Raw genomic sequence first — 71,782 nt, 5'->3', positions numbered from 1 at the left:
AGGCTATTGAGTCTGCCGATAAGAATGTGGTGATTGACAGAGTCGAACGCCTTGGCCAGGTTGATGAAGATGACTGCACAGTACTGTCTTTTATCAATGGCGGTTATGATATCGTTTAGGACCTTGAGCGTGGCTGAGATGCACACATGACCAGCTCGGAAACCAGATTGCATAGTGCAGAAGGTACGGTGGGATTCGAAATGGTCAGTGATCTGTTGTTAACTTAACTTTTGAAGATTTTAGAAAGGCAGGGCAGGATGGATGTCACACCCTGACCATAGTTTACTTTGTATGTTTCTATGTTTTGGTTGGTCAGGGTGTGATCTGAGTGGGCATTCTATGTTGGATGTCTTGTTTGTCTATTTCTATGTCTGGCCTGATATGGTTCTCAATCAGAGGCAGGTGTTAGTCATTGTCTCTGATTGGGAACCATATTTAGGTAGCCTGGGTTTCACTGTGTGTTTGTGGGTAATTGTTCCTGTCTCTGTGTTTTTTGACACCAGATAGGCTGTATAGATTTTCACGTACCGTTTTGTTGTTTTTGTATTGTTAGTTTTTTTCTTTATTAAACATGTCTCAAGAATACCACGCTGCATTTTGGTCCGCTTCTCCTTCACAACACGAGAATCGTTACAGAATCACCCACCACAACAGGACCAAGCGGCGTGGTAACGGGCAACAGCAAAAGCAGCAGCAGGAGAAGGAACAGAGGCAACAGCGAGGTCTGGACTACACAACTTGGGAGGAGATAGACAGGTTGGCGGTCGACCCAGGAAGAGTGTCGGAGCCCGCCTGGGATTCGATGGAGCAGTATGCGGAAGGTTATAGAAGAATGGAGTTGGAGAAGCAAGCACGGCGACGCGGATGGAAGCCTGAGAGTCAGCCCCAAAATTTTCTTGGGGGGAGGCTCACAGGGAGTATGGCGACGCTACGTAGGAGACCTACACCAACTTCCTGTGGTTACCGGGGGGGCTAGAGAGACCGGGCAGGCACCGTGTTATGCTGTGGTGCGCACGGTGTCTCCAGTGCGGGTGCATAGCCCGGTGCGGTATATTCCAGCTCCGCGTATCGGCCGGGCTAGATTGAGCCTCGAGCCAAATGCCATGAAGCCGGCTCTACGCATCTGGTCCCCGCACCAGGCTTCCTGTGCGTGTCCTCGGCCCAGTACCACCAGTGCCATCACCACGCATCAGGCCTACAGTGCGCCTCGCCTCTCCAGCGCTGCCGGAGCCTTCCTCCTCTCCTACGCTGCCGGAGTCTCCCGCCTGTTCAGCGCTGCCCGAGCCTTTCTCCTCTCCTGCGCTGCCGGAGTCTCCCGCCTGTTCAGCGCAGCCAGAGACTTCCTCCTCTCCTGCGCTGCTGGAGTCTCCCGCCTGTTTAGCGCTGCCAGAGCCTTCCGCCTCTACAGCGTTGCCGGAGTCTCCTGCCTGTTTAGCGCAGCCAGAGCTGTCAGTCTTCATGGAACAGCCAGAGCTGTCAGTCTGCATGGAACAGCCAGAGCTACCAGTCTGCAAGGAGCTACCAGTCTGCAAGGAGCTGTCAGTCTGCATGGAGCTGTCAGTCTGCATGGAGCTGCCAGTCTGCATGGAGCAGCCAGAGCTGTCAGTCTTCATGGAGCAGCCGGAGCGCCAGTCTGCATGGAGCAGCCAGAGCTACCAGTCTGCAAGGAGCTGCCAGTCTGCAAGGAGCTGCCAGTCTGCACGGAGCTGTCAGTCTGCAAAGAGCTGCCAGAGCTGCCAGTCTGCATGGAGCAGCCAGAGCTGCCAGTCTGCAAGAAGCCGCCAGAGCTGTCAGTCTGCAAGAAGCCGCCAGAGCTGCCAGTCTGCATGGAGCAGCCAGAGCCGCCAGTCAGCATGGAGCAGCCAGAGCTGACAGTCAGCATGGAGCAGCCAGAGCCGTCAGTCTGCCAGGATCCGCCAGTCAGCCAGACTCTTCCAGATCCGCCAGTCAGCCAGACTCTTCCAGATCCGCCAGTCAGCCAGACTCTTCCAGATCCGCCAGTCTGCCAGACTCATCCAGATCTGTCAGTCAGCCAGACTCTTCCAGATCTGCCAGTCAGCCAGACTCTTCCAGATCTGCCAGTCAGCCAGACTCTTCCAGATCTGCCAGTCAGCCAGACTCTTCCAGATAAGCCAGTCAGCCAGACTCTTCCAGATCTGCCAGTCAACCAGACTCTTCCAGATCTGCCAGTTAGCCAGACTCTTCCAGATCTGCCAGTCAGCCAGACTCTTCCAGATCTGCCAGTCAACCAGACTCTTCCAGATCTGCCAGTCAACCAGACTCTTCCAGATCTGCCAGTCAACCAGACTCTTCCAGATCTGCCAGTCAGCCAGACTCTTCCAGATCTGCCAGTCAGCCAGACTCTTCTAGATCTGCCAGTCAGCCAGACTCTTCTAGATCTGCCAGTCAACCAGACTCTTCCAGATCCGCCAGTCAGCCAGAATCTTCCAGATCTGCCAGTCTGTCAGACTCTTCCATATCCGCCAGTCAGCCAGACTCTTCCAGATCCGCCAGTCGGCCAGACTCTTCCAGATCTGCCAGTCACCCAGACTCTTCCAGATTTGCCAGTCAACCAGACTCTTCCAGATCTGCCAGTTAGCCAGACTCTTCCAGATCCGCCAGTCAGCCAGACCCTTCCAGATCTGCCAGTCAACGAGACTCTTCCAGATCTGCCAGTCAACCAGACTCTTCCAGATCTGCCAGTCAGCCAGACTCTTCCAGATCTGCCAGTCAGCCAGACTCTTCTAGATCTGCCAGTCAGCCAGACTCTTCTAGATCTGCCAGTCAACCAGACTCTTCCAGATCTGCCAGTCAGCCAGACTCTTCCAGATCCGCCAGTCTGTCAGACTCTTCCAGATCCGCCAGTCAGCCAGACTCTTCCAGATCCGCCAGTCAGCCAGACTCTTCCAGATCTGCCAGTCAACCAGACTCTTCCAGATTTGCCAGTCAACCAGACTCTTCCAGATCCGCCAGTCAGCCAGAATCTTCCAGATCTGCCAGTCTGCCAGACTCTTCCAGATCCGCCAGTCAGCTAGACCCTTCCAGATCCGCCAGTCAGCCAGGATCTGCCGGAACCGCCAGTCAGCCAGACTCTTCCAGATCTGCCAGTCAACCAGAATCTTCCAGATCTGCCAGTCTGTCAGACTCTTCCATATCCGCCAGTCAGCCAGACTCTTCCAGATCCGCCAGTCGGCCAGACTCTTCCAGATCTGCCAGTCACCCAGACTCTTCCAGATTTGCCAGTCAACCAGACTCTTCCAGATCTGCCAGTCAGCCAGACTCTTCCAGATCCGCCAGTCAACCAGACTCTTCCAGATCTGCCAGTTAGCCAGACTCTTCCAGATCCGCCAGTCAGCCAGACCCTTCCAGATCTGCCAGTCAACGAGACTCTTCCAGATCTGCCAGTCAACCAGACTCTTCCAGATCTGCAAGTCAGCCAGACTCTTCCAGATCTGCCAGTCAGCCAGACTCTTCTAGATCTGCCAGTCAGCCAGAGTCTTCTAGATCTGCCAGTCAACCAGACTCTTCCAGATCTGCCAGTCAGCCAGACTCTTCCAGATCCGCCAGTCAGCCAGACCCTTCCAGATCTGCCAGTCAACCAGACTCTTCCAGATCTGTCAGTCAACCAGACTCTTCCAGATCTGCCAGTCAGCCAGACTCTTCCAGATCTGCCAGTCAGCCAGACTCTTCTAGATCTGCCAGTCAGCCAGACTCTTCTAGATCTGCCAGTCAACCAGACTCTTCCAGATCCGCCAGTCAGCCAGACTCTTCCAGATCCGCCAGTCAGCTAGACCCTTCCAGATCCGCCAGTCAGCCAGGATCTGCCGGAACCGCCAGTCAGCCAGACTCTTCCAGATCCGCCAGTCAGCCAGGATCTGCCAGAGCCTTCCTCCTCTCCTGTGCTGCCGGAGTCTCCTGCCTGTCCGGCGCTGCTGCCGGAGTCTCGCGCCTGTCCGGCGCTGCTGCTGGAGTCTCCCGCCTGTCCGGCGCTGCTGCCGGAGTCTCCCGCCTGTCCGGCGCTGCTGCCGGAGTCTGAAGAGCCCCTCTGTCCCGAGCTGTCCCTCTGTCCCGAGCTGTCCCTCTGTCCCGAGCTGCCCCTCTGTCCCGAGCTGCCCCTCTGCCCTGTGTTATTAAGTAGGGTTGCCGTGGCTAGGAGGTCACGGAAGCGGACAAGGTGGGGGAAGACTACGGTGAAGTGGGGGCCACGTCCAGCACCAGAGCCGCCACCGCGGACAGATGCCCACCCAGACCCTCCCCGATAGGATCAGGTTTTGCGGCCGGAGTCCGCACCTTGGGGGTACTGTCACACCCTGACCATAGTTTACTTTGTATGTTTCTATGTTTTGGTTGGTCAGGGTGTGATCTGAGTGGGCATTCTATGATGGATGTCTTGTTTGTCTATTTCTATGTCTGGCCTGATATGGTTCTCAATCAGAGGCAGGTGTTAGTCATTGTCTCTGATTGGGAACCATATTTAGGTAGCCTGGGTTTCACTGTGTATTTGTGGGTGACTGTTCCTGTTTCTGTGTTTTTTGACACCAGATAGGCTGTATAGATTTTCACGTTCCGTTTTGTTGTTTTTATATTGTTCGTTTTTTTCTTTATTAAACATGTCTCAAGAATACCACGCTGCATTTTGGTCCGCTTCTCCTGCACAACACGAGAATCGTTACAATGGATATAGGTCTATAACAGTTTGTGCATAACGGCTGTCGTGGGTTGTAGAAGGTGAAGATGTCCAAAGTGCAGTGTGGTACGTGTTCATGATGTATATTTATTTTAACTCAGAACACTACGAACAAAATAACAAAATTAGACCAACACGAAACAGTTCTGTCTGGTGCAGACACAGAGACAGAAAACAACTACCCACACCCATAGTGGGAAAACAGGCTGCCTAAGTATGGTTCTCAATCAGAGACAACGATAACCAGCTGCCTCTGATTGGGAACCATACCAGGCCTAAACATAGAAACAGAACACCCAGACATACAACATAGAATACCCACCCACATCACACCCTGACCAAACTAAAAATAGAAACATACAAAGCAATCTACGGTCAGTGCGTGACATTGGGCCTAGAGTGTCTCCCCCTTTGAAGAGGGGGATGAATGTGGCACCTTTCCAATCTTTGGGGACCTCAGGCGATATTATAAAGAGAGGTTGAACAGGCTAGTAATATGGGTTGAAACAATTTCGGAGGATAATTTTAGAAAGAGAGGGTCCAGATTGTCTAGCCCAGCTGATTTGTAGGGATCCAGATTTTGCAGCTCTTTCAGAACATCAGCATTCTGGATTTGGGTGAAGGAGAAGGTAGGGGGGGGTGCCTTGGGAAAGTTGCTACAAGGGTTGCAGAGCTGTTGGCCGGGGTAGGGGTAGCCCGGTGGAAAGCATGGCCAGCCATAGAATAATGCATATTGAAATTATCGATTATCGTAGATTTATCAGTGGAGACAGTGTTTCCCAGGAGGTGCTCTTATTCTCCATGGACTTTACAATGTCCCAAAACTTTTTGGAATTAGTGCTACAGGTTGAAAATGTCTGTTTGAAAAAGCTAGCCTTAGCTTTCCTAACTGACTGAGTATATTGGTTCCTGACTTCCCTGAAAGGTTGCATATCGCAGGGGCTATTCAAACGACAAGGATGTTTTTGTGCTGGTCAAAGGCAGTCAAGTCTGGGTTGAACCAGGGACTAAATCTGTTCTTAGTTCTACATTTTTGAATGGGGCATGCTTATTTAAGATGGCGAGGAAAGCACTTTTAAAGACCAACCAGGCATCCTCTACTGATGGGATGAGGTCAATATCCTTCCAGGATACCCTGGCCAGGTTAATTAGAAAGGCCTGCTCGCTGAAGTCTTTTAGGGAGCGTTTGACAGTGATGAGGGGTGGTCGTTGGACCGGGGACGCATCATGCACGCAGGCAATGAGGCAGTAATCGCTGAGGTTGGTCAGGATGATATCTAAGACGGTGCCCATGGTTACGGATTTAGGGTTGTATCTGGTAGGTTCCTTAATCATTTGTGTGAGATTGAAGGCATCTAGCTTAGATTGTAATACGGCCGGGGTGTTAAGCATATCCCAGTTTAGGTCACCTAACATTACGAACTCTGAAGATAGATGGGGGGCAATCAATTCACATATCACATATGGTGTCCAGGACACAGCTGGGGGCTGAAGGGGGTCAATAACAAGCGGCAACGGTGAGAGACTTTATAGTTAGGTATCAACAATATTAGCGTAGTTTGCTAGTATATTTATTTTTAATTGTTTTATTTAACCTTTATTTAACTAGGCAAGTCAGTTAAGAACAAATTCTGATTTACAATGACGGCCTACTCCGGCCAAACCCCGACGATGCTGGGCTAATTGTGCGCCAGTTGGCTTACATTAGCTACAGCCAGAACAAGCCAAACAAGCTACTGCCACCTTGTGGCCTGTAGTATTTACACAAAGCAATCAGGGGTAAAACTGGTTGGTATTCGACCATGATTACTACAAATTTAGATAACTAACTTATCAATCTAAAAATTGTTAGCTGACATGGCTAATTGAGTGACTGTCAGTGACATACAAAACAAGAGAAACACTGCTGATGCACAACCAAATTTAGAACTAGCATCTTGTGTATTTTACTATTCGAACTCTCAACAGTAAGTTCAGAACCCGACTGAGTTCCTAAAAAATTATTATTAAAAAATAATTTGGATCGCGGCCACTTATGCCTGGAGCCGACCCTGGAGCAACTAACAGTCTGCTCTGATGTCTTAGTTTGGTTGTCTATTTCTGTTTGTTTGGTTTGAAGCCATTTGAATCAATCCTTGAGCTACTGTATTTCCATAAATAGAATATGTGGGCCAAAGTGTGGTCAGATTGCAGGTTGAACTGAACCACTCACCCTGAACTTTTCCAGAATGTTCCCACTGTGAACGGCTTGAGATTTCTCCTGAACAGATTTTCCTATGAAACTTGTGAACCATGCATTACAAATGAGAAAACTTTTTTCCACATTGAGAGAAAGAGAGAGAATGTGTGTGTGTGTGTGTGTGTGTGTGTGTGTGTGTGTGTGTGTGTGTGTGTGTGTGTGTGTGTGTGTGTGTGTGTGTGTGTGTGTGTGTGTGTGTGTGTGTGTGTGTGTGTGTGTGTGTGCTTGTGTCTCTATGTGTGCATTTTCTGGGTCAAGACTGTGGGGTCTGACAGGTATTGGGATAGCTGGTCATTGGGAAATAGTGGTTGTGGTCTGCATGCTATGAAACCCCGACCCCATCCATAACTCAAGCCAAGTTCTTGATGATGCGTTATTGTGAAAAGCCAAATGTAAGCTATCTGTAACAATGGATTCCCGGCCTAAAGAAAAGACAAAAAAGATAATCGACCTGCTTGTGCAGACAACTCTGTAATCTCACTCTAGTCCTGTTCTTAACCCTGTGAGCCAAGCAGCCAAACAGGAAGTGTGACAGTACGTGTTAAAAGATTTATCTCCTTAACATTGACTGTGCCCTGAACCAGGGCCAGTGCTCAGTGATGCCAGGGCTCTCTGTTCTCAACCCTTGGTCGAGACTGACGCTCGCAACGCCAGGGTTTGATTCCAATGGGGGACCAGTATGCGAAGAAATTGTATGCACTCCCTTCTGTAAGTTTCTCTGGATAAGAGCATCTGAAAAAATTACTTAAATGTAATGATCCAGGATCAGTTGTTCCTACCTTAGTCAGAAACCCTGGGTCAGTTTTTTAAAAGCAAAAATTAAGCCCCAGGTTAAGTCCAGATAAGACCTTCACTCGCTGGGATGTTTGGAAAGAATTAAAGGGACGATTCAACATAATTTGATATTGTGGAAGACTGTCTGCGGTGTACCTCATCTCTCCAGTGTGAAACTTGGCATGTCAATCATAGGGTTACATTTTAGCCATCTAGCGACTTTAGTACATTCATCTTAAGTACATTTTTCCTTGATAAAGTAGCTATCCTCACAAACTTTTACAGATGAACAATTGAGAGCATCCTATCGGGCTGCATCACAGCCTGTTTATGGCAACTGCACTGCCCACAACCACAAGGCTCTCCAGACGGTGGTGCGGTGTGCACAATGCATCACCGGGGGCAGACTACCTGCCCTCCATGACACCTACAGCACCCAATGTCACAGGAAGGCCAAAAAGATCATCAAGGACAACAACCACCCAAGCAACTGCCTATTCACCCCGTTATCATCCAGAAGGCGAGGTCAGTACAGGTGCATCGAAGCTGGGACCGAGAGACTGAAAAACAGTTTCTATCTCAAGGCCATCAGACTGTTAAACAGCCATCACTAACACAAAGAGGCTGCTGCCTACATACAGATTTGAAATCATTGACCACTTTCACAAATGGATCACTAGTCACTTTAATAATGCCACTTTAATAATGTTTACATATCTTGCATTACTCATCTCATATGTGTAGACTGTATTTTATACCAGCACCTTGCCTATGCCACTCTGTCATTGCTCATCCATATATTTATATGTACCCTATCGTTCAAAGGTTTGGGGTCACTTAGAAATGAGCTTGTTTTTTAAAGAAAAGTCCATTAAAATAACATCAAATTGATCAGAAATACAGTGTAGACATTGTTAATGTTGTAAGTGACTATTGTAGCTGGAAACAGCTGATTTTTAATGGAATATCTAGAGAGGTGTACAGAGGCCCATTATCAGCATCCATCACTCCTGTGTTCGAAATGGTACACCCAAAATGGCCACCAGTCCCACCACCAAAGAATATGCTGCTTTCAGTGGGAATGTCCATTCTACTGTTTCTAGTTTTATGTATGACCCTACTTTGATGACGCTGGGTGGTGACCTTAGACTTAATTGGGTCGTAGGGCACTGGGTCGGTCCACGACAGAGCATCGTGGCGAGATTAATGCTAACACCATGTGACGGCGCTGAGAGGCTTAGATTACAAAAGGCACGGGATTACCGACTGCAATACCACCGCGGCCAATGAAAAGTAATGACTGGGCACAACAAAATGTGACACAACAAAAGTGGAGGAGCTAGAGAAGTGTAGGAAGATACATGTAGATTGAAGAGAATCTTTACCCTCGTAGGCTGTTGGTGAAATGCTCCTGTGCAAATCTGAGATTGTCTCAGTCCTGCTCGAAACAAAACTGTTTTACATACGAATCACCGTGAGGCGCAAAGCAACTTTAAGCTTGTAAAAGAGCCTGTAATTGGGTTTCTCACAAGTGGAATTACACCAGGCTAGAACACCGCTAACACATTACTCCTGTGTAATTGACTAACAATGGGGTTTTACGGGTTGAGTTTGGTCGGGAAGGTTCGATCACTCCCTACTAGCCTATTCACTGCTGAGTCTGTGGTCAAACTAATTGTACAATAAACTGAACCCCTGAACCACAACATTTGGTTTTATGGATCTAACAGGCTAATGGCCGCTGGCTTTGAGAAGGAAGCACACTATTGCTTATTTGAACCATTCGACCTTAAAGTCAAAATATTGAACTGTACTGCCTGTATGCAATCGTGACGTTTGAAACCTCAGAGTTGTTGTCTCCTGTTGAGATCATTTGTGACCTGGAACATACCACAATGGGTGGCAGACAATTTTTACAATTACAAATGGGCTGATTTCCCATGTTTCCCATGTTTAAGTGCACTTTAATTTCCATTAACTTCATAATTACTCTGAGACCACATCATAGAGTTTACATCCCATCGTAGCACCTTTATTCAAATTGTTTCAAAAAATAATTGAATTTGGGTTGAGAGGGGGAGAGAGCGAAAGGGAGAGAGAGGAGAGAGAGGGGGGGGATTGAAGAGGGAGGGTGAGAGAGATTCTTTATTCCCCACATCTGGGTATATCTGGCTGAGCCCTGAGAGAGGGTGTGGCTGTGTGTCCTTAGTGAGAGGTTGTTTGGGGACACCATGCTGTGTGTGTGTGTGTGTGTGTGTGTGTGTGTGTGTGTGTGTGTGTGTGTGTGTGTGTGTGTGTGTGTGTGTGTGTGTGTGTGTGTGTGTGTGTGTGTGTGTGTGTGTGTGTGTGTGTGTGCGTGCGTGCGTCTGGGCGAATCAAGCTCAAATATTGCTTTAATGGGCTCTAGTAAAAAGCTCAATTATCCTCAAAAGGGCACAAGCTGTGGCCCTACACCACATCTAGGGAGCCACTTATGAAAGAGCCATGCTACTGTATGGAGTCAGCTACTAAAAAGCCCTAAAAATCAATCAAATACATTTATAGTCAACAATTAAATATATATTAACTAAATCCATGATGCTGTCTAGGCAATTTCATATCAATGCATATCAACTGTGTACTTGCCATAATACTTTGAAATAAAGCAGGACTCAACATTGGGAAATAGGCTTGTGACTACAGTGATTTACTGCTCCTTAGAGAATTATTTTAAGTGGTGCAAACATGTAGACGCATATGATAAACACCTGCAAACACAGATGTATGCATTGACGTGCCAATACAGGACACAGTCACACTTCCATACACACGTATGCACACAAAGAAACACGCACGTACATACACAAACACACACACACATACACACATGCCCCTGCATTGAGAAGGTATACATACACACACTCACCCAAATCCCCCTAAGCCTGTAATTTCCTGGCTGCATGTGCTGAAAAAGAGGCTTGACTCAAACAGAACACATCTTTAGTGAGTTATCTTCCGCCTTATTCCTGTGAGTGCTATCATTCTCTCAGCCTCACAACGTACGGAGTCGGTGCAGCCAGCTGGTTTCTTCACGAATCGCGCCGATAGAAACAAGCATCTTTCTGGTAAGAAGAGGGGCGGGGGTGTATGCCTTATGATTAACGAGACGTGGTGTGATCATAACAACATACAGGAACTCAAGTCCTTCTGTTCACCTGACTTAGAATTCTTCACAATCAAATGTTGACCGCGTTATCTACCAAGGGAATTCTCTTCTATTATAATCACAGTCGTATATATTCCCCCCCAAGCAGACACATCGATGGCCCTGAACAAACTTTATTTGACTCTATGCAAACTGGAGACCACATATCCTGAGGCTGCATTCACTGTAGCTGGGGATTTTAACAAGGCTAATCTGAAAACAAGACTCCCTAAATTGTATCAGCATATCGATTGTGCAACCAGGGCTGGTAAAACCCTGGATCATTGTTATTCTAACTTCCGCAACGCATGTAAGGCCCTCCCCCGCCCTCCTTTCGCAAAAGCTGACCACGACTCCATTTTGTTGCTCCCTGCCTACAGACAGAAAAACTAAAACAAGAAGCTCCCGTGCTCAGGTCTGTTCAACGCTGGTCCGACCAATCTGATTCCACGCTTCAAGACTGCTTCGATCAAGTGGATTGTGATATGTTCCGTATTGCGTCCAACAAAAACATTGACAAATACACTGATTCGGTGACTGAGTTCATTAGAAAGTGCATTGATGATGTCGTACCCATAGCAACGATTGAAACATTCCCAAACCAGGAACCGTGGATTGATGGCAGCATTCGCATCAAACTGAAAGCACGAACCCCTACTTTTAACTAGGGCAAGGTGACCGGAAACATGACCGAATACAAACAGTGTAGCTATTCCCTCCGCAAGGCAATCAAACAAGCTAAGCGCCAGTATAGAGTCAAAGTAGAGTCGCAATTCAACGTCTCAGACACAAGAGGTATGTGGCAGGTTCTACAGTCAGTCACGGATTACAAAAAGAAAATCAGCCCCGAGGCAGACCAGGATGTCTTGCTCCCAGACAGACTAAATAACTTTTTGCCCGCTTTGAGGACAATACAGTGCCACTGACACAGCCCGCAACAAAAACCTGCGGACTCTCCTTCACTGCAGCCGATGTGAGTGAAACATTTAAACGTGTTAACCCTCGCAAGGCTGCAGGACCAGAGGGCATCCCCAGCCGCGTCCTCAGATCATGCGCAGACCAGCTGGCTGGTGTGATTACAGACATATTCAATCAATCCTTATCCCAGTCTGCTGTTCCCACATGCTTCAAGAGGGCCACCATTGTCCCTGTTCCCAAGAAAGCTAAGGTAACTGAGCTAAACGAGTACCGCCCCGTAGCACTCACTTCCGTCGTCATGAAGTACTTTGAGAGACTAATCAAGGACCATATCATCTCCACCATACCTGACACCCTAGACCCACTCCAATTTGCTTACCGCCCAAATAGGTCCACAGACGACGCAATCGCAACCACACTGCACACTGCCCTAACCCATCTGGACAAGAGGAATACCTTTGTTAGAATGCTGTTCATCGACATCAGCTCAGCATTTAACACCATAGTATCCTCCAAACTTGTCATCACGCTCAAGACCCTGAGTCTCGACCCCATCCTGTGCAACTGGGTACTGGACTTCCTGACGGGCCGCCCCCAGGTGGTGAGGGTAGGTAACAACATCTCCACCCCGTTGATCCTCAACACTGGGACCCCACAAGGATGCGTTCTGAGCCCTCTCCTCTACTCCCTGTTCACCCACGACTGCGTGGCCATGCACGCCTCCAACTCAATCATCAAGTTTGCGGACAACACTACAGTGGTAGGCTTGATTACCAACAACGACGAGATGACCTACAGGGAGGAGGTGAGGGCCCTCGGAGTGTGGTGTCAAGAAAATAACCTCACACTCAACGTCAACAAAACTAAGGAGATGATTGTGGACTTCAGGAAACAGCAGAGGAGGCACCCCCCTATCCACATCGACGGGACAGTAGTGGAGAGTGGAGAGTGTAGTAAGTTTTAAGTTCCTCGGCGTACACATCACTGACAAACTGAATTGGTCCACCCACACAGACAGGGTCGTGAAGAAGGCGCAGCAGCGCCTCTTCAACCTTAGGAGGCTGAAGAAATTTGGCTTGTCATCAAATGCACTCACAAACTTCTACAGATGCACAATCGAGAGCATCCTGTCAGGCTGTATCACAGCCTGGTATGGCAACTGCTCCGCCCACAACCGTAAGGCTCTCCAGAGGGTAGTGAGGTCTGCACAACGCATCACCGGGGGCAAACTACCTGCCCTCCAGGACACCTACACCACCCGATGTCACAGGAAGGCCATAAAGATCATCAAGGACAACAACCACCCGAGCCACCGCCTGTTCACCCCGCTATCATCCAGAAGGCGAGGTCAGTACAGGTGCATCAAAGCTGGGACCGAGAGACTGAAAAACATTTTCTATCTCAAGGCCATCAAGACTGTTAAACAGCCACCACTAACATTGAGTGGCTGCTGCCAACACACTGACTCAACTACAGCCACTTTAATAATGGAAATTTATGGAAATTGATGGAAAGTATATCACTAGCCACTTTAAACAATGCTACTTAATATAATGTTTACATACCCTACATTACTCATCTCATATGTATATGTGTATACTGTACTCTATGTCATCTACTGCATCTTTATGTAATACATGTATCACTAGCCACTTTAAACTATGCCACTTTGTTTACATACCCTACATTACTCATCTCATATGTATATACTGTACTCGATACCATCTACTGCATCTTGCCTATGCCGTTCTGTACCATCACTCATTCATATCTTTATGTACATATTATTTATCCCATTACACTTGTGTGTATAAGGTAGTAGTTTTGGAATTGTTAGGTTAGATTACTCACTGGTTACTACTGCACTTCTGAACTAGAAGCACAAGCATTTCGCTACACTCGCATTAACATCTGCTAACCATGTGTATGTGACAAATACATTTGATTTGATTTGAACTACATCAACTCTCCCAGACACAACATGACCATGGACACACAACCACCACTAAACAACCCAGGGTGTGCAACCCAGCTGTTGAGTAGAGCCTGAGAAAAGTGGTGTCTCCCAGAAGACTGTAAAGTGTTTAATGATTATGTTTTTCTCCAGTAGTTCGTCATGTGTGCATGAAAAAAAAAAAATCCCAGGTGCCCCCCACAATAACTGTGCCCTTCAGTGGAAAATTCCCTGTAACCACCATTTCATAAAGTCTCCAAATGCTGGTTTGAGTGATCGCCTGCTTAGCAACCAAAACACAACAGGGCAACACTTGAGTCTCTCTGTATGACCCACTACACAGAGCATACATAACAGCTTTATGAGCAGGATATTGAGAGCTTATGAAGTGTTCACTAACCAATACCAGGATTTCATTATAGGTCATAGAGCAGATGACCATTGTTATTATGTAATACAGGATACATAACAATGGGAAGTCGTTATGGCAAATGCTCCACAAAACACAATAGATCACATACAGGCATAGGATCTTAATTTGATCACTCTAGTTGCTGAGAATTTTCCTGCACCGCAGCAGATGAGCTTTGTGATTTACAGAAATTCACTGAAAACCCACACTAACACACAGTTATATTAACAGTGTTGAACTTTCCACGTGACATACTTTTTCGCCAGCTAATATAGCCTAACCACCAATCAAGCAGAATTATGCAATAAATATTCAAATCCTGTTGCTGCAAGATTATTTTGTGACAGTGTAGGTCAAATTCCGATCCTACATCTGTACACTGTGCTGTGCTGACTTGACATTTTTAACTGGGGTTGCTTCTCCTTTTACTAATGGCTAGTTTCACTCTTCACTCTTGTTATGTAATGCAACTGATGTCTGACTCAATAATTCACCAAGGTATACAGTGTACATACATGATCGACATCAGGTGGAGTTTACTTTCCCATCTGGCAGTTTGAAATGCTCTGCACACCTTACAGACATATTCATGCATGACAAAACAGAGGAGAAGCCATCACACACACACACACACACACACACACACACACACACACACACACACACACACACACACACACACACACACACACACACACACACACACACACACACACACACACACACACACACACACAGGCTCTCTCTTAGTTACCAGGCTCTGTTTCGGTTTCTGTCCTTTGTTTACCCACTTCTCCAGATTCTACCGTGCAGTTCTATGCGGCAGCCAGAATAAACATTCGTTAGACATAGCCTTAACACTGGTCAGGTTTGAGATTAGGGTAGATAAAGTATTTCAGATATCTACAATTATTCTGCTTTTGACGAAGACAGATTGATAGTTTTCGGCCAACATTTACATTCTCTGAACTTGATGCACCCACTGGATAAATTCACTTCCAAAATATCCCTGAAATAACTGGACTCTGAACAGCTCTATATTTCAGTGATCCCTGCATTCAAGCCTATAAGAGACAGGACATACAGCCCGACCTACAGTAGGCATATAAACTCTACCCTTTAGGATCCCATAGTACTTAATGAACCAAACTAGTTCAACCCACTCTCTGCTGCTCTCCCCAGTCTGCTGACTTCCCAGCAGGTATTTGAACAGGTGCCACGGTGCGGTTGCCATGGGTTACGGGAGTGTAGGCTTATAGTCATGACCCACCTGATTATGGGATACGTACGGGGCCTCCTACACATACACCACATTCTGGATACGCCAAGCACCAACGCTGCCAAGACCACAGGCCGACGACTGTGTGTGTGTGTGTGTGTGTGTGTGTGTGTGTGTGTGTGTGTGTGTGTGTGTGTGTGTGTGTGTGTGTGTGTGTGTGTGTGTGTGTGTGTGTGTGTGTGTGTGGTCTTAGAGCCCAAACACTGCAACCTGTGTGTATTTGTTAAAGGAATTAAATTGCTCTATGTTTTAATACCCAATTAAAATTAAACATTCTGTCAATTCATAAGGATTTATAATTCCCTTATTCTATAATAATAGACAGAGCCCAGTGGTAAAGTCAAACAGCAGAGTTTATTCACGAGAGTACTGAATACGATACAGTTTTACCACAGGTTATAAACTGAAAATGACGTCCTTAGTTCCAGCCCTAACCCGTGCCATCTCCGTTCCAGTACAAAGGCTGTATCTCAAGCCTTCCCACATCCGTCTCCCTACCAATTTAATATAATTTACGAGTCAAGGTTTTCTCGTGTAGATAAGCATTCTAGCCAGTCTGATTCATTTGTACCAAGGAACAGACAGTCATTGTTCTAACTCTTGACCACATTCATACACATTATATTCAGTACTGGGATCAAGAAAGAAAACTCATACATTTACAGCAACATAACAGTATTCTGATTAGTACATATACAGTAACATAATAGTATTCGGATTAGTACATATACAGTAACTTAATAGTATTCTGATTAGTCAGTCCTGATTGTAATGTATACATAATTAGTCATTATTGATAAAAATTCCCTTAACAGTATTGTATGAGAATGCGTGTTTGTTTGGGTTGGCAGCGATGCTGAGGTCGAGGCAGTTATGAAGGCTGTATATGGTCGACTGACAGTGAGAACAGGTGGCCCTGTGGAACTTTGTCTTCCTTACTCTCTCACACTGATACACACACAAATAAACTCGGTCTCTCTTGCCACCTCCTTTCTGTCTCTCCTATCTCTCTCCCTATCTTTCTCACTCACTCACTCACTCACTCGCTCGCTCACTCACTCACTCACTCACTCACTCACTCACTCACTCACTCACTCACTCTCATACCTGACTGGGGCATGGTCAGGTCTACATCTCTTTAATTAAGAAACATACACAAAAAAACATGCACACACACATGCACACACACATGCACACCAACACACACATGGCTGTAGAGTCCTGCTGATGGCTCTTGTGCTTTTCCCAGTAAACAGATATGTGCATCATAGCAGGTAGCCTAGCGGTTAAGAGAGTTGGTCAGTAACCAAAAGACTGCTGGTTTGAATCCATGAGCTGGCAAGGTCTAAAATTTGCCATTCTGCCCTTAAGCAAGGCAGTTAACTCCCAACCAGAACTGATCCTCGTTTGCTAAGTCAAACGACACCGCTGGTTCTGCTCACACTGCCCTACCCTGTGCTCTGACCTCTTTCTCCCCTCTCTCTCCAGATGAAATCTCGCTTCTTGTGACGCCCCGCCCAACAACCTGCCCGCTTGACCCTATCCCCTCCTCTCTTCTCCAGACCATTTCCGGGGACCTTCTCCCTTACCTCACCTCGCTCATCAACTCATCCCTGACCGCTGGCTACGTCCCTTCCGTCTTCAAGAGAGCGAGAGTTGCACCCCTTCTGAAAAAACCTACACTGATCCTCCGATGTCAACAACTACAGACCAGTATCCCTTCTTTCTTTTTCTCTCCAAAACTCTTGAACGTGCCGTCCTTGGCCAGCTCTCCCACTATCTCTCTCAGAATGACCTTCTTGATCCAAATCAGTCAGGTTTCAAGACTAGTCATTCAACTGAGACTGCTCTTCTCTGTATCACGGAGGCGCTCCGCACTGCTAAAGGCTCTCATCCTTCTAGACCTATCGGCTGCCTTCGATACTGTGAACCATTTCCTCCTCTCCACCCTCTCCGAGTTGGGCATCTCACCATCTCTGCATGTCTGGCAGACATATCAGTGTGGATGACGGATCACCACCTCAAGCTGAACCTCGGCAAGACGGAGCTGCTCTTTCTCCCGGGGAAGGACTGCCCGTTCCATGATCTCGCCATCACGGTTGACAACTCCATTGTGTCCTCCTCCCAGAGCGCTAAGAACCTTGGCGTGATCCTGGACAACACCCTGTCGTTCTCAACCAACATCATGGCGGTGGCCGTTCCTGTAGGTTCATGCTCTACAACATCCGCAGAGTCGACCCTGCCTCACACAGGAAGCGGCGCAGGTCCTAATCCAGGCACTTGTCATCTCCCGTCTGGATTACTGCAACTCGCTGTTGGCTGGGCTCCCTGCCTGTGCCATTAAACCCCTACAACTCATCCAGAACGCCGCAGCCCGTCTGGTGTTCAACCTTCCCAAGTTCTCTCACGTCACCCCGCTCCTCCGCTCTCTCCACTGGCTTCCAGTTGAAGCTCGCATCCGCTACAAGACCATACGGAGCTGTGAGGGGAACGGAAGTACCTCCAGGCTCTGATCAGGCCCTACACCCAAGCAAGGGCACTGCGTTCATCCACCTCTGGCCTGCTCGCCTCCCTACCATTGAGGAAGTACAGTTCCCGCTCAGCCCAGTCAAAACTGTTCGCTGCTCTGGCCCCCCAATGGTGGAACAAACTCCCTCACGACGCCAGGACAGCGGAGTCAATCACCACCTTCCGGAGACACCTGAAACCCCACCTCTTCAAGGAATACCTAGGATAAGATAAGTAATCCTTCTCACCACCCCCCCCCCTTAATGATTTAGATGCACTATTGTAAAGTGGCTGTTCCACTGGATGTCAGAAGGTGAATTCACCAATTTGTAAGTCGCTCTGGATAAGAGCGTCTGCTAAATGACTTAAATGTAAATGTAAATGTAACTGCTCCCCGGGCGCCGATGACGTTGATTAAGGCAGCCCCCCACACCTCTCTGATTCAGTTCGGTTGAATGCATTCCGTTGTGCAACTGACTAGGTATCCCCCTTCCCTGAGGGGAAATGAGAGAGATTTATTCCTCAGGATCACCATACAGCACAGAAATACTGTGACCCATCCTGGGGCTGCTTCCTCCTCCTCTCCTCTGCTCACCCACCTTCACAGAAGGAGGCGCAGCATGTGTACTCCTCAAATACTGCTTTGTTTCTATCTACAAGCCATCAGACTGCTGAACACTTGAAGTGGACTGGCCACCTGGCACCTTAGCACACATGCACTCATGAACACACCCACACAGACATGCACTCATGCACACACCCACACACACATGCACTCATGCACACACCCACACAGACATACACTCATCCACACGCACACATTCATGCTACGCACACATATTACACATACCTTATTATTTTTTTGTTAAATAATATAATAAATTTTTGCTAAATAATATATAATTTTATATTTTATTAGTTTTTATTGTTGTTGCATTGTCAAGAATGAACTTGCATGTAAACATTTCGTTGTATGGTGTATGCCATGTGTATCCTGTACATAAGAATAATAAAACATGAAACTAGCATAAAGCTTGGCTATCCTCAGAAGGGTACAAGCTGTGTGTGCGATGTGAATCTGTTGGATGTGTCACATATTATCACAAGGAAATTGAAGACAGTAAAAGGTACTGTACACATGTTATGTAATATTTTCCCCTCACTCAAATAGACTGAAGCAGGGCCTTGGATGGGGTTTGGAAAGGACCCTCCAGTTGGAACATTGACAGCACTAATGGAAAAGTACAAAATAACAGAGGTATAGAAATGAGAGTAAGAAAATAAGAACTTCCTGCCTTTGGAACAGGGCTAGTCTACCGCATTTTGGGCCGTGGGACACCTACTTACAGCAGGGACCCCGAACCACAAAAAATACAAAACAAATAGATTTTGGGGAAAACAGCTAACTTCCTGCATTTCAACACCTTGGGCAGAGAAAAATGTGCAGTTTTCTAATGCTATTCTACACAGTTTGCCATAAGGTTGAAAGAAAATGTTGCCAAAGCTTATGACGTGTTCATATGCTATCTGGGGAGCCCCTGACCTCCAGTGGTCCCCCATCCCAATTATTATTATTTTCAATCAAATCAATTCAAAGGGATCTTGGGCAAATACTTGAGAATTATATGATATGATATATTCTGATATTGATTGAATATTCTGTTCAATAATTACCAGGCTTGGAGTGGAAAAGTTGTTTAGTTCATCTGGAGAATCAGGAATGGGATTTAAAAAAATACAGCTTTAGGTTACACCAGAGAGTATGTAGGCCTACAGAAAACTCTGTTGCAACCAAATACTGTACAACCCAGCTGTACTTGTTGGGTATCAATTTATGGTGTGACACTTCCACCTAGTGACGAACTCAAAATATTGACCGACTCAGTGGAGTACAGGACACACTCTAAAGAGAGATGGCTGATTGATTGACACCCTCTACCGGGACATTGGCACATACCCAAAAGCTATTTACAGCCTACGACCTATAGCCTACAATAGCAGCAAACATTTGTTGTATAAACTCTAATTTAGTCTACCCAAGTTGAAAAATGAGAGCTATTCAGGAATCCCTAGGCTATGTCTGATAGAAAATGGCTCATAGCCTTGGACCTTCTCTTAGTATGAATTAAAGCCAAAGCTGAATGAACAAAACTAAATTCATTGTATTTTGGACATATAGCATGACCTACTAATGAGTGTCATCGAGGCCAAAAATGCATAATTGCAACAAATGCACTTATCCAGGAGGTTTCCTCACACATCGATGCGTAACAGCAGAGAGGTACCCATTTGTCATGCGCGTTCAAAGACTCCTCTCTTTTTTCTTCCGAGTGGCTTCCGCATTCGCCTATCACTCAACGAAGCTGAATGCGGGATACGGTGGATGTTGATTATCTCTACCATACAAAGGGGCCATCGGTCTGTCCAGTCAGTGCAGCGGCCCCTGTAGTGCAATACCCGCATGCGCAGAGCCATCAGGCTGTTTGGGTATCCTATAGATCTTAAGCGATGTGTTTCAGCAGCCAGCACGGACCTCATACATGATTTCTTTGGGATAGATTTCCGCTTGCCTTTGCATTTTTGCCAAATTTGGGGTGGATGTCTAATTGTCCTTATAGCAGTGTTGGGGATCAGCGGCTATAACGGCAGAATACGGTAATTTAAAGGCGTTGTCCATCACATTGCACCGGATGTCAGTACACGCAACTAAATCTCGAGAAGGTATGTAGATATGTATTTTTCTCCATAATGAAATGGATAATGCAGAATTGCAGAATCGCGTGCGTAGGCTATCATTCTTTAAATAGGTTATTTTGTGAACAAATTAGTGCACACCCTTGGAAAGTGTAGGCTTAGTCTTTTTTCATTAGTTATGCTTTGAGGAATTGAACCGTTCGTTACCTTCTCTTGCGTTCGTTTTCTTTATGCTTATCTGCCATCCCTTTTGGCTGAATTCATATCATCATAGTTCTGTATTTTTACAAGACAATGAACTCAGACAGTGCTTAGACAATTTCATCACTTATTCACCCTTACTCTCTCCGCCTGCTCTCTCTTCCTAAGAAACCATGAACTTCTATTATGTGAGCATGCATGACAATAGGAAGGGATTGGATGCAGCCTATAAAATGTGTCTATAAAGTGTTTAGATACTATGTTGATTTAGTTTTCCCTATATGCTTTTGTATAAACTGTTAACCACATAATTTCCCATGTTCAGTCCACCACTCTTTGAAAATCCGCCATGCGCCATATGTGTGAGCGCAAATAAGCGTCTAGTTCATAGGGGCAAGTTATCGCTTTAAATGATGCCCCTGCGAATGTGGGTCGCTTGGCGTTTGGACTTAACGTCTAAGCTCGTAGAGCAATTGGATTTAAGCCTCTTGATCGCACCGCGCAAAACCTGCTGACACATGCGCCCGGGTTCTTTGTGTGCTCTCATGCCCGTTTCCACGAGCGACCGGGCCTATTTGGATGAATTCTTTTCTCTCTCTCCCATCCTCCCATTTCCTCTTCCGTTTTGAAAACGAAACTTAACCCCCATTGTCAGTGAATGTGTTTTTTCAGGTTCCCCCAAACTCCCCAATAAGTTTTCACAAATTAATTAGACCTATTATGATCTATAAGCCAATAAGATGATTTTAGTGTGTGGTTTACAACATGTTATAAACTGGGTGGTTCGAGTCCTGAATGCTGATTGGCTGACGGCCGTGGTATATCAGGCAATATACCACGGGTAAGACAAAACGTTTATTTTTACAGGTCTAATTACGAACGTAACCAGTTTATAATAGCAATAAGGCACCTGGGGGTTTGGAATATATGGCCAATATACCACGGCTAAGGGCTGAGTCAAGGCACTCCGTGTTGCGTTGTGCGTAAGAACAGCCCTTAGCCGTGGTATATTGGCCATGTACCACACCTCCTCGGGCCTTATTGCTTAATTATAACACTAGGCCTCTGCATTCTAATTTGCGGGCATTGTCATGCTGAAACAGGAAAGGGCCTTCCCCAAACTGTTGCCAAGTTGGAAGCACAGAATCGTCTAGTATGTCATTGTATGCTGTAGAGTTAAGATTTTCCTTCACTGGAACTAAGGGGCCTAGCCCGAACCATGAAAAACAGCCCCCAACATTATTCCTCCTCCACCAAACTTTACAGTTGCCACTATGTATTGGGACTGGTAGCGTGTTCCTGGCATCCGCCAAACTCAGATTCGTCCGTCGAACTGCCAGAGGGTGAAGAGGGATTCATCACTCCAGAGAACGCGTTTCCACTGCTCCAGAGTCCAATGGCAGCAAGCTTTCCACCACTCCAGCCGACGCTTGGCATTGCGCATGGTGACCTTAGGCTTCTGTGCGGCAGCTTGGCCATGGAAACCCATTTCATGACGCTCCAGACGAACAGTTCTTGTGTTGACATTGCTTCCAGAGAAGATTTGGAACTCGGTAGTGAGTGTTGCAACCGAGGACAGACAATTTTTACGCACTACTGTGGCTTAGCCATTATTGCTCCTAGAAGTTTCCACTTCACAATAAGAGCACTTACAGCTGACTGGGGCAGGTCGAGCAGGGCAGAAATTTGATGAACTGACTTGTTGAAAAGGTGGCATCCTTTGTGGTGTCACGTTGAAAGTCACTGAGCTCTTCAGTAAAGCCATTCTACTACCAATGTTTGACTATGGAGATTGCATGGCTGTGTGCAGTGAGTGTGGCTGAATTAGCCGAATCCACTAATTTGAAGGTGTGTCCACATACCTTTGTATACATAGTGCATCAACCCACTTGACATCAAAGAGAGCCAACCAGCTTTCTGGTAGAGAATGTAGTGATGAGTACTAAAATGTGTACTGTATGTTGTTCTCTATGTTCTTTTATACACCCATTCAAATAAGGCTTGAGTAGCACACATTTAGGGAAAGGGGGATACCTAGTCAGTTGTCCAACTGAATGTATTCAACTGAAATGTGTCTTCCGCATTTAACCCAACCCCTCTGAATCAGAGAGGTGCGGGGGGCTGCCTTAATCGACATCCGCGTCTTCGGCGCCAAGGGAACAGTGGGTTAACTGCCTTGCTCAGGGGCAGAACAACAGATTTTGACCTTGTCAGCTATTTACAAACAGCTTTAAAATTAGTTTTTATACTGAACAAAAATGTAAACGCAACATGTAACATTAGGCCCTAATCTATGGATTTCACATGACTGGTAATACAGATATGCATATGTTGGTTAAAGATACCTTAAAAAAATGGGCCTCACAGTGGGCCTCAGGATCTGAACATTTAATTCTCTGCTAACAGCTCTGGTGGACATTCCTGCAGTCAGCATGCCAATTGCACGCTCCCTCAAAACTTGAGACATCTGTGGCATTGTGTTGTGTGACAAAACTGCACATTTTAAAGTGGCCTTTTACTATCCCCAGCACAGGGTGCACCATGCTGTTTAATCAGCTTATTGATATGCCACACCTGTCAGGTAGATGGGTTATCTTCGCAAAGGAGAAATGCTCACTAACAGGGATGTAAACAAATTTCTGCACAAAATTTGAGAGAATAACTTTTTGTCCGTATGGAACATTTCTGGGATCTTTTCTTTCAGCTCATGAAACATGAGACCAGCACTTTACATCTTGTCTTAGAACATGTGTGTGGGGGGATGGGTAACCACAAAGACCTACTCTGTCCACACTGATCAGTTGTTTAGTCCTCTTTTAGATCTGTGCAATTAGTGTGAGGCTCAAAATAAACCCTGCACTGACAGTTTAGACCAGGGAATGTTCGTACGTATGGGTGATCCATGTGCTGAGTTTGGCAAACTCAGAGTTTGAACTTGATGTTAAAGGGATTCTTTGGGATTTGGGCCATTTTTATATCTCTAAGTACAGTACAAAGGAAGTTAGAGGTAGTTTGGTGAGCCAATGCTAACTAGCATTAGCTCAAAGACTGAAAGTCTATGGTATCTGCTAGCATACAGTACCAGCCATTGAGCATACGCTAGTTAACAATTACTCTAGTGCTAGTTAGCAACTTCCTTCAAACTACACGCAGAGAAATAAAAATGGTATCCATGAGTTCATCTGACTCTGGGGAAGTAGATAAAGGGCTAAAGTATCCCTTTAAAGTGATGTCCAGAACTTTCAGCCAGTAGTTTTCAAATTGGTGCTCACGAGCCAAAACTGGTCTCCGTTTTTTGTGTACTAGTCCGCCACTTCTGTACTACGCCATCTGTTACATATGTTACGCTTGGTCCTGCAAAATTATTTTGTATTTATATACAGTACCAGTCAAAAGTTTGGACACACCCACTCATTCAAGGGTCTTTCTTTATTTTTACTATTATCTACATTGTAGAATAATAGTGAAGACATCAAAACTATGAAATAACACATGGAATCAGGTAGTAACCAACAAAAGTGTTAAACAAATCAAAATATATGTTTTATTTGATATTCTTCAAAGTAGCCACCCTTTGCCTTGATGACAGCTTTTGACTGGTACTGTATATATAATTTAAAAAAATTGTATGATATGTTACAAATACAATTCGTACAATATGTAACGAATTTGTTGTGCTTAAATAAGATCCCGGACTGCATCTTTAACTTCACCAACATTACATGAAGGTTTTCAATTATCTAAAGGGGCTTAAGACCTTCGCATGCTTCCCAGCTGAAACAGTTTGGTAGAGTTTGTGCATATATTATGATGACAATTTGTGAAGTTTTTGTTCGTTTTGGACTTGTTGCTGTTCGGGCACACACATTTCTTAACCTCTTCATTGGTGATTGGTCAACACTAGGGATTCTTCAATAAAGTCTTTGTTGTCATTCAACGAGAGACGACTCATTTTCATGCACATTCTTTCATAGAAAAATACTGCACCAAAATTGCGCAACAATTATCTCTCGGGCAAAAACGGCAAAATGAATGACAGATTTCTTTAATTATCTTAGATTAATTTGGACTATTTTGAAGACTGGCTACTCTCTTTCTCTCACTGCAGCATAAGCAGGACCAAATCCAGACGGCAGGCATGGAAGCTGTCACCCACTTTATGAATGACACGGTAGAGTTCTACAGATGGAGCCTTACTATAGCAGGTGAGTTAATGCTGATTTCTCTCACATTGCAGGGACAGTCTGCTAGTCTAACCACGCACACAAGCACAAACTCAGGTAAACATGGTTGCTTGTGTGTGTGTGTGCAATACAATGCACTATTAGAGCAATTCGGAGTACTGCAATTAAGTATATCCTCCAGACACCATTGGTGCAACATTGTGTAGTCATACATTCAGATAGGATTCAGAGTCATTCTTTACATGTGTGTGTCTGCCATATGACACCTGCTGACATTAACTTTCCTGTCCCTCTCCCAGACAAGCGAGTGGAGAAATGGCCGATGATGTCATCGCCCGCCCCCACCCTGGCCATCAGCTGCCTGTACTTGCTCTTCCTGTGGGCGGGGCCTAAGTACATGCAGAATCGCGAGCCTTTCCAGCTAAGGAAGACCCTCATAGTGTACAACTTCAGTATGGTGATACTCAACTTTTACATCGCCAAAGAGGTAACCAGCTCCATTTCTTTTACACAAAGTCAATAATGGCATGCTCCATTTCTTTTACACCAAGTCAATAATGGCATGTTCCATTTCTTTTACACCAAGTCAATAATGGCATGTTCCATTTATTTTACATCAAGTCAATAATGGCATGTTCCATTTCTTTTACATCAAGTCAATAATGGCATGTTCCATTTATTTTACATCAAGTCAATAATGGCATGTTCCATTTCTATTACATCAAGTCAATAATGGCATGCTCCATTTCTATTACATCAAGTCAATAATGGCATGCTCCATTTCTATTACATCAAGTCAATAATGGCATGTTCCATTTCTATTACATCAAGTCAATAATGGCATGCTCCATTTCTTTTACACCAAGTCAATAATGGCATGTTCCATTTATTTTACATCAAGTCAATAATGGCATGTTCCATTTATTTTACATCAAGTCAATAATGGCATGTTCCATTTCTATTACATCAAGTCAATAATGGCATGCTCCATTTCTATTACATCAAGTCAATAATGGCATGTTCCATTTCTATTACACCAAGTCAATAATGGCATGTTCCATTTCTATTACATCAAGTCAATAATGGCATGCTCCATTTCTATTACATCAAGTCAATAATGGCATGTTCCATTTCTATTACATCAAGTCAATAATGGCATGTTCCATTTCTATTACATCAAGTCAATAATGGCATGTTCCATTTCTTTTACACCAAGTCAATAATGGCATGTTCCATTTCTATTACACCAAGTCAATAATGGCATGTTCCATTTCTATTACATCAAGTCAATAATGGCATGTTCCATTTCTATTACATCAAGTCAATAATGGCATGTTCCATTTCTTTTACACCAAGTCAATAATGGCATGTTCCATTTCTATTACACCAAGTCAATAATGGCATGTTCCATTTCTATTACATCAAGTCAATAATGGCATGTTCCATTTCTATTACACCAAGTCAATAATGGCATGTTCCATTTCTATTACATCAAGTCAATAATGGCATGTTCCATTTCTATTACATCAAGTCAATAATGGCATGTTCCATTTCTTTTACACCTAGTCAATAATGGCATGTTCCATTTCTTTTACACCAAGTCAATAATGGCATGTTCCATTTCTTTTACACCAAGTCAATAATGGCATGTTCCATTTCTATTACACCAAGTCAATAATGGCATTTTCCATTTCTATTACATCAAGTCAATAATGGCATGTTCCATTTCTATTACATCAAGTCAATAATGGCATGTTCCATTTCTTTTACAGTCAAGTCAATAATGGCATGTTCCATTTCTATTACACCAAGTCAATAATGGCATGTTCCATTTCTATTACATCAAGTCAATAATGGCATGTTCCATTTCTATTACACCAAGTCAATAATGGCATGTTCCATTTCTATTACATCAAGTCAATAATGGCATGTTCCATTTCTTTTACACCAAGTCAATAATGGCATGTTCCATTTCTATTACATCAAGTCAATAATGGCATGTTCCATTTCTATTACATCAAGTCAATAATGGCATGTTCCATTTCTATTACATCAAGTCAATAATGGCATGTTCCATTTCTTTTACACCAAGTCAATAATGGCATGTTCCATTTCTATTACATCAAGTCAATAATGGCATGTTCCATTTCTATTACACCAAGTCAATAATGGCATGTTCCATTTCAATTACATCAAGTCAATAATGGCATGTTCCATTTCTATTACATCAAGTCAATAATGGCATGTTCCATTTCTTTTACACCAAGTCAATAATGGCATGTTCCATTTCTTTTACATCAAGTCAATAATGGCATGTTCCATTTCTTTTACACCAAGTCAATAATGGCATGTTCCATTTCTTTTACACCAAGTCAATAATGGCATGTTCCATTTCTATTACACCAAGTCAATAATGGCATGTTCCATTTCTATTACATCAAGTCAATAATGGCATGTTCCATTTCTATTACATCAAGTCAATAATGGCATGTTCCATTTCTTTTCAGGCCATTGTCTATTTGGTTCCCAGTCCCTGTCCCTTCAGTGTGTACAGATTGGAAACGGCTTCCCACTGGGCACACACTCATTGAATCAACATTGTTTCCACATAATTTCAACAAAATGACATTCAACCAATGTGGAATTGATGTCTGTGCCCAGTAGGTTGATCGGTGATAGCAATATGACCCCTGCTTTAGGTTAATCTATTATTCAGCAAGGTTGTGCCATCAATGAATGGCTGATGTAGCATGACATGTACCAACCCTGCCTGAATTCAAAACTATACTCACATACCATACCTAGGACTGCACCTGTCAACCATCCACTACATTAAAACAGTTGAAGTCGGAAGTTTACATACACCTTAGCCAAATACATTTAAACTCAGTTTTTCACAATTCCTGACATTTAATCCTAGTAAAAACTCCCTGCCTTAGGTCAGTTAGGATCGCCACTTTATTTTAAGAATGTGAAATGTCAGAATAATAGTAGAGAATGATTTTTTTCAGTTTACATACAGTCAATTAGTATTTGGTAGCATTGCCTTTACATTGTTTAACTTGGGTCAAACATTTCGGGTAGCCTTCCACAAGCTTCCCACAATAAGTTGGGTGAATTTTGACCCATTCCTCCTGACAGAGCTCGTGTAAGTGAGTCAGGGTTGTAGAACCCCATGCTCACACACGCTTTTTCAGTTCTGCCCACACCTTTTCTATAGGATTGAGGTCAGAGCTTTGTGATGGCCACTCCAATACCTTTTTTGTCCTTAAGCCATTTTGCCACAACTTTGGAAGTATGCTTGGGGTCATTGTCCATTTGGAAGACCCATTTCCGACCAAGTTCGAACTTCCTGACTGATGTCTTGAGATGATGTCTTGAGATGCATCTATTTTGTGAAGGGCACCAGCAAAGCACACCCACAACATGATGCTGCCACCCCCGTGCTTTACGGTTGGTATGGTGTTCTTCGGCTCCCCCTTTTTCCTCCAAACATAACGATGGTCATTATGGCCAAACAGTTTTTTTTAGGGCGGTTTTAGAGCAGTGGCTTCTTCCTTGCTGAGCGGCCTTTCGGGTTATGTCGATATAGGACTCATTTTTACTGTGGATATAGATACTTTTGTACCTGTTTCCTCCAGCATCTTCACAAGGTTCGTGATACAGTGAATTATACGTGAAATAATCTGTCTTGTAAACAATTGTTGGAAAACTTACTTGTGTTTTGCACAAAGTAGATGTTCTAACCAAAATTATAGTTTGTTAAAAATACATTTGTGGAGTGGTTGAAAAACAAGTTTTAATGACTCCAATCTAAGTGTATGTAAACTTCTGACTTCAACTGTATATATATAGTCCTTTTAGACAGAGGAAATAGGGTCTAGGGCACAACTCCAGTCCCCGACAGCTGCAGTGCTGCTGGTTTTCATTTCTCCCTGGCATTTGCTTCCACATCCCGGCCCCCCCCAGGTGTAAATTGGTCTCTGTGGCCCTTGAGGGCTGGTGGTGTGTATCCATGGCAGAGAGCCTTTTGTTTGGCGCGCGGATCAATTTAGAAAACTCAGTTGGGGTGTTGTTACTGTTAGAGTAGAGAATACACCATTTCAAAATTAGTTATGCATCATCAGTTTATGTTTTATGTCAGTCACTGACCATGTCAGCTAACAACAAGATTTCTCTTAGATCCTCCAAAAGGCTAGGGCTCGGCTCTGAGTACATGTGTGGGTATGAATGTCGGTATAGCGCAGACCATTGAGCCACTGCGGGCCCTCATTGGGAGTTCCGATATTTTTGTGGCCCCCACCCCAATCAAAGTGGCTCATTCCTGTCTAGAGGAAAGGAACTATCTCTAACATTTTGTTCCTAATGTAGTGTCGCTAACTTTGTATCTCTGTGGCCTCAGCTCCTCCTGGGTGCAAGAGCAGCGGGGTACAGCTACCTATGTCAACCTGTCAGCTACTCCAACGACGTCAACGAAGTCAGGGTGAGCAAACATGACACCCTACACTCTTTTTCTATTCGTTTTGTGAAAATGCCAAGAGCCAGAGCTTGTCTGGTCATTCTGTTCATGAGCCAGCAAAGACTGGAATTGTTTGCCTTCTAGCCTTCTAATTTATACAGATTGGGTCACCTGTATTTGAGGTGTAGAGTGAGGTCCAGCTTTAGCAGCATGTGGTTCTGTGTAAATCTAAGCAGCCGTACTGTAATCCTATTGTTAGGTTAAGTAGACTATCACTCTATTTGTGTGTGTGTGTAAGAGATAGAGAGAGGGAGAGGAGGAGAGGACAGAGGGGGCATGACCTTTTGCATTAAGGGGAGGAGATATTAGGTCTCACCACTTCTGAACCCACCCATAGCATGATGGCGTTACTGAGGGACATGAGTGACACTCAGGGCACTGTGGCCCACAGCTTCTCTCTCTCTCTCTCTCTCTAACTCTCTTTCTCTGTGTGTGTGTGTCAATTACAAAGGGATACGAGAGAGAGAGTATGTTGGTGGGGGTTGAGAATGGATATGGACAGGCTACTTTGTCCAGTTGTAGTCTGACATACAAGAGGTTGAGCTCTACTTACCTTTTAGGCTTGGGAACAAGCCAGCAACAAGCCTGATACAACAGCCATCCTCATGTATTAGCTCTTACTGTACCATCCCCTTAACAAAACACTTTCTCTACCAGACCACAGGCTAACCTGCCATGTCATTCACCAATGACACCTTTCATCGTCATCACAATCCCCTATGAAAAGTGTTGACCCTAACATTGTTGACTCTGACCTTAGATTTACAGAGATGATCCAGGTGAAGTTATCTTTGATCTTGGTCAGGATCCAATTGAACCTTATTCCCAACTTCAGTGGCTTCAATAGATTCAATAATTGCAATAAAATGTATTTGTGTGTGTGAGGGTGTGTCCTTGATGCATACATGTGTGGATGATGCATAATAATGAGTGTGTGTGTGAAAAGCAAGGTGGCTCGCGGTGTTATCCATAATCTCAACCCAGTGAAATCCATAAAATCCTCTTGAATCCTCTTTAAAGCGTTTCAGGAAATTGGCAATCTTCATTGTCTTTGAGTTTTGAGTCCTTAAAACCAGAGATTTTTGGAGATAGCTCACTCCCTCCCTCTTCACGTTGGCAGATAGCATCTGCTCTGTGGTGGTACTACATCTCTAAGGGAGTGGAGTATCTGGACACGGTGTTCTTCATCCTGAGGAGGAAGTTTAACCAGGTCAGCTTCCTCCATGTCTACCATCACTGCACCATGTTCATCCTCTGGTGGATCGGAATCAAGTGGGTCCCTGGAGGACAGTGTAAGTACCTAGGGGTACATTGTGTGTGTATATATATATATATATATAGAGAGAGAGACATTTTCCTACCTGGATAATCTCCCCCCAGCACTGTCACACTGTTCCGACAGGGGTGATGACATACCATGCTAGCATACACTCACAAGCAGCCTGACCTGTATCCCCTCTGAACTACCTTTAACCTATATCCCTCTCACAGCGTTCTTCGGAGCAGGCATAAACTCATCCATCCATGTCCTGATGTATGGATACTATGGCCTGGCAGCTTTCGGACCCAAGATCCAGAAATTCCTCTGGTGGAAGAAATACCTGACCATCATTCAGATGGTAAGTCTCCCTGTTATTGTGGCCATAGCACAGCTGTTCAGGTAGTGTGTGATTGATACTGAAACACATCTTTGCATATCAAAATATATTTCATTGTTTGGAGTGTGCAGTCTGACTCATTGATCAGGGATTATGTTGAGATTATTACATTCAGATTAAGCATGTCAGTTAAACGTGTGTCTTGTGTACGTCACAGATCCAGTTCCATGTGACCATCGGCCATGCAGGCTACTCCCTCTACACTGGCTGCCCTTTCCCCGCTTGGATGCAGTGGGCCCTTATTGGCTACGCCGTCACCTTCATCATCCTATTCGGCAACTTCTACTACCAGACCTACCGGCGCACCCCACACTCCGCCCCCAAGGCGGCCAAATCCGTCACCAACGGCATTTCCACAGCAACCAACGGCTACAACAAGTTAGAGGAGGTAGAGGAGAACGGGAAGAAGCAGCAGAAAAAGGGAAGAGTGAAGAGGGAGTGAGGAGGAAGAGGAGAGGACGGAGGGAGCTTCTGTCAGACCAATAGGAGGACCGTGGGGTGAAAGGGCAGGGGAGGGGAGGGGGGGGGGGGTCAGGGGTGAAAGTTTCAAAAGGCAGATGGGATTCCACCACACCCCTGCCCGTGCAGGATGTTTTGAGGATGTGAATTGTGACCAACTTGCTGGTGAAGGTGTGTGTGTGTGTGTGTGTGTGTGTGTGTGTGTGTGTGTGTGTGTGTGTGTGTGTGTGTGTGTGTGTGTGTGTGTGTGTGTGTGTGTGTGTGTGTGTGTGTGTGTGTGTGTGTGTGTGTGTGTGTGTGTGTGTGTGTGTCGGGGGATTGGTGAGGTTTGGGTATGGGGGGATAGGGTGGGAGGAGGGTGTTGGTTGTCTATATAGTAGTTATTTTTTTATAATATAAGGAAGTCGCTGCTCTTCGTGTAGAGTCTGTGCTCTGTCTCTTTACTTTGGGGTCCTGGTCAAAGATAAGACCGTAAAAAGACCACAACACAACCACAGAGACCACAGGGACTCTGACCACAGGGACTGTTTCCAACCAAAACTCCACCCATTTTGTACTTTTATTCGTTTAACTAAATGCTGATGTATTTTGTAGCATTGTAATTTAGATTCTATGAAATTTGTACCAAAGAGGGTTTATTTTGCATTGGGCGATGAGTAAGAAAAATACTGGTGGAGCATTGTTAAGGATTAAACATGGTTTTAGGGAACAGGAGCTGTTCGCAATTCTATTTTTGTTCCTCTCTATGTGTCGCAGACACAATTGTGTCAGTACTTAAGTACCGGTCTACCTGGAACACAGACTAACTGCAAGCCCCCTCTGCCATACACACCTGCCCTAACGTACATAATATAAACAAACACACACATTCCTGGAATGTGTGTCTGTGAGAGAGATTGAGGGAATGATGTGCACATTGAATGCATCGTAGTGAATCTATAGGGAGTTTGGGTGGGTAGTCATATGTGCAAGTTGTTAGTATATCATTATGGAGTTTGGGTGGGTAACATACTGTACATGCAAATAGTCTGACAAACACCTTTACTGCTAACTGAGTGTTTATCTATTTGTTTGGTTATTAAATTGGTCCTGTGCTTTGATATTGTTCTTTTTGTTGTTGTGGTGGATCTCACGGATATCCTGCGTTATTTTTCTCATTTTGTGCTGTGCAATGTAGCCACGGTGCAACTGAGAAACATGTCTAACTCAAGACAACCAAAAAGGACTGAGGGAGAAAGGGATATTTCATCTCAAAGGGCTTTTAAAAAATACTATATTAATTATTTTATTTAAATAAAACACATACAGCTACTGGCTGCAGGTACAATGGAAATAAAGAGGATGCCAACAACCCTCGTCTTTCTTTACGTGTATATTAGTGTCTATGTTACTTCATGGATGTGTATCTTTATGTTTGTATGTTTTTGTCATTTATTTAAGACAAAAAAAACGAATACCTGATCAATCCTATACTTGAACCCTAATTTCATAACTAAACCCTAAACCGTCAATATCCTCTTAAGCCTGCTTAAAACCCCTTCTGTAACTCCAGTGGTGGTCGGCACTGTTTAAGATGAGGGAGGATGATGTTTTTTTTTATAAACATGGCCTTATCTCTATTACAGCATATTGGATGACTGTCTTTCATAACCCATTCACCCAGCTCAAAATCAAATCACATTTTATTGGTCACATATACATGGTTGGTTAGCAGATGTTAATGTGAGTGTAGCACGATGCTTGTGCTTCTAGTTCCAACAGTGCAGTAATATCTAACAAGTAATCTAATAATTCCCCAACAACTACCAAATACACACAAATCTAAAGGGGTGAATGAGAATATGTACTGTACATATAAGTATATGGATGAGCGATGGCCAAGCGGCATAGGCAAGGTGCAATAGATGGTATACAATACAGTATATACAAGTGATATGAGTAATGAAAGATATGTAAATTACATTATTAAAGAGGCATTATTTAATGTTGCCAGTGATTGGGTCTCAATGTAGGCAGCATCCTCTCTGAGTTAGTGATTGCCGTTTAACAGTCTGATGGCCTTGAGATAGAAGCTGTTTTTCAGTCTCTCGGTCCCAGCTTTGATGCGCCTGTACTGACCTCGCCTTCTGGATGATAGCAGGGTGAACAGGCAGTGGCTCGGGTGGTTGTTGTCCTTTTTGGCCTTCCTGTGACATCGGGTGCTGTAGGTGTCATGGAGGGAAGGTAGTTTGCCCCAGGTGATGTAACATCGATAGGCATAGGCTACTACGTGATGCTTGAATTTCCCCTGTACCCATCATGAGGTTGCTACAACCTAGACTATGAATTAAAGTTTACAACGTATGTGCATAGGTAGAGAGAATTTTGAATAATCAAGATGGCAGACAGTGACACATTCCACCTTGCACTCTCTTGCCTGCATCTTGCTGATCTAGACTGTAATCTTTAGTCAAACAGTTGCAAACGAGAATTTCTAGTGGACAAATTCAGGTGTGTTTATCCCCCTTTCGTTCCGTTGTCGAAACGTTTTTCAACAGAATCGGTGCAATGAATACACACCTGATCACACACAAAAACAGTTCACTTTCATAGCAACCACATACAAACAGCTCGTTGTATATATAATTCCTTCTCACATCTATCTACGATGTCTCCTCCTCGCACCTTTTCCCTTTGCTTGTGAACTTCAGTGCACAACACATCAGTTGTCTATGACCAGGCAAAAAAACCTTTCCAAGCAAAACCTTCACATCATGACCACTAACCGCACACCCTACATCGCTGTCACTTCATAGTCAACATAGCTACCAGAACTAGAGTGTTAGTAAACCCGCTACAATCATGCAGTACATGTACAGTCTGGAGCAAGCAGTTTAGCAGTTCCACCAGCGGGCCTTGGTGGCAATAACTTAATAAAACTAAAAGCTTACCTTGAATTGGAAGAGTTCCAGTGTTGGATAGCCATAGCCAGCTAGCTAACATAGCATCCCTCTCTGTTTGAGCTGGACGTTTGTGTAGGCTAAACTAGCTAGCTGCATTCAATGCTAGCTAAGGAAGTGAAAGTGAAAAATATATATTCTACGAAATATAGCTCTCTCTCGCTCTCTCTTTGTTCTCCTTTATTTTGGTAGAAATGAATTTGTTCAAAACTTTTCAACTATTACCTTTCTCTCTCTTTGAATCAACTACTCACCATATTTTATGATCTACAGTGCTAGCTAGCTGTAGCTTATGCTTTCAGTACTAAATTCATTCTCTGATCCTTTGATTGGGTGGACAACATGTCAGTTCGTTCACCAAGAGCTCTGATATGTTGGAGGACGTCCTCCGGAAGTTGTCATAATTACTGTGAAAGTCTATGGAAGGAGGTGAGCACAATGGGCCTCTTAGGTTTTGTATTGAAGTTAATGTACCCAGAGGAGGACAGAAGCTAACTGTCCCCCGGCTACACCATGGTGCTACCCTACAGAGAGCTGCTGAGGCTACTGTAGACCTTCATTGCAAAACAGTGTGTTTTAATCAATTATTTGGTGACGAGAATATATTTAGTATAGGTTTATTGAAAAAGGATAACTTTTTAATTGTTTCACTAATTCTATTTTTATGGTCCTCCTCTGATGAGCCTCCACGGGTCTACCCCCATCTCAGAAACCCTCTCTCCATCCCCCCTCCACCCAGAAGCCTTTAGAATTCTCATTCTCAAAGTTTCCAAAGGTCTGTACATCTCTGGCTCTGATGAGCAGGATTCCTCCACCTCTTCTCTCCTCTCCCGGCCCACCCTACCCCCCTCTCCCTCTGTTTCCTGGGTCAAGCAAATTCCTATGAATGACAGAGGTAGAGCGAGAGAGAGAGGCCCGTGTCTCTGGGGCTTGGCCAGACAGCTCTGCCCTAATCTGAGGGAGGGGGGTGGGGGGGGGGTAAATTGGCTTTAGCTGTAAAAGAGCTTATGCCTACGTCACAAAGCGAGTTAACCCAGGAATTCAGGTCACTGTGGAAAAGAGGAGCCTTCTGTAATCTTCCTTTGGGACGTTGACACTCACACATATGTGCATACATCAAATCAAATTTTATCGGTCACTTACACATATTTAGCAGATGTCATTGCATGTGTGGCGAATTGCTTGTGTTCCAAGCTCAGTGTGTATTGTGAATTGCTTGTGTTCCTAGCTCAGTGTGTATAGTGAATTGATTGTGTTCCTAGCTCAGTGTGTGTAGTGAATTGCTTGTGTTCCTAGCTCAGTGTGTATAGTGAATTGCTTGTGTTCCTAGCTCAGTGTGTATAGTGAATTGCTTGTGTTCCTAGCTCAGTGTGTATAGTGAATTGCTTGTGTTCCTTGCTTGTGTTCCTACAGTCCAGTAGTGTCTAACAATTCACAACAATACACACAATTATAAAAGTAAAAGAATGGAATTAAGAAATACTGGAATGCATATATTATATACACACAGAGAGTTCACACACTGTCTCTTACACACAATGCATAGACACATATGCAACATTCACACATGTTAACACACACAAAACTGCACATATGCAACACATACACATACTAGTCAGCTTCTGTGCCATATGTTAACAGATACATGGAGAGGATTTTCACAAGACCTCTAGTGACATCAGTGCTGACTCAATTTCCAGCCTCACTCTTAATGCTGTCACCGCCTTCCTCCTCATCTGCCTCTCTTTCTTCAACACCTTTTTTCTGTTCCCCCTCCACTATCACCCTTCCTCCTATGGGAAGAAGAGGGATCTACACGAGCCGAGCTCTAAGAGGATTGCAGTAGGCCTTCCATCAGGGTCACTTAACACAGGTCACCATAACCTGTACTGCACTTGTGCTCTTAGTACTGCTCTGAACTCACACTACCTCCTAACCACAGATCTAGGATCTAGCCAATCTTAGCCTGAACCATTAGGGGGATAAACAAAAGATCTGACCCTGTATCAGTGTTGAGGGGGAGTTCCAGCTACATCCAAACTCACACTTGTGTAAGCTTTACACACTCACACCATCCATGCTGTGATACTCTCATACAACCCCAGATTCAAACGGTCTGTCACCTGTCTGTCTGCCTGTCTCTCTGTCTGTCTGTTTGTCACTCATCTCATTACCACTTATAACAACACCTTATTGTAACTAAGTTCGTTCATACGGTCAGTGTATCCTTGGCGGCAACCTGTCTGCACGCACAGATGATCCCTTTATGAAGGTACTGATAGGTGGGTGGAGACCACCCTCCGATGGCCTAAACAAATCATTGCATGCACAATATCGTTTACTGAGTTCTTGATCTACTACCTAGGCCTACTGGAGATACCTTCTAGCGGTTGGGGAAATAAGTAGAATACATTTGAAAGCAAAACAATAAATATAGCCTATTCATTGTGTGCATATTTTCAATAAGTGTTGATGTAGATAGAAAAAGGCTGCAATGGGTTATTTACATTGGCCTGGAGAAAGATATTACAGTGTTTGTTTCCTGGTTTGACGTTGACCTCACCACATCATGAATACTGTGTAGCTAGTCGTGCCCCTGCAGTGCCTGTTGTGTCAGCATCTCTCTAGCCCTTTATCACTGGGCTGAACCTGCACTTTCTCTCGCGGTAAGAAGCCTCATTCAAATAACACGTTTCGATATGAAATTGCATGAAAATATTTGACAGTGCGTTTGTTGACCATCTGTAGCCTAATATATTAACTAATGTTAGGCTATGTGCCATTTTTATTGAACAAAAGTTACAGAACAGTACAAAACTCACTATATATAAACTATGCATGTATACATTTAATTGTAGCACTTGTAGCCTATCACTAGGCTATACATACTGAATAGTAGACTTGTATAGCCTAAGTTAGATTCCCATTTGCCAATAAACAGAGGCCTATTGGCTTCGGGTCTTTTTCAAAGTCAATATTATTTCAATGTCGCTCTGCAGACGTCATGTCCCTTTTGCAGCAAAGGTTGTGCATTTCAGCCAGAATTTCCATTTAAATGTTGGAATGTTGAAACTGGTTGACCATCATATTTAATTGCAACTTTTATCAACCGGATAGACCTAATATATCAAGACTTATATTATGTTTTTATTATTCCCAGAACTAATATATCATACTTTGCATCACTTTGAGATGGGCGAGTGGAGAAGTCAAGGCTGGTGGATGACACGACTGCCGCAAGCGGCGCTGCGGATTTTCCAGCGGCAGCAGCAGACAATAGCACAGGGAGGAGGCAGCATCAGGCTCCCTCTCCGGCCAGAATCCGGGAATGCGCCTCAAAATCAGCCCCAAAATCCTACAGCAGATCCAAAAATATAGTTTCAAAAGGAGGATCGAGGAATAAGGTAGGAAACGAGGGGCTTAAGGCCGCTGTCGTGAGGGAGGAGATCGAGAGATGCGACGTTGCAGCTGTTTACCCAGATGGTGCTGAAACGGATGCTGGCAATGCCAACAGGGCGGATGCTAGCAGAGAAGAAGATACAGAGGAGATATTTCACCAGATTCTCAAACCCGTAGTTCGTCGAAGCAGAGAAGAAGATACAGAGGAGATATTTCACCAGATTCTCAAACCCGTAGTTCGTCGTAGCAGAGAAGAAGATACAGAGGAGACATTTCACCAGATTCTCAAACCCGTAGTTCGTCGTTAGGTGTATCCCTGCCTCAAAGGCCTGTCTTCCCAACATATTGGGTCATACCGGCTCCAGCACCGCGTGTTTGGTGAAAGGGAAAACGAAGAAGCTTCGTGGGGAGTCGGTGAAAGCTTCAGCGGGCTACTGCAGGGACAGAAGAGGGGAATACGTGGGCTGCGGGCCGGGCCTTAGTCTGTGGAGCGAGGGTTGCTTGCAGACTGAACTCTGCACTTCCACCTACATAAGAAACTGAAGAGAAGCATCAGCAAGATGCACACGGCTGACAGCGCGGAGGCCGAGCCGGAGCCGTCTATCGGGACCATAGAGGCGGAGTTCGTGACACAGCAAGACGAGGGCCTTGAGGACGAATTGGAGAGACTGGTGGATGAGAATGAAGATCTAAAGGTTTGGCATCACTGACATTCAACAATATTCAATGTATACAAACACAATGTTTTTGCAGATCCAGTAACTGAACTGGTTGGCCACTTTTTGTTTGAGATTGAATTCAGGCCTATTCCCCAAAATTGGCATTACTAACATATGCTCATATATTCCAATGTAATCATGTATATATATGTATATATATATATATATTAGCATAAGTGAAAAGGTAGACTTCGTGTTTGATGATAACACTGCAACTGAGGTATTATTAATATTCCATGCATATTCCCCGAGGTTTATTATTAGAGATATACCGGAAAACTGTATGTTGATACAATGAAGCAAGCATATTTTTTAGCCAATTGGATAGGCTAAGTGAACAGTTGTTATTCTTTCTGTAACATTTGCAAAGAACTGATGTAGAAATGTGCTTAGTTCCCTTGGTTTGTTATTGATGCTTGCGAAAGCTAAATGATTTAGGTTGCCCTATAGCTACAAGGCAAACCCCTCTTCCCTATTAAGAACAATGAATGGCACCATCCTGTGTTTAGCCTACTTCTGTTCATTGATTGACATAATAATGAATAAGACCCTATTAATCGGTTCAGATTAGCTTGTCCCTATTCAATTACATCATCTTCAGAGGACCTAAACACTCCAACAACACCAATAATGCTGAAGCGTGAGCCCACGCCCCCTGTTGGCTACCAGTGTCTGATTGGCTGATCACTCATATTGATGTTCCAGATGGAGATCGAGGAGATGAGGACGGAGATGGACGAGATGCGTGACACCTTCTACGAGGAGGACACGTGCCAGCTGCAGGAAATGAGGCGTGAACTGGAGCGAGCCAATAAGAACTGCCGGATCCTCCAGTACCGGCTGCGGAAGGCTGAGAGGAAGAAGCTGCGCTATGCCCAGACGGGAGAGATCGACGAGGAACTACTGAGGAGCCTGGAGCAGGACCTGAAGGCAGGGAGGGAGTGTGTGTGTGTGTATATGTATGTATGTATGTGTGTGTATGTGTGTGTGTGTGTGTGTGTGTGTGTGTGTGTGTGTGTGTGTGTGTGTGTGTGTGTGTGTGTGTGTGTGTGTGTGTGTGTGTGTGTGTGTGTGTGTGTGTGTATGCGTGTCGGTAGTGTGTGTGTGTGTGTGTGTGTGTGTGTGTGTGTGTGTGTGTGTGTGTGTGTGTGTCGGTAGGCTTGATGTTGAAACTAATTTTATTAGTTGCTTAATGCACTGTCCATTCACCGCCATAATTAATTCAATCAACTTAAATCAATGTCCCTGTTTCTGTTTAATGCAGGTAGCGAAGGATGTGTCTGTGAGACTGCACCATGAGTTGGAGAATGTGGAGGAGAAACGCACAAAGACAGAGGACGAAAACGAGAAACTGAGGCAGAAACTCATCGAGGTGGAGGTGACCAAACAGGCCCTTCAGAATGAGCTGGACAAAGTCAAAGAGGTAAGAACACTCACCCACAATAGATTATACAATCTATACAGCACATATTTTGCTGTAATACTAGTTATTCAATTCCCAACAGTCTCAGAAGAGAAGAGGAAGCAAGGAGGTCCAAAAGTCAGACAAGAAGTCTGCCCAGACCCCAACAGAGGTGAGGGATCACCATGAAATGCTTTTATAAAACAATAAAAAGTGTTTTTTTCCAAACACGAGTGAGAGTTGTCTCCTGTACATCAGAACTGCATTATCTTCCTTCCAATTCCCCTTCTCTCAGGATGACAACGATGATCTCAAGTGCCAGCTGGCCTTCATCAAGGAAGAGGCTGTATTGTTGAGGAAGAAGACAGCTAAGATCGACAAGGAGAAGGACCGGCTGGAGACGGAGCTACAGAAGTACCGCTCCTTCTATGGGGACCTGGACAGCCCACACCCCAAGGGTGAGGCCTGGGGACCCCCCACCACCCGTGAGTCCGAGCTGAAGCTGCGTCTGCGCCTGGTGGAGGAGGAGGCTAACATCCTGGGGAGGAAGATCGTGGAGCTGGAGGTGAGAGACACAGGATGTGATGTAGAGTGTTTGATGTAGGTTATGACATGAAAGAGACCAGGAAATAAGTTTGCACAAGGGAACACAACTGTTCCAAGCATTTCTGCCTGTTCTGCTCAGAAGGTGCCTACAGAGAGAGGAAGATAGTGATTCATAACATAACTGACCAATCTGTCTTCATGTCATGTGTTTCCAGGTGGAGAACCGGGGTCTGAGGGCGGAACTGGACGACCTAAGGGGTGAAGGGGAGGGAGAAGGCGGGTCCGGTGGGGGGGCTGTGGGTGGGATGGGGGCGGGCCGGGCCCATGGGGAGGCTATGACAGAGCTGAGGCAGCAGCTGCAGCTGGTGGAGGACGAGGCAGAGCTCCTGAGGAGGAACCTGGCCGACGCTGAAGATCACAACAAGAGAGTGACGGGAGAACTCAACAAGCTCAGGTTTAAGGCCGGGACCCACGAGGGAGGGGCAAGGCATGGAGGAGTGACGGCAGGAGGAGTATGTTCGGAGAAGGCAGAGGCACTGCAGGAGGAACTGAAGACGGCCCGGCTACAGATTAATGATCTCAGTGGGAAGGTGAGTCGGTCTTCCACATTTGTTTTTCTGGTTTATTTCCGTAACCTTTAACATAGATTGAAAGTCAAAATGGCTGTGCAGACAATATGGTAAACAAAAAGATATCGCTGGAATCAAAGAAGAAAACAAAGACCAAACGTCATAAACATATCATGCCTCATTCAGCCAGTCCTATTCTCTCTCCCAGGTGATGCAGCTGCAGTATGAGAAGCGTGTTCTGCTCTCCAACATGCAGCGCTACGACCTGGCCTCCCACCTGGCCCTAAGGGGGGGCATCAGCCCTCGGGACAGCGATGCAGAAAGTGACGCAGGAGGGATCGGACCAAGCGGGCGCCGCGAAAGTGATGATGACTCCTCCTCCTCTCGCCTCCAGCCCCCGCACCGCAAACGCGAGGGCCCAGTGGGCGGGGAGAGTGACTCGGACGAGGTGCGGAACCAAACCCGCTGCCTCACGCCTACCCGGGGTCTCTATACCCCACCCCCTGAGACCGCCGGCCGCTTCCTGCCCCGCAACCTACAGGATCGCCAGCAGATGATTGACATTCGAGTGGAGGCGGAGCGTCTTGGCAGGACCATCGACCGGCTCATCGCCGACACGGCAACTATAATCGCAGAGGCACGGGTGTACGTTTCCAACAGCGACCTGTATGGGCGGGGTGAGGAGGAGGAGGAGGGTGGGAGGATCAGGGAGCATGAGCTGCTGTACAGGATCAATGCCCAGATGAAGGCCTTCAGGAAGGAGCTACAGGGCTTCATAGACAGACTGGAGGTGCCCAAACCTGAGGACAGGGAGGAGGAACCACTGTCGGTAAGTGTGTGTGTGTGTGTGTGCATTTGTTTTTCTGTGTGTTTCTTAATTAAAGAGATGTAGACTTGACCATGCCTGTTTGGCTGTATCAGCATAGTCTCTTCACTCGTCCGTCACCATTGAATATTCTGCTGACTTTATTCTCCTTCTTTCTCTGACCCTATTTTCCCTCTCGTTTCTCCTCCGTTGACACTCGTGTTCTGTTCCTCCTCTGCCCAGATGTTTCAGCCCATCATTTTACTCATCCTCATTCTAGTCTTATTCTCCTCCCACTCCTATGCCACCATCTTTAAACTTGTCTTTCTGTTTACCCTTTTCTTCGTCCTGTGATCCCGCCTCCCTCAATAGCATAGCCACATCCTTTGTTTGTTTTTTTTTGTGCTATTTTTTTAAACATTTGTTGCCAAGGTCACCGAACAGGAGCCTCCCTCTTCAAGCACAGGTCACAGTCACATAACAGGATATATGCTTAGGTTCAACACTGGAGACTACATTTCCCAACACCCACCACTTCCTTCATCACCCCCAAGAAAAGGTGAGTTAGCATAACACCTTTTTTGCCCAATTCCAGAATCAAATCCTATAGCCATAGTCCCTACCTGCAAAGAAATGTTGTAGCCTACAGGTAGACCACCACCATGTGGTAGTATATAAGGAATGTAGACCTACAATCTGATAGGAAAGGTGGAGGTTCCTCCTCATTGCTTACAAAAGTGTAAAAGATCAGATTTGAAACAAACAAGGTAAATAGTGGTGATTCAGAACCATGGCCAGCGACAATCAGAATTCCGATTCAGCACCTGTACAGCGTGGACTGCGACAATGCAAACGAAGGATGTTTGCCCTTCAACTCGCCGTTTCCCAAACTCAGTCCTCGGGACTCCCAAGGGGTGCACGATGTTTGTCCTAACACTACATAGCTGAGTCAAATGATCAAAGCTTGATTGATAGTTAATTATTGAAATCATCTGTGAAGTGTTAGGGCAAAAACCAAAAGGTGCACCGGAACACCGATTTTGTCAAACCCTGCCCTAACTATTTGATACGGACTCAGAAGTCAGGGCATTCATACTTCTTGCGGTTCAATGCGGAGCTATATGGAGCCCTCTGCATTGTTACAACATTTGAGAGGCATGGCGTGGCTCTGGAGGCATCACAACTGCATCACACCATCCTTATGGCGCCTCCAACCACATTTTCGAATCTAGCATAAATTGGCTCATAGTCTGAGGATTCCCACATTCCTATCCACACCAAATATATTTTGGTTTTGAGCTATCAGATGGCTTTCGCAACACACTGTTTATGTCGACAAGTGTCCATCATGTCAGTGAACTATTTTGGGTTAGAACCTAATGGTGGTCGCATGACGCGCGCGATGATATTGTGCAACCTTTATCAACAGCAATGGCAATGCCCAAATAAATAAACTATAAAATAGTAGTGAAATTGGAGTAAAGTACTCGCTGACGCGCCAGATATCAAGTTTTTCGAAAACAAAAACCCGAATTAAAATAATGTTAGCGCAGGTGTCACATATATGCTACATTTTGGCAATCAAAATTGTAAACAAATAAGAGTAGTTTGGAGTCACAAAACGAAATCTGCTAAGCACCCCAAAGCGGAGTAGCAACAGGAGTGCCTATTGGCTCAGAGCTCGGCAGCTGAAATAGCTATGCAAACAGTTTCCCTCTCTACATTGCTTTTTAATTATAGACAGGATGCGAGTGACGACAGTCCTCCCATCGAGACCTCAAATGCTGGAATAAATTTGACATTAAGATACTTGATCTTGGCTCCAGTGATGCGACGTAAATACGAGGTGCACTATAAAACCTGGGTCCCCCTCTGGAACATAAGTTGTTTACCCTGAAAAAAGGTGCCTGCTCTGGACATAACCCTGCCCAGGCTTGACAAGAGAGGGTTCCTGTAAAATCCAATCCGCGGGACTTTAAAACAGAGGAACAAAAGCTAGTATTTCGCGACAAGTGGACTGAATGTAGCCGTGGAAGCGCAGCCGTCACCTGGCAAACAGGATCTCAAGAAATTCACGGTGAATGCCTTGGCTAGACTGAAATCAGGATGAATTATCTGCCACTGCGATATATCCTCAGCGATTAACAATAAAATCGTCAAGGAGAATATTGAACAGACAGGTAAGGCCACATGAAGAAGTTCATATTTAAATGTATTTTATGGATATGAAGAGTTCCATTAAGGTTTGTTTTACGCATCTCTACAACTTGGGTTTCATACAATAATTGGACAACAACTTAATAAGGACAAGTAGTAAAATATAACATTGCAGATCCACTGTGGGCTTGATCTATTGGGTCACATTTGATCAACCTGTACCTCCCCTTTGGTGCCTTTTCTTTTACGCACAACTAAATAGGTTACATTTGGTCATGTCATGCGGCCTTCTGAAATGACCTGATGTACTCTAATACGTCAATGCTGCGATAGAGGCCTACGGAATACCGTTTAAGCCAAGCCAATACGCGCCCCCCTATACAGCATTATGGACAATTCTCTCGAGGTGAGTTGGCCATGCAGCATGCAGCCGAGTGCGAAATGAACTTATCGTTTAGCGGTGACACGGAGGGCACACGTTTCCATTGTTCGCAAAGTGTGACTGAAGGCTAGAAGAAATGCGTCCTGCGGGTAACCTGTACGTGTTGAATAGTTTGGGGGGGGGGGGGGGGGGGTTGTATTCGAGATACACCCCGCTTTTGAAAAATGGGGTATATGTGCTCATTAAAACGGGTCATGGCTGTAATTGGAAGGTTTCCAAAGTTCCATTATAGAAAATTGGGAAGGACAGAGCGAAGGGTTGGAGCAGAGAGGATAGTGACCAACAGCCAAATAGTGAGGTTGTCACACTACACCAGGCAGTCCTTGGCACTTGTCACATAGGTATCTTAAATGACAATGAAATATGGGTGGGAATACAGAGCCCAAAATGCTTTGAATCTTTCCACGAAATCCACAAAATGTGTATTTATTCAGATTAGATTCAGATTGTGTAAAAGTCAGGGTTCCAGGTGTGATTGCAGGGTACAGTACAAATCTCAGGCTTCGAGCTCCAACATGCAGGACTAGTGAAATCAAATAATTAAAATAGTAATAAAAACAATATGAATATAAATAGCACTATATACATAACAGCTGTGGCAGTGATTAAAAAATAAATGACCATTGGGGTGGAGGCAAAGTATAGACTGTTGAGGGAGGGAGGTGGAATGACCATAGGGGGAGCAGTAGCATTACCATTGAGTGAAATAAAAATAGAAAAGTACATATTTACAACTGCTATTGTGATGAATGTAATTGGAGTGGGGGTAGAGTATAGCCAAGGTGGGGGGTAGTAGGTAGAATGTCCATGGGGAGTACCAGGCAAGGTGGGGGGGGTAGCAGGTAGAATGTCCATGTGGAGTAGCAGGCAAGGTGGGGGGGGGGGTAGCAGGTAGAATGTCCATGGGGGGAGTACCAGGCAAGGTGGGGGGGGGGGGGGTAGCAGGTAGAATGTCCATGGGGAGTAGCAGGCAAGGTGGGGGGGGTCCATGGGGAGTAGCAGGCAAGGCAAGGTGGGGGTAGTAGGTAGAATGTCCATGGGGAGTAGCAGGCAGGTAGAATGTGGGGAGTAGCAGGCAAGGTGGGGGGTAGTAGGTAGAATGTCCATGGGGAGTAGCAGGCAAGGTGGGGGGGGTAGGTAGAATGTCCATGGGGAGTAGCAGGCAAGGTGGGGGGCAAGGTAGAATGTCCATGGGGGTAGCAGGCAAGGTGGGGGGGTAGGGAATGTCCATGGGGAGTAGCAGGCAAGGTGGGGGGTAGTAGGTAGAATGTCCATGGGGAGTAGCAGGCAAGGTGGGGGGGGTAGAATGTGGGGAGTAGCAGGCAAGGTGGGGGTAGTAGGTAGAATGGGGAGTAGCAGGCAAGGTGGGGGGGGTAGTAGGTAGAATGTCCATGGGGAGTAGCAGGCAAGGTCCATGGGGGGGGGTAGTAGGTAGAATGTCCATGGGGAGTAGCAGGCAAGGTGGGGGGTAGTAGGTAGAATGGGGAGTAGCAGGCAAGGTGGGGGGGTAGTAGGTAGAATGTCCTTGGGGAGTAGCAGGCAAGGTGGGGGGGTAGTAGGTAGAATGTCCATGGGGAGTAGCAGGCAAGGTGGGGGGGTAGTAGGTAGAATGTCCATGTGGAGTAGCAGGCAAGGTGGGGGGGTAGTAGGTAGAATGTCCATGGGGAGTAGCAGGCAAGGTGGGGGGGTAGTAGGTAGAATGTCCATGGGGAGTAGCAGGCAAGGGGGGGGGGAGGTAGAATGTCCTTGGGGAGTAGCAGGCAAGGTGGGGGGGTAGTAGGTAGAATGTCCTTGGGGAGTAGCAGGCAAGGTGGGGGTAGTAGGTAGAATGTTGGGGAGTAGCAGGCAATTTGAATGTTGGGGAGTAGCAGGCTGGTGGATGTCCATGGGGAGTAGCAGGCAAGGTGGGGGGGAGTAGGTAGAATGTCCTCCAGTTCTCCCATGTCTTATGTCCTTGGGGACTAGGGAGTTTACTAATGTCCACAATAATCATCCCCATCCTCTCTTCCTTTGCAGTGTTCCTCTAACATTTCCACACCTTGGTGACCCCTTAAAGACAAAAAGCTAGGAAGTTAGGAAGTTTAAACAGAAGAAGGAAGAAGAAGTTGTTGGTGGAAGAAAAGAAAGTTGTGACAGGAAGTAAAAAGTTGCTGCACGAAGCGGCCCAAAATGGCGGCCACCGAACTTCAGCGCGGTCTGGAGCAGGCTGGGCGGGGCTGGGGAACAGAGAGGGGGGAGCTTCTGGACAGCTTTGACTCAGAGATGCAGGAATGGGAGGACCAGCTGCAGGACATGCAGAGGAAGATAGAGGAGGTGAGGGGTCAACCAGATGCGTTCCATCAAGTTCTAAAATAAAGTAAAACATCATCCAAATACATGGGATAGTCCAAACATGGTCCAACATGCTCAAGCACAGTTCTGACATAGTCAAACAAGATCCTAGGTAGAGTAACATTACCTGAAAGGGGGTATCAGTAGTGTGAACATTTTCACTTTGAGAGAGTGTCTTTCTCGTCTCGCACCCTTGGTCATCTCTGAAGAGTGTTTAACTGCTTGTGTGTGTGTGTGTGTGTGTGTGTGTTATAATACACTGTTGGAGCCACGCCCCTTTTTGAGACCCCATGTCCCCTTTGGAGTAATGATTACAGACAGATGTTAACAAGCTAATTAAACTGTGATGTGCTGACAGACAGTCAGAACACTGTGAAAGATGATAGTGGTGAATGCATTAAAGCTTAAAATAGCGAAGCAAGCAGACACTCACTCCAACTGACATAACAAATGTGTAGATTATAAAAATAGTTGGGTCGTGTAACTATTTTGGGATGGTTATATGGATTGCGTAAACAAGGTTGACATTGTCGTAGGTACAGACTTGTTTTGTGTACATACGGTCTTGTATCTGTATGTATATTGGGTTTTGGAACACGCCTATGTTGTAAGTGTAAATAATTAGTCGAACTGGTGAATACAACTATTCAAACTTGTGTTCACGTTGTGACGGTAGGTGTTTGATCATTATAATGTTTCTGCTCATATTTCAGCTTTACAATGAGGTGCAGGCTCGTAGAGGGGGAAATGATGTCACCATGGGCAACGGCAAAACTGATAGGATGCACCATGGCAATGGCTTCTGTGACCGGCCTGGCAGCCATAGCAACAGAACCAAGGACGACCCAAGAGCTGTTGTAGTGCCAAATCACTGGAGCAACGGTTGTAGTCACGGCCCCAACGGTTACGGCGAACCTGTCAACCATCAGATTGGTGGCTATTATCCAAATTGCAACGGTGCAGTGGAACTTGAAGACTTGTTGCAGGATTATCTTGGACATGGTCACGGAAAGACCTGGAAGACCAACTCAGCTCTCAACAATGTGAGTAGCTACAGTAACTAAGGATTAAAGTTGATAGGCAGCCCTGTCCAAAAAAATAACCTTTACCCTATGTGTCACCCCATTGGTGTTTGCAGACCCAAAAAAATCTGATAGGTGGAAGCAAGATGGTAGAAACTCCACGTAGCTCAATTGAATAGATGGGGCCACCTCCATATTTATTATACCTATAGTGTTCACTTCGAGTCTTCAAACCTTTGAGGGCCCTAAGCAGGGTTGTTTTCAGTAATAAACATTTAAATAAATGACGTCTCAATACTCCACTGGAAATTGCATAAGTGTGGCTGTAGAGCTGAATTTGATATACTGTATCTTTGCTAGTTGCACTATTCTACATCACTGATTATTTCCTCTCCCAGGTAACCCTTGTCCCACTTCTCTCTCAGCATCTGAAAGAGATCGCTAAAGGCAGCCAGGATCAGTCTGTGCACCAGGATGCAATGAAGAGGAGGCCTGTTGAGAATGAGAGGTAAGAAGGACGTCCACAGACCTCAGTAATACTGAGATCATTTTGAGAAGATCATTTAGAGAAGATCATTTAGAGAGTAAAATCCACCTATATGATTTTGTATTTTAGTTATTTTACTAATTGAGTTATTTGCTTGTTAATCTGGTTTAGGATTGGTCAGGTGCGGTTTGCGGACGAGGAGGCTGAGAACAGGAAGAACAGAGTGTCACACAGAAAGAGTTCCCCCTGCAGGGACCTTAACAAGCCCCCTCATAGACAGAGAGAAGGTCCTCCCGTACCCCCCCGCTCCACCTCCCAGGTTGCCTCATCCGAGACTTCCCCAGCCCTCGACAGAAAGTCCCACTCCCCTGGGGTCCTTGGGGACAAGACGTGTGGTAGCCCCTCGGTCCTCAGGAAGTTTGGGGCCATGCTCCAGAAGAACGAGGGGAAAACCCTCACTGACACCGGTGTGGTGACCAACCAGGTGCCTATCGAGAACAAGTGTCCCACCCCCGTCTGTCAGCGCAAAGAGCTGGGCGGCAGCAGGGTGCCTGGGCGCTTGCCTGCCCAGAAATGCCAGGCGGATTCCATCATGCTTACAGTGGAGATGGATCCCAGCAAAGAACGAGGATCTGGTGGGGCAGTGAGAGACTATAGGAGAGAGAGCCAGCTTGGTGAGGGTAGAGGCACCTCAATGGGTAGCTATGCTCACCCTAAAGGACCCCAGGCAGGGCGTCAGAGGAGGACCGAGGCCAAAGCAAGGGCCCTCGGAGGGGCAGACAGAGAGACAGACATTGGTCTGGTCCAGGGGGAGAGGGCCAGGAGGCCTGCATACCAGCCTAGGGAGCCCATACTGGACTACAGGAACTTGAGTGGGTCCCATGTTGGAGCTCAGAGGATTCAGAGGGGAGGGCCAGTTGCAGGTCAGAAAGAGGACGATGGACTCATTGAGCTACTGGATATGCTGGACATCGAGCACGAGTACAACTCTAGCCCCCAAGCCGCAAAGACTGCCTACAGAAAGGACACACAGAAGGTGAGATAGGCATAGCAAACACACACACACAGTCTTGATCTGACCCACTCTTATCGTCTCTCTCCAGGTGAGCCCAGCTGAGTTGTCCCCAGCAACCCCGTCACTGAACTTCTCTCGTCCTGCCCGCCCAGCCAATCAACGCCCTCCATCCAGGTGGGCTAGCTGTGCTCCCACTGCCTTGATCTCTGCCCCCTCCGGTCCAATGTCCCGCGCCCCAAGCCCCTTGGCACACACCCCTAGCCCCATAGCAAGAACCCCAAGCCCCGCCCTAAAGCAGAAATCTTTCTGCTCCTATTTGCTCCACACCGAGACTGCCATCATGTGAGAGACACGTTCCCCGACCCCCTTTTAACCCCGCCTCCCCTCCCCCAATTCAACCCCACGGGGTATTTCTCTGGAAATACTAAAGACTGTTCTTTCGATCCGTCTTGAAAAAAAGTGCTTTAAGAGATTTTCTATGAGATTACTTATTAGAATGACTTACACATATAAGAAACAAAATGGTTGACTCTTATTCAGTCTCCAGTGTTACTGTGGCCTTCCTTTCTCCTGTGCCAAACTTCTTTACTTTTTGTTTCTTTCACTCTTTTACTTCCCTTCTATTCTTTCGTTTTCTCTTTCTTTTTTATTGATGATTTTTGGATGGCTGTGTATATTGCGATACAGCATGGCCCCCTTACTTGCGAGTGCGTGTCCCTGTGTGTGTGTGTGTGTGTGTGTGTGTGTGTGTGTGTGTGTGTGTGTGTGTGTGTGTGTGTGTGTGTGTGTGTGTGTGTGTGTGTGTGTGTGTGTGTGTGTGTGTGTGTGTGTCAATCCTAATGAGTGCCATGTTGGCTTGTTTTTAAAAGCGAGTTGGCCGTGTCCTGTCACCACAGCAGCAACATGCTAACTGTCTATAGTGTGTTTTACTTTGTCATATTATCAAAATAACACATTTGAAACTGTTCAAGTAACCATAGTAAGACATACAGTTATGACTGTGTAATGCTTCTGCTGTCCTTTTTTCTCTCTTGATAATAAATAAACACGACAGTGCTTTAATAAACTGAGTCCGTCTATCTGTAGAAGTCTTGTTTGATGACTTATTTAATTGGTTGGGGTTGACGAAGTGTAGCTAATTTCATGTACCAACACTACAGAGATTCACTACCATGCTTACCCCATACTGAAAAAGTAATATATTGGAATATGGTTCAATAAAACAGAAATATATTTAAATATAGTACCAGTCAGTGTGGACACACCTATTCATTCCATGGTTTTTCTTAATTTTTACTATTTTCTACAATGTAGAATAATAGTGAAGACATCAAAACTATGAAATAACACATGGAATCATGTAGTAAGCAGAAAAGGGTTGAACAAATCAAAATATATTTTCTATTTGAGATTCTTCAAATACCCTTTGCCTTGATGACAGCTTTGCACAATCTGCGCATTCTCTCAACCAGCTTCATGAGGTAGATACCTGGAATGAATTTCAATTAACAGTTGTGCCTTGTGTAAAGTTAATTTGTGGAATTTCTTTCCTTCTTAATGCATTTGAGCCAATCAGTTGTGTTGTGACAAGGTATGGGGGGTATACAGAGGATAGCCTTATTTGGAAAAGACCAAGTCCATATTATGGCAAGAACGATTCTAATTATCACGGCTCAGGCTAAGACCCAGATGCAGACACAGGAGGCAGTACGAATCTCAAAGTTTATTGAAGTTCAAGGGGCAAGCAAAAGGTAAGTGAGGCAGGAAAATGGTCATAATCCAAATCAGAGTCAGGCATGTACAGGACGGCAGGCAGGATCATGGTCAGGACAGACAGACGGGTCAGAACTGGGAAGACTAAGAAAAACATAAACTAGAGCACAGGAAACACGGGAACACGCTAGTAGGACTTGATGGAACAATACAAACTGGCAACAGACCGAAAACACAGGTATAAATACACAGGGAATAATGATGGGAAATGGGAAACACCTGGTGGGGGGTGCAGACAAGCACAAAGACAGGTGAAACGGATCAGGGAGTGACACAACTGGCTCTCATTGAGGACCGCCACAGGAAAGGAAGACCCAGAAGTTACCTCTGCTGCAGAGGATAAGTTCATTAGAGTTACCAGCCTCAGAAATTGCAGCCCAAATAAATGCTTCACAGAGTTCAAGTAACAGGCACATCTCAACATCAACTGTTCAGAGGAGACTGCGTGAATCAGGCCTTCATGGTCGAATTGGTGCACAGAAACCACAACTAAAGGACACCAATAAGAAGAATAGACTTGGGTGGGCCAATAAACACGAGCAATGGTCATTAGACCAGTGGAAATCTGTTCTTTGGTCTGATGAGTCCAAATTTGAGATTTTTGGTTCCACCCGCCGTGTCTTTGTGAGATGCAGAGTAGGTGAACAGATGATCTCCGCATGTGTGGTTTCCACCGTGAAGCATGGAGGAGGAGGTGTGGGGGTGCTTTGCGGGTGACACAGTCTGTGATTTATTTAGGATTCAAGGCACACTTATCCAGCATGGCTACCACAGCATTCTGCAGCAATACACCATCCCGTCTGGTTTGTTCTTATTGGGACTGGCTGTGTAAGGGCTATTTGACCAAGAGTGTGCAAAGCTGTCATCAAGGCAAAGGGTGGCTACATTGAAGAATCTCAAATATAAAATATATCAACATTTCTTGAACACTTTGTTGGTTATTACATGATTCCATATGTGTTAATTCATAGTTTTGATGTATTCACTATTATTTTAAAATGTGGAAAATAGTCCAAATAAAGAAAAACCCCGGAATGAGTAGGTGTGTCAACTTTTGACTGGTACTGTAAATTATTGTAATAGTTTTTTTACACATACCTGCAGTGAAGCCGCTCAACATTTACATGACATTCAGTCAATCTAACAGACTGCCACCCAAAAGCGACCCACAGAAGCAACCAGGGTCAACGCCCTGCCCAAGGTACGTCGACAGATCTCTCACCAAGTCAAAACAGGGACCCGAACCAGCGACCTATCGGCCACCGGCCCAAAATCTCAACCGCCAGGCCAACAACCCTCCAAGATCCCCCCCCCACAGTTCCCCGGCCACTGCCCCTCAATCACAACCCCCCCCCCAGCCACCAACAACCAACAAAATCAACAAAAGAGAAAAACAAAGTAAAACAGAAGACATCAAGGACAACAGAAATCAAAACAGTAAGGACAACTCTATACGTTTCAGTGCATGTGTGGCACTATTTACATGTGTTTATGTGTGCGTGTGTCCGTGTGTGTGTCCGTGTGTGCACGTGTGTGCGTTTGAATGCGAGCGTGTATATATTCATGTTTACACGCGTACAAGCACCTGCGCAGCATCAGCCTCAAGCAAACAAGCATTGGATGTAACAGCGTTGTCCCTCTTTCAGCATTTTAATATATGATATAATTATTTCCCTTAAACTTATGTTAGTAAAATCTCAGTAAATAAAGGCCTATGGCCATAATAATAGGGGGTTTATTTTAGGATGGTGTCTCACTCTCCCTCTTGTTACCAGGCAAGCTAACATGGACTGGGGTTGTGTGAGTGTAGACTTTTGGGGGTCTCAGTATTGTTTGATGTGTTGTCATGGTCTGAGGTTCTCTCCTCATAAACCTGCATGAACAACTCCAAGGCTGTTTACCACTTTGTCTGCAACTCAAGACACATAGCAAGTGGGGCCTCTAACACACAAAAGGCCAAGGGAGATAGCTACAGTGTGAAATGTCATGTTGTAGGGCTGTAGGGGCCACACAACGCCTCAGCCCGTCACCTTAACCCCCTCTGAAATGTTGCACCTCTGACTGAAATAGCAAGCGTGACGTTGTTTTGGTGCCAGAAATCTTAGCCTGCTGTCGATGGAGGTATAAATAAAGAGGGGAGTGCTGCTGGTTCTCTCTCTGTTTCTCTCCCCTTTCCTTCATTTCTCAGTGCTTGTATCTCTATCTCATCACTCTCTTTTCCCTCCCTCTCTGTCGTTTATGTCTACTTCCCAGTCTCTGTTTAACCTCTACCATATCTCTACCGTACCAATTCTCCCACCTTGTTTGTCTTTCTTCCCGTTCACCCTATCCTCAACTCTCCTGTCTCCACCCCTCATGTTCTCATCTACTATCCCTATCCTCATCCTAACTCTTTCTCTCTGTAACTGGTTCAGTCTTTCCCTCTCCCTCTGTCTCAGAGTCCCTGTGTGTCTGACTGTGTGTAAATGAGAGGGAAGCTCACAGGCTGGCACCTTCCTGAGTTCCACACAGGGGTATTTTAACCAGGCCATCAATCTTGTGTCCTGTTTAGGCCCTCCACAGAATCAGAGCTGTCTGCTGATTTCACAACTACCCTACAGAGACAGAGAAAATACCCTGGTCACAGACAGAGGCACCTTACTTCATTCGTACAGTTTTTTTTCATTCGCTTTGGTGCTATTTTCCCAAGTATGTGGTGAATTTTCAATACTTTTAGTATGAAACTTCAAACTGGTAACACATGAAACGCAGCCGGCCTCATTCAAAACCTTTCACTGTGTGTCTGTTTTGTTTGGAGACATCATCCACCTAACAATTGATCCAAAATATAAGTTAACATAAGTTTACATTTATTGAAACACCAAAACACTACAAAATTGTCACAACCTTATCTGTTTCACCTTTCTTTGTGATTGTCTCCAACCCCGTCCAGGTGTTGCCAATCTTCCCTATTATCCCCTGTGTATTTATACCTGTGTTCTATGTTTGTCTGTTGCCAGTTCGCCTTGTTTTTCAAGTCAACTAGCATTTTGTGTCTCAGCTCCTGCTTTTTCCAGTCTCTCTTTTCTCGCCCTCCTGGTTTTGACCCTTGCCTGTCCTGACTCCGAGCCCGCCTGCCTGACCACTCTGCGTGCCCCTGACACTGAGTCTGCCTGCCGAGCTGTACCTTTGCTCCCCTCTGGATTTACCGACCTCTGCCTTTCCCTGACCCTGGGCCTGCCTGCCGCCCGGTACCGTTGCCCCACCTCTGGTTCACTGACTCCTGCCTGCCTTGACCCGTCTATTCCCTGCCCCAAGAACCTTTAAAGTTTCTTCAAGTGCAGTCGCAAAGCCCATCAAACGCTATGATGAAACTGGCTCTCATGAGGACCGCCACAGGAAAGGAAGACCCGGAGTTACCTCTGCTGCAGAGTTCAAGTAACAGGCACATCTCAACATCAACTGTTCAGAGGAGACTGCGTGAATCAGGCCTTCATGGTCGAATTGCTGCAAAGAAACCACTACTTAAGGACACCAACAATAAGAGACTTGCTTGGCCAATAAACATAAGCAATGGACATTAGACCGGTGGAAATCTGTCCTTTGGTCTGATGGGTCCAAATTTGGGATTTTCGGTTCCAACCGCCGTGTCTTTGTGAGATGCAGAGTAGGTGAGCGGATGATCGCCGCATGTGTGGTTCCCACCGTGAAGCATAGAGGTGACACCATCTGTGATTTATTTAGAATCCAGGGCACACTTAACCAGCATGGCTACCACAGCATTCTGCTGCACTACGTCATCCCATTTGGTTTGCGCTTAGTGGGACTACAGTATCATTTGTTTTTCAATGAACATACACACCTCAAGGCTCTGTAAGGGTTATTTTACTTTTTATTTTATTTTATTTTTTACTTTATTTTATTTAGTAAATATTTTCTTAACTCTATTTCTTGAACTGCATTGTTGGTTAAGGGCTTGTAAAGTAAGCATTTCACGGTAAGGTGTATTCGGCGCATGTGACAAGCACAATTTGATTTTATCCCTGAAGTAAAGCATTGTGGTGGCAGCATCATGCTATGGGGATGCTTTTCAGCAGCAGGGACTGGGAGACTGTTAAGGATAGAGGGAACAATGAATGGAGCCAAATACAGGCACATCCGTGATGACAACTTGCTGGGGCTTTTGGGTGGCAGACTGGGGCAAAGATTTACGTTCCAACAGGACAATGACCACAAGCATACAGCCAAAGCAACGCTGGAATGGCTTCAGAACAAGAATGTGAAAGTCCTTGAGTGGCCCAGCCAAAGTCCATGCTTGAATCCCATTGCAAATCTGTGGAAAGGGGGGCCTCCAGAGCGACGCAGCGGTCTAAGGCACTGCATCGCAATGCTAAAGGCATTACTACAGACTCGGGTTCATTTCCGTGCTGTGCCACAACCAGCCGTGGCCGGGAGTCCCTTGGGACGGTGCACAATTGCCCCAGAATGAATCAAGGCTCAGAGATGATGCTGCCACCACCATGCTTCATCGTAGGGATGGTGCCAGGTTTCCTCCAGATGTGACGCTTGGCATTCAGGCCAAAGAGTTCAATCTTAATTTCATCAGACCAGAGAATCTTGTTTCTCATGGTCTGAGAGTCTTTAGGCGCCTTTTGGAAAACTCCAAGCAGGCTGTCATGTGCCTATTACTGAGGAGTGGCTTCCATCAGGCCACTCTACCATGGTTGTCCTTCTGGAATTTTCTCCCATCTCCACAGAGGAACTCTGGAGCTCTGTCAGAGTGACCATTGGGTTCTTGGTTACCTCCCTGACCAAGGCCCCTCTCTGCCGATTGCTCAGTTTGGCAGGGCGGCCAGCTCTAGGAAGAGTCTTGGTGGTTCCAAACTTCTTCCATTTAAGAATGATGGAGGCCACTGCATCTCTTGGGGACCTTCAATGCTGCAGATATTTTTTGGGACCCTTCCCCAGATCTGTGCCTCGACACAGTTTTGTCTCGGAGCACTACGGACAATTCCTTCAACCTCATGGCTTAGTTTTTGCTCTGACATGCAGTGTCAACTGTGGGACCTTATATAGACAGGTGTGTGCCTTTCCAAGTCATGTCCAATCAATTGAATTTACCACAGGTGGACTCCAATCAAGTTGTAGAAATATCTTGAGGATGATCAATGGAAACAGGATGCACCTGAGCTCAATTTCGAGTCTCATAGCAAAGGGTCTGTATACTTACGTAAATAAGGTATTTTATTTTCAATAAATGTGTAAAAATGTCTAAAAACCTGGTTTCACTTTGTCATTATGGGGTATTATGTGTAGATAGATTAGGAGGGGGAAAACAATTGAATCCATTTTAGAATAAGGCTGTAATGTAATAAAATGCAAAAAAAGTCAAGGGGTCTGAATACTTTCCAAATGCACTGTATATAGTGTATGTATGCCTCTCCCTCTTTCCTGGCCCATGGCATAATGAAGGACAGAGACAGGCAGGCTGAGGGCACACCGTGTTCCCTGCTGGGTATTTGTGAGGAGGAGCAGGTGGGGCATAGAGAGGACACATGACCAACCCAGAGGGGAACAGAACAGTAAAGGCCTACGAGCACAGACAGCTGAACGGTAGCCATGGTTCCATTGACGTCACCACAGGTCGTGAGCACCCGAGTTATCACAAAGTAACCCCGGGGCACAGATTACACCCCATCATTAAAGCATTTTACATAACCCTGCCAAAGAGTTAGTGCAAGAGTGTGCACACATGTATGCACATGACTCACTCACACACACACACACAGCATCAATCTATACTCCTCACATACTCCTCACATACTGTAGGGCATAGCCAAACACTTGACATGCTAATGTCTTTGTACACTAGAGGTTGGCATTAAAGTTCCTAATGATTCATTATACATTGTGTGTGTATGTATATATATATATATATATATATATATATATATATATATATATATATATATATATATATATATATATATATATATACCTTGTTTCTGTCCTCTCCCTCCTGAGTTCTATTTGAAGTTGGAACATGTGTGTGTGTCGGTGTGGCTGTGGCTGTTTTGGGAAGAGTAATAAAATAGGAGCACACACAGATTCACTGTGCTGGGACCTGTTCTGTTCCTCGAAGTCAAAAGAGGAACTATCCAATCTGAGCAGATTTCTTGATCACACTCCTTGGCCGGTTTCAAACCAAAATGCATACAACACATTTGCCACTGCAGGGGTGTGGTCAAGTGGGGATATAGAAGGTGGGATAAATGTTGTTGTTCATTTTTAATTGGTGATCTGTGTTAAACCAGCTCGTCAAAATTTGAGACCTCCCCAACTTTTCTAAAGGACATTGCAGCACGAACCTAGATCCTCCCAAGAGGCATTACTAAACCATTGAGTTGGCTGTGGTTTTGATACATCATAGATAGGCCCCAGGGGAACAGAGTTGACAATGAAGGTGCTGGTGGTGTCTGAGATCCACCAGCGTAACTTGCGCTCCAGCTCTGTCCTCTCTTCACTCGCTGCCCTTCCTCCCTCTTTCTGTCCCCCCTCCTATACTCTCTCTGTCTTTCTCCCACCCACCATCCCTACTTCTCTTTCCCCACTCATACTGTAGGACCTCTGCAGGAGGCCTGTGGTGACAACAGCATATGTCAGTCCTCTACTGTGACAGCCTAGAAATATATATTTAACTGCCACTTAAACGTGTGCGTGCGTGTGTGTGTGTGTGTGTGTGTGTGTGTGTGTGTGTGTGTGTGTGTGTGTGTGTGTGTGTGTGTGTGTGTGTGTGTGTGTGTGTGTGTGTGTGTGTGTGTGTGTGTGTGTGTGTGTGTGTGTGTGTGTGTGTGTGTGTGTGCTCACATGTGAATGGGAGAGTTGTAGCATGTTTAAAACATCAGTAGTGTCAGCACTGCTGAAAAAACAGCATAGACCAGCATTAGTCTCGGATATCTCCGCCCTTGGAGCATCGTAACCCTGAAGCATTTAAAGATTTCGGAAGTAAGCCGTCTGGCTCGAGAGACTAGACCAGCATAGGCTGGTCATGCTGGTCACCAGCAAATACTGATATGCTGGTGACGAGTGCTGGTTTTTCTGATGACCATTCTTTACTGTGTTTTGGTGAACTGCACATCACTACATGCTGGGTCAGTCAGTTCTGAGAGGTGCCTGTGTTCATGTTCATCCAAATAAATGACAACTTGATTATTTCTTGGGAAATTATCATCCTGGACTGTTCAAACTAGTTTAAAAAACGATGTATTAGTTGTATTGGCCGTACAGGTTTGTTACAATACATTAATATAGGGCCTCACTTTGAGGGCTTAGATTTTCCCTAATTCACTGGCCACATCAGGCCTGCATTATTCTGGCTTGCAAGTGATGTTTAATTTCTATTAGAATCCAGCCAGGGTGGGTATATCTAACAATTTGAACATTTATTCACCCACAATATGCATCCCGAATCAAATCAAACTTTATTTGTCACATGCGCCGAATACAACAAGTGTAGACCTTACCGTGAAATGCTTACTTACAAGTCATTAACAAACAGTGCAGTTCAAGAAGAGTTAAGAAAATACTTACCAAATAAACTAAAGTAAAAAATAATAAAAAGTAACACAATAACATAACAATAACAAGGCAATATACAGGGGGAACCATGAGGTAATCTTTACTTGTAGGTAGGGGTGAAGTGACTATGCATAAATAATAAACAGCGAGTAGCAGCAGTGTACAAAACAAATGTAATAGTACGGTGGCCATTTGATTCATTGTTCAGCAGTCTTATGGCTTGGTGGTAGAAGCTGTTAAGGAGCTTTTAGGTCCTAGATTTGCCGTCCTATAGCAGAGAAAACAGTCTATGACTTGGGTGACTGGAGTCTCAGACAACTTTATGCGCTTTCCTCTGACACCGCCTCCTGGATTGCAGGAAGCTAGGCCCCAGTGATGTACTGGGCGGTACGCACTATCCTCTGTCTCCTGAGGGGGAAAAGGTTTTGTCGTGCCCTCTTCACGACTGTCTTGGTGTGTTTGGACCGTGATAGATTGTTGGTGATGTGGACACCAAGGAACTTGAAACTCTCAACCCGTTCCACTACAGCCCAGTTGATGTTAATGGTGCCCTGTTCGGCCTTTTCCTGTAGTCCATGATCAGCTCCTTAGTCTTGCTCACACTGAGGGAGAGGTTGTTGTCCTGGCACCACACTGCCAGTTCTCTGACCTCCTTCCCCCTTTGTCATCGTTGCCGGTGATCAGGCCTACCACTGTTGTGTCGTCAGCAAACTTAATTATGTTGTTGGAGTCGTGTTTGGCCACGTCGTCATGGGTGAACAGGGAGTACAGGAGGGAACTAAGTACACACCCCTGAGGGGTCCCAGTGTTGAGGATCAGCGTGGCAGATGTGTTGTTGCCTACCCTTACCAGCTAGGGGTTGCCCATCAGGAAGTCCAGGATCCAGTTGCAGAGGGAGGTCCCAGGGTCCTTAGTTTAACGGATGTGAAACGGCTAGCTAGTTAGCGGTGGTGCGCGCTAAATAGCGTTTCAATCGGTGACGTCACTTGCTCTGAGACCTTGAAGTAGTGGTTCCCCTTGCTCTGCAAGGGCCGTGGCTTTTGTGGAGTGATGGGTAACGATGCTTCGTGGGTGACTGTTGTTGAGGTGTGCAGAGGGTCCCTCGTTCGCGCCCGGGTATGGGCGAGGGGACGGTTTAAAGTTATACTGTTACATTAGCTTAGTGATGAGCTTCGTGGGCACTATGGTGTTGAACTCTGAGCTGTAGTCAATTAACAGCATTCTCATATAGGTGTTCCTTTTGTCCAGCTGGGAAAGGGCAGCGTGGAGTGCGATTGAGATTGCGTCATCTGTGGATGAGTTGGGGCGGTACGCGAATTAGAGTGGGTCTAGGGTTTCCAGGATGATGATGTTGATGTGAGCCATGACCAGCTTTTCAAAGCACAACATGGCTACCGACGTAAGTACTACGGGGCGGTAATCATTTAGGTAGATTACCTTTGCTTCCTTGGGCACAGGAACTATGGTGGTCTGCTTGAAACATGTAGGTATTACAGAATCAGTCAGCAAGATGTTGAAAATGTCAGTGAAGAAACTTGCCAGTTGGTCTGCGCATGCTTTGAGTACACGCCCTGGTAATTCATCTGGTCCCGCGGCTTTGTGAATGTTGACCTGTCTAAAGGTCTTGCTGACATCGGCTACCGAGAGCGTTATCACACAGTCATCCAGAACATTTGGTGATCTCGTGCATGCTTCAGGCTTAGAAAGATGAATATACAAGACTACCTAAACCATCTAAACTGGGACAAACATTTCAACAACAAGTGCAATAAACAGATTGGATTAGTTTAGAAAAATGTATGTTGTTTATCTTTGTGTAGCATAAAATTTGATTTAATCTATCAATTAATCAAACAATGTACATGCAAAAACATACAGCCGAAGTCAGAAGTTTGCATACACCTTAGCCAACTACATTTAAACTCAGTTTTTCACAATTCCTGACATTTAATCCAAGTAACAATTCCCTGTCTTAGATCAGTTAGGATCACCACTTCATTTTAAGAATGTGAAATGTCAGAATAATAGTAGAGAGGATGATTGAATTCAGCTTGTATTTCTTTCATCACATTCCCAGTGGGTCAGAAGTGTACATGCACTCAATTAGTATTTGGTTGCATTGCCTTTAAATTGTTTAACTTGGGTCAAATGTTTCGTGTAGCCTTCCACAAGTTTCCCACAATAAGTTGGGTGACTTTTGGCCCATTCCTCCTGACAGAGCTGGGGTAACAGAGTCAGGTTTGTAGGCCTCCTTGCTCACACACGCTTTTTCAGTTCTGCCCACACATTTTCTATGGGATTGAGGTCAGGGCTTTGTGATGGCCACTCCAATACCTTGACTTTGTTGGCATTAAGCATTTGCCCACAACTTTGGAAGTATGCTTGGGGTCATTGTCCATTTTGAAGACCCATTTGCAACCAAGCTTTAACTTCCTGACTGATGTCTTGAGATGTTGCTTCAATATATCCACATAAATTTCATACCTCATGTTGCCATCTATTTTGTGAAGTGCACCAGTCCCTCCTGTAGCAAAGCACCCCACAACATAATGCTGCCACCCCCATGCTTCACGGTTGGGATGGTGTTCTTCGGCTTGCAAGCCTCCCCCTTTTTCCTCCTAACATCACAATGGCCCTTATGGCTAAATAGTCTTTGTTTCATCAGACCAGAGGACATTTCCCCAAAAAGTACGATCTTTGTCCCCATGTGCAGTTGCAAACCGTAGTCTGGCTTTTTTATGGCGGATTTGGAGCAGTGACTTCTTCCTTGCTGAGTGGCCTTTCACATTATGTCAATAAAGGACTCATTTTACTGTGGATATAGATACTTTTGTACCTGTTTCCTCCAGCATCTTCACAAGGTCCTTTGCTGTTGTTCTGGGATTAATTTGCATTTTTCTCCTTCCTGAGTGGTATGACGGTTGCATGGAGGTTGCATGGTCCCACGGTGTTTACACTTTTGTACTATTGTTTGTACAGATTAACGTGGTACCTTCAGGTGTTCTGGAAATTTCTCCCAAGGATGAACCAGACTTGTGGAGGTCTACAATTGTTTTTCTGAGGTCTTGGCTGATTTCTTTTGATTTCCCATGGTGTCATGCAAAGAGGCACTGAGATTGAAGGTAGGCCTTGCAATACATCCACAGGTACACCTCCAATTGACTCAAATGATGTCAATTAGCCTATCAGAAGCTTCTAAAGCATGACATCATTTTCAGGAATTTACCAAGCTGTTATGGCACCATAACTTAGTGTGTGTAAACCTCTGACCCACTGGAATTGTGATACAGTGGATTATAAGTAAAATACTCTGTCTGTTAACAATTGTTGGAAAATTACTTGTGTCAGGCACAAAGTAGACATCCTAACCGACTTGCCAAAACTATAGTTTGTTAACAAGAAATTTGTGGAGTGATTGAAAAACGAGTTTTAATGATTCCAACCTTAGTGTATGTAACCTTCCGACTTCAACTGTACCTTAATAGAAAGTTACCCAAGTAATAGTGAAAGTCAGCCAGTAAAATACTACTTGAGTAAAAGTCTAAAAGTATTTGGTTTGAAATATACTTAAGTATCAAAAATAAAAGTGAAAGTGAAAGTCATTAAAATTCCTTATATTAACCAAAGCAGACTGCACCATTGTCTTGTTTTTTTAATCAGATTTGAATCTGTTATTTTTTCCTGCAGTCTGAACAGCCAAAAAGCATATGGAATTAGATATTTCACGCCCCATTTAAACCACATTCGTAGGTGGTTTGAAGTTAGATACAATACACGTATACTATTAATAGTATGAGTTATGGGGGATTGTTTTCAGACAAGTTGAGTCCGGTTGGCCTCCTGACCTGGAGGATTCTGAGGAGAGCTGCACAACCTGGTCTCAGTGCAATTCGTATTATTATTAATGTAAATGTGAGACACTCCATTTAGTATGATATCTTACGTTTCGTGTAATATGTATTAATTTGTGGATGTCCATCATCCATTTCAGATGATATCTTATGAATTACAAGCTAACAATATGTTAAGTTTTGGCAAAAGTATTATACAGAGCTTTCTGAAAGTATTCAGACCCCTTGACTTTTTCCACATTTTGTTATGTCACAGCCTTATTATAAAATGTATTAAATAAAACAATTTACTCAGAAATCTACACACAATACCCCATAATGACAAATTGAAAACAGGTTTGTCTAAATTCTTGCACATTTATTAAAAACCAAAAAAATCGAAATACCTTATTTACTATGTTTACATCTAGTCTATGAGACCAGGCTGAGCTGCAGGGTGTGAATCTGACCCCGTCCGTCTGCAGGCTACAAGCTGAAGGGACACTGGCCCCGTCCAAGCTTTACCACGTATGACACCCCTACAACCAGCAGGAGGCCTAACAACGGATACACTTTTTCTCCCTCACACTTTCTCTCTCTCCTCTCTTCTATCATTCTCTTTTCCTTCATATCTGAATCGCTCCATCTATTTCTGTCATAATCAATTGCACAGTCAACCGCACACTCAAATCTATAAATCCAATCTTCCTTTTCCCTCAGTCTATGCTTACATGTTACCACTGCTGCAGTGCCTCGGTTTATGTAACATGCATGGTGGAGATAAACTAGAAATAATGATATAAGGTACGATTCCTAGAAGTAGTAAATAGCTTTACTAGAAGGCGCCATCGTAAAATAACTGTACCATACGACAACGCAGTGCTTCATTTAAGCCGTATCCTGCACTGGATCCGGCACCTCTCAGTTCTGGACTGTTTTGTTCTGGGACCTATTTTCCAGGATCCGGTACCTCTAGTGGCATAAAACAACTGTTTACAATGTAAATTGGTAATTCGAAATTGTTAGATATTACTTGTTAGATATTACTGCACTGTCGGAGCTAGAAACACAAGCATTTCGCTACACCCGCAATAACATCTGCTAAACACATGTATGTGACCAATAACATTTGATTTGATTTGAGTTGCCGCCTCTATAATTCTCCTGCCCCCTAAAAAAAATGTAGCCTAATGTGAAAACATAGATTTACAGTCGCTCCTGATATTCTAAGAATTGATTTGGGTTGGGCCAGCCCGGGTTCATCATTTGCGCAACATTGTAGCCTAAAGAACAACTTGTGGCAGTTGCTGTGGTGCTAGAGAGAAGTGTGACTGTATCTCTCACAGAACCAGAATGAGATTCACTTTCCATGATCTATTTCCCTCTCTCTGCTCTGCTAGACATGAGCCTGCAAGTACAATCTCTCCAGGGTTGTACTTCTTCATTTATTTCCTTATAGAAGCATAGCCATGGGAAGCATGCTGGTGGTGCTGCAGCACCCCCTTCATGAAAAAAGATTGCAGTTAGAGTGCAGTATAACTGTAGTGTGCTACAAATACTGCGTCCAAAATAACACTGTATTTTTGTGCAGTAATTTTGCAGTGTAACTGCAGGTAGAGTGCAGTATAACTGCAGTTCAACTGCAGTTATCCTGCAATTACTGCGTCCAAAATATGATAGTTGACTGCAGTTACTGCACTTTAACTGCAATCTTTTGTTGTAATGGCCCTGATAAATAAAACATTTCAGCAGGCAAGAAAGTAGCCTTGCCGAACCCCTCCCTCCCCGCCCTTCTAATTTCCTTAATTTTGTGGCTAGAGTCAATTACTTGCTGTGGCACACATCAGAGTCAAATACATTCTATAGAACAAACTTCACGTCAGGATAGGCAACCGAAATTAATAATTACTATATGTGTGTTATTTAACATAGAGGAGGGAGTAAAATGTAGGCAAACAATAAACATTCAAAACAACTAGTAGTCGAATAAGACATGGGAGTAGAGGTCGACCATTTATGATTTTTTTCAACGCCGATACCGATTATTGGTGTTATGTACTTGAGTGAAGACCCAAAAGCGGTTTTAACAGAAAACAGAGTTCTTTAATGAAAAAACAGGAATGGCATAAATCCTCTTCCAACGTTGTCAATGGAACAAAAAGAACGTTAGTATAATGCAGGATGCACCTGCCAGGCAGACTCCGACAGGATAGGACAAGGTGGAAGCAAACGAGACGACAGCTTGCTTCTGGCATCAAAAACACAAACAAGAATCAGACACTGAAAGTAGCAGGAACAGAGAGAAATAGAGACCTAATCAGAGGGGAAGAGAGAACAGGTGGGAAAGAGTGAATGAGCTAGTTAGGGGAGATGTAGAACAGCTGAAGAATGAGAGACAGAGAAGGTAACCTAAAAAGACCAGCAGAGAGAGACAGAGTGAAGAGAAAGGACAGGAACAGACATAACAAGACATGACAGTACCCCCCACTCACCGAGCGCCTCCTGGCGCACTCGAGGAGGAAACCTGGCGGCAACGGAGGAAATCATCGATCAGCGAACGGTCCAGCACGTCCCGAGAGGGAACCCAACTCCTCTCCTCAGGACCGTACCCCTCCCAATCCACTAGGTACTGATGACCACGGCCCCGAGGGCGCATGTCCAAAATCTTACGAACCCTGTAGATAGGTGCGCCCTCGACAAGGATGGGGGGAGGGACGAGCGGGGGCGCGAAGAACGGGCTTAACACAGGAGACATGGAAGACCGGGTGAACGCGACGAAGATAGCGCGGGAGAAGAAGTCGCACTGCGACAGGATTAGTGACCTGAGAAATACGGAACGGACCAATGAACCGCGGGGCCAACTTGCGAGAAGCTGTCTTAAGGGGAAGGTTCTGAGTGGAGAGCCATACTCTCTGACCGCAACAATATCTAGGACTCTTGGTCCTACGCTTATTAGCGGCCCTCACAGTCTGCGCCCTATTACGGCAAAGTGCCGACCTGACCCCCTTCCAGGTGCGCTCGCAACGCTGGACAAAAGCCTGAGCGGAGGGGACGCAGGACTCGGCGAGCTGAGATGAGAACAGCGGAGGCTGGTACCCGAGGCTACTCTGAAAAGGAGATAGACCGGTAGCAGACGAGGGAAGTGAGTTGTGGGCGTACTCTGCCCAGGGGAGCTGTTCTGACCAAGACGCAGGGTTACGAAAAGAAAGACTGCGTAAAATGCGACCAACAGTCTGATTGGCCCGTTCGGCTTGGACCGTTAGACTGGGGATGAAAGCCGGACGAGAGACTGACGGAAGCCCCAATCAAACGGCAAAACTCCCTCCAAAATTGAGACGTGAACTGCGGGCCTCTGTCGGAAACGACGTCAGACGGAAGGCCATGAATTCGGAAAACATTCTCGATAATGATCTGAGCCGTCTCCTTAGCAGAAGGGAGCTTAGCGAGAGGAATGAAATGAGCCACCTTAGAGAATCTATCGACAACCGTAAGAATAACTGTCTTCCCCGCTGATGAAGGCAGTCCGGTGATAAAATCTAAAGCGATGTGAGACCACGGTCGAGAGGGAATGGGAAGCGGTCTGAGACGGCCGGCAGGAGGAGAGTTCCCAGATTTAGTCTGCGCGCAGACCGAACAAGCGGCGACAAATCGACGCGCGTCACGTTCCCGAGTGGGCCACCAGAAACGCTGGCGAATGGAAGCGAGCGTACCCGAACGCCCGGGGTGGCCGGCTAACTTGGCAGAGTGGGCCCACTGAAGAACGGCCGGACGAGTAGGAACGGGAACGAACAGAAGGTTCCTAGGACAAGCTCGCGGCGACGGAGTGTGAGCGAGTGCTTGCTTTACCTGCCTCTCAATTCCCCAGACAGTCAACCCGACAACACGCCCCCCAGGGAGAATCCCCTCGGGGTCGGTGGAGACCTCAGAAGAACTGAAGAGACGAGATAAAGCATCAGGCTTGGTGTTTTTGAGCCCGGACGATAAGAAATAACAAACTCGAAACGAGCGAAAAACAGAGCCCAACGAGCCTGACGCGCATTAAGTCGTTTGGCTGAACGGATGTACTCAAGGTTCCTATGGTCAGTCCAAACGACAAAAGGAACGGTCGCCCCCTCCAACCACTGTCGCCATTCGCCTAGGGCTAAGCGGATGGCGAGCAGTTCGCGATTACCAACATCATAGTTACGTTCTGACGGCGATAAGCGATGAGAGAAAAACGCGCAAGGATGGACCTTGCCGTCAGAGAGAGAGCGCTGAGAAAGAATGGCTCCCACGCCCACCTCTGACGCGTCAACCTCAACCACAAACTGACTAGAGATGTCAGGTGTAACAAGAATAGGTGCGGATGTAAAACGATTCTTAAGAAGATCAAAAGCTCCCTGGGCGGAAACGGACCACTTAAAGCACGTCTTAACAGAAGTAAGGGCTGTGAGGGGAGCTGCCACCTGACCGAAATTACGGATGAAACGACGATAGAAATTAGCGAAGCCCAGAAAGCGCTGCAGCTCGACGCGTGACTTAGGAACGGGCCAATCAATGACAGCCTGGACCTTAGCGGGATCCATCTTAATGCCCTCAGCGGAAATAACGGAACCGAGAAAAGGGACAGAGGCGGCATGAAAAGTGCACTTCTCAGCCTTCACATAAAGACAGTTCTCCAAAAGGCGCTGGAGGACGCGTCGCACGTGCTGAACATGAATCGAGAGAGACGGTGAAAAAATCAGGATATCGTCCATGTAAACGAAAACAAAAATGTTCAGCATGTCTCTCAGGACGTCGTTAACTAGTGCCTGAAAGACAGCTGGAGCGTTAACGAGGCCGAAAGGAAGAACCCGGTATTCAAAGTGCCCTAACGGAGTGTTAAACGCCGTCTTCCACTCGTCCCCTCCCTGATGCGCACGAGATGGTAGGCGTTACGAAGGTCCAATTTGGTGAAAAACCTGGCTCCCTGCAGGATCTCGAAGGCTGAAGACATAAGAGGAAGCGGATAACGATTCTTAACTGTTATGTCATTCAGCCCTCGATAATCCACGCATGGGCGCAGGGACCCGTCCTTCTTCTGAACAAAAAAAAACCCCGCTCCGGCGGGAGAGGAGGAGGAGACTATGGTACCGGCGTCGAGCGAAACAGACAAATAATCCTCGAGAGCCTTACGTTCGGGAGCCGACAGAGAGTATAATCTACCCCGGGGGAGTAGTTCCCGGAAGGAGATCAATACTACAGTCATACGACCGGTGTGGAGGGAGAGAAGTGGCCTTGGAACGACTGAACACCGTGCGCAGATCGTGATACTCCTCCGGCACCCCTGTCAAATCGCCAGGCTCCTCCTGTGAAGAAGGGACAGAGGAAACAGGAGGGATAGCAGACATTAAACAGGTCACATGACAAGAAACATTCCAGGATAGGATAGTATTACTAGACCAATTAATAGAAGGGTTATGGCGCACTAGCCAGGGATGACCCAAAACACCAGTAGCCCTCCTCTTACTGATGAGCTCTGGCTTTTACTGGACATGAGGTGACAAAATGACCAGCGGAGCCGCAGTAGAGACAGAGGCGATTGGTGATTCTCCGTTCCTTCTCCTTGGCCGAGATGCGGATACCCCCCAGCTGCATAGGCTCAGCATCCGAGCCGGCGGAGGAGGGTGGCAGTGATGCGGCAGGTGGCAGTGATGTGGAGAGGGGAGCAACGGAGAACGCAAACTCCTTTCCACGTGCTCGGCGACGAAGATCAAACCGTCGCTCTATGCGAATAGCGAGAGCTATTAAGGAGTCCAGACTGGAAGGAACCTCCCGGGAGAGGATCTCATCCTTAACCTCGACGAGGAGACCCTCCAGAAAACGAGCGAGCAAAGCCGGCTCGTTCCAGTCACTAGAGGCAGCGAGAGTGCGAAACTCAATAGAATAATCCGTTATGGATCGATTCCCCTGACATAGGGAAGACAGGGCCCTGGAAGCCTCCTCCCCAAAAACAGAACGGTCAAAAACCCGTATCATCTCCTCCTTAAAGTCCTGATACTGGTTAATACACTCAGCCCTCGCCTCCCAGATTGCCGTGCCCCACTCACGCGCCCGTCCGGTAAGGAGAGAAATGACGTAGGCGTGCGGGCTGCGCTCCTGGAGTAAGTGTTGGGCTGGAGAGAGAACACCACGTCACACTGAGTGAGGAATGAGCGGCACTCAGTGGGCTCCCCAGAGTAACACGGCGGGTTGTTGATCCTGGGCTCCGGAGACTCAGAAACCCTGGAAGTGGGCGGTGGATCGAGGTGGAGTTGGTGAACCCGTCTTGTGAGGTCGGAGACTTGGACGGCCAGTGTCTCAACGGCATGTCGAGCAGCAGACAATTCCTCCTCGTGTCTGCCTAGCATCGCTCCCTGGATCTCGACGGCGGAGTGAAAAGGGTCCGGAGCCGCTGGGTCCATTCTTGGTGTCTGATTCTTCTGTTATGTACTTGAGTGAAGACCCAAAAGCGGTTTTAACAGAAAACAGAGTTCTTTAATGAAAAAACAGGAATGGCATAAATCCTCTTCCAACGTTGTCAATGGAACAAAAAGAACGTTAGTATAATGCAGGATGCACCTGCCAGGCAGACTCCGACAGGATAGGACAAGGTGGAAGCAAACGAGACGACAGCTTGCTTCTGGCATCAAAAACACAAACAAGAATCAGACACTGAAAGTAGCAGGAACAGAGAGAGAAATAGAGACCTAATCAGAGGGGGAAGAGAGAACAGGTGGGAAAGAGTGAATGAGCTAGTTAGGGGAGATGTAGAACAGCTGAAGAATGAGAGACAGAGAAGGTAACCTAAAAAGACCAGCAGAGAGAGACAGAGTGAAGAGAAAGGACAGGAACAGACATAACAAGACATGACAATTGGAGGACCAAAAAATAGGCAGATGCCGATTTTTGTATTTTTATTTGTAATAATGACAATTACAACAATACTGAATGAACACTTCTTTTAACTTAATATACTGTAATACATCAATAAAATAAAAATAAATTTAGCCTCAAATAAATAATGAAACATGTTCATTTTGGTTTAAATAATGCAAAAACAAAGTGATGGAGAAGAAAGTAAAAGTGCAATATGTGCCATGTAAGAAAGCTAACGTTTAAGTTCCTTGCTCAGAACATGAGAACATATGAAAGCTGGTGGTTCCTTTTAACATGAGTCTTCAATATTCCCAGGTAAGAAGTTTTAGGTTGTAGTTATTATAGGAATTATATGACTATTTCTCTCTATACCATTTGAAGGGGGCGGCAGGGTAGCCTAGTGGTTAGAGCGTTGGAGTTCTAAGTTCAAATCCCCGAGCTGACAAGGTACAAATCTGTCGCTCTGACCCTGAACAACCCACTGTTCCTAGGCCGTCATTGAAAATAAGAATTTGTTCTTAACTGACTTGCCTAGTAAAATAAAAAAATTAATTTCATATACCTTTGACTATTGGATGTGCTTATTGGCACTTTAGTATTGCCACTGTAACAGTATAGCTTCCGTCCCTCTCCTCGCCCCGACCTGGGCTCGAACAAGGAACACATCGACAACAGCCACCCTCGAAGCATCGTTACCCATCGCTCCACAAAAGCCGCAGAGCAAGGAGAACAACTACTTCAAGGTCTCAGAGCGAGTGACGTTTGAAACGCTATTAGCACGCACCCCCCTAACTAGCTAGCCATTTCACGTCGGTTACACCAGCCTAATCTCGGGAGTTGATAGGCTTCAAGTCATAAACAGCTCAATGCTTGAAGCATTGTGGAGAGCTGCAGGCAAACGCACGAAAGTGCTGTTTGAATGAATGCTTACGAGCCTGCTGCTGCCTACCACCGCTCAGTCAGACTGCTCTATCAAATGTCAAATCATAGACTTAATTATAACATAATAACACAGAAATACGAGCCTTAGGTCATTAATATGGTCGAATCCGGAAACTATCATCTCGAAAACAAAACATTTATTCTTTCAGTGAAATATGGAACCGTTCCGTATTTTATCTAACGGGTGGCATCCATAAGTCTAAATATTCCTGTTACATTGCACAACCTTCAATGTTATGTCATAATTACGTAAAATTCTGGCAAATTAGTTCGCAAGGAGCCAGGCGGCCCAAACTGTTGCAGAGACCCTGACTCTGCATGCCTTGAACGCTAGAGAAGTGACACAATTTCACCTGGTTAATATTGCCTGCTAACCTGGATTTCTTTTAGCTAAATATGCAGGTTTATAAATATATACTTCTGTGTATTGATTTTAAGAAAGGCATTGATGTTTATGATTAGGTACAGTCGTGCAACGATTGTGTTTTTTTTCGCGAACGCGCTTTTGTTAAATCATCCCCGGTTTCGCGAAGTTGGCTGTCTTTGTTAGGAAGAAATAGTCTTCACACAGTTCGCAACGAGCCAGGCGGCCCAAACTGCTGCATATACACTGATTCTGTTGCAAGAGAAGTGACACCATTTTTCCAAGTTAAAAGAAATTCATGTTAGCAGGCAATATTAACCAAATATGCAGGTTTAAAAATATATACTTGTGCATTGATTTTAAGAAAGGCATTGATGTTTAAGGCAGTTAACCCACCGTTCCTAGGTCGTCATTGTAAATAAGAATGTGTTCTTAACTGACTTACCTAGTTAAATAAAGGTGTAAAAAAAAATTGGCCAAATCGGTGTCCAAAAATACCGATTTCCGATTGTTATGAAAACTTGAAATCATCCCTAATTAATCAGCCATTACGATTAATCAGTTGACCTCTACATGGGAGAGACGATGAATATTGGCAAAGAGATTTATTTGTAGACTAATACACTTGAAACAAATAGCCAAACTGAAAACTGCAGACATTACTAGTGCCTTCCCCGCGATCAAACCAACATAAACAATTGAATGAAATGCAGCCAAACGTGATCAGAAATCACAACCAGCAAGTCACAGCAATGAAGAACTCAGTGGGTGCGCGTTCAAGTGAAGGGGGGGGTTCTGCCAGGGGGGGAACTTTTTGGCACGACACCGGTACCTCAGAGCTCCCCAGGTCACCCCCCTCTCGCTCTCACTTTTTATTCTGGCACCTCCCGATTTACAAATGAAGCACTGAGGACAAGACATTTATGAGCATAGGATG

The 71,782-nt window shown here is 45.3% G+C and overlaps 3 protein-coding genes across 4 annotated transcripts; all 3 read left to right on the top strand.

Annotated features, from left to right (window-relative positions):
• The first annotated feature begins 20,303 nt into the window (after positions 1-20,303).
• LOC135505874 (very long chain fatty acid elongase 4-like) lies at positions 20,304-31,721 on the top strand. Its single transcript, XM_064925080.1, has 7 exons — positions 20,304-20,676; positions 24,959-25,055; positions 25,334-25,521; positions 29,437-29,517; positions 30,674-30,845; positions 31,045-31,172; positions 31,369-31,721. The coding sequence occupies exons 2-7, from the start codon at positions 24,989-24,991 to the stop codon at positions 31,651-31,653; spliced, it is 921 nt and encodes a 306-aa protein (XP_064781152.1). The 5' UTR covers positions 20,304-20,676; positions 24,959-24,988; the 3' UTR covers positions 31,654-31,721.
• A 6,703-nt stretch (positions 31,722-38,424) lies between these two features.
• On the top strand, positions 38,425-42,575 carry LOC135505872 (microtubule cross-linking factor 3-like). The gene is made up of 8 exons (XM_064925076.1): positions 38,425-38,703; positions 39,433-39,657; positions 39,992-40,150; positions 40,233-40,301; positions 40,425-40,694; positions 40,891-41,265; positions 41,453-42,073; positions 42,293-42,575. Exons 1-8 carry the CDS (start codon positions 38,569-38,571, stop codon positions 42,401-42,403), a joined length of 1,965 nt encoding a protein of 654 aa, XP_064781148.1. The 5' UTR covers positions 38,425-38,568; the 3' UTR covers positions 42,404-42,575.
• A 92-nt stretch (positions 42,576-42,667) lies between these two features.
• LOC135505873 (uncharacterized protein KIAA0408-like) lies at positions 42,668-50,569 on the top strand. Of its 2 annotated transcripts, none has more exons than XM_064925079.1 (6): positions 42,668-44,229; positions 46,665-46,961; positions 47,693-48,022; positions 48,427-48,509; positions 48,660-49,524; positions 49,592-50,569. In XM_064925079.1, the coding sequence occupies exons 2-6, from the start codon at positions 46,818-46,820 to the stop codon at positions 49,847-49,849; spliced, it is 1,680 nt and encodes a 559-aa protein (XP_064781151.1). In that variant the 5' UTR covers positions 42,668-44,229; positions 46,665-46,817; the 3' UTR covers positions 49,850-50,569. The 2 variants fall into 2 exon arrangements, with proteins under 2 accessions (XP_064781151.1, XP_064781149.1); XM_064925077.1 differs by having other exon boundaries at positions 42,669-44,229; positions 48,400-48,509.
• The last annotated feature ends 21,213 nt before the right edge of the window (positions 50,570-71,782 follow it).

The sequence above is a fragment of the Oncorhynchus masou genome, chromosome 19, assembly GCF_036934945.1.
Source record: "Oncorhynchus masou masou isolate Uvic2021 chromosome 19, UVic_Omas_1.1, whole genome shotgun sequence".
Classification (NCBI taxonomy): Eukaryota; Metazoa; Chordata; class Actinopteri; order Salmoniformes; family Salmonidae; genus Oncorhynchus; species Oncorhynchus masou.
Note: the sequence above shows the minus strand (reverse complement) of the source record. Positions and strands in the feature narration are given on the sequence as shown.

Bases quoted from the DNA above. Each gene is read 5' to 3' on its own strand.
- LOC135505874 (XM_064925080.1), top strand. From the start codon at position 24,989: ATGGAAGCTGTCACCCACTTTATGAATGACACGGTAGAGTTCTACAGA. The intron at 25,522-29,436 runs GTAACCAGCTCC...CTGTGGCCTCAG, and splicing joins ACTTTTACATCGCCAAAGAG to CTCCTCCTGGGTGCAAGAGC. The intron at 30,846-31,044 runs GTAAGTACCTAG...TCCCTCTCACAG, and splicing joins GTGGGTCCCTGGAGGACAGT to CGTTCTTCGGAGCAGGCATA.
- LOC135505873 (XM_064925077.1), top strand. From the start codon at position 46,818: ATGGCGGCCACCGAACTTCAGCGCGGTCTGGAGCAGGCTGGGCGGGGC. The intron at 48,023-48,399 runs GTGAGTAGCTAC...TTCCTCTCCCAG, and splicing joins CCAACTCAGCTCTCAACAAT to GTAACCCTTGTCCCACTTCT. The intron at 48,510-48,659 runs GTAAGAAGGACG...AATCTGGTTTAG, and splicing joins AGGCCTGTTGAGAATGAGAG to GATTGGTCAGGTGCGGTTTG.
- LOC135505872 (XM_064925076.1), top strand. From the start codon at position 38,569: ATGCACACGGCTGACAGCGCGGAGGCCGAGCCGGAGCCGTCTATCGGG. The intron at 40,302-40,424 runs GTGAGGGATCAC...CCCTTCTCTCAG, and splicing joins CTGCCCAGACCCCAACAGAG to GATGACAACGATGATCTCAA. The intron at 42,074-42,292 runs GTAAGTGTGTGT...TCCTCTGCCCAG, and splicing joins GGGAGGAGGAACCACTGTCG to ATGTTTCAGCCCATCATTTT.